Consider the following 72089-nt stretch of genomic DNA (forward strand, 5'->3'; position numbering starts at 1 on the left):
ATAGTTGCAACAATAGAACTCTTGGTTCTGCCTTCATTCTCCTCTTCCTTGATCTTGATTGCGGTTGTTTGCATGCCCTTGTTGCACCAAATGCACAAATAGATTCTCCAATTGAGTAGTGATGCAGGACGTGGGGATCTAAGGATTTCATCAAGCATCTCTGCTCCGAATAGGAACAATCTTTTGTTGGTAGAATATCTTCCTATCAATGAACATGTTTACATGCATGTGTTGCAAGAAGTGAAAAGGAAAAAATTCTGGCCTATTGTGATTATCCATGTTGTGCGTAGGGCAAGTCTTTGACCACTAGAGTTGCATACCTTAAGTGTTGACAAGGTGACACCTTCACCACAAGCCTCTACCTCTTGTTGGTGTCCACATAATCCTCCATATTGGGTTCAAAACAGACTAGGCAAGAAGAGTCTACCTCAATCGGCTTTCCATTTTGCATGCGACGGTGACGCTTGGGTGGTCGTACTTGACTTGAACTCTCTAGGCCTAGAGAGAGTGTAGGCCCACTTGCTTCCACCAAATGCTTTAGGCTTTGTGGCTTGAACTTTATGGTTGATGAGTTGACGACTCTTCTATGACCGTTGGAGAGAAAACACTTGGTGCTACACAAAATCTGACTGATGTGAGAGTGTTGATGTGGTTCTCAAAAGCAAAAATCACCATTCTTCACCTCCTCTATCGACACTCATTGACATAATTCTTTGGTTGACAATAGTGGCGGAATTTTATAGCCCTCCCTCTTAATGCTCTTGATTTGTGATTAACACGAGCAATGCAAGATGGGGAACTTACTGTTGGATCGAGTGCAGGATCGAGAAGAGAGAGTGCGAGAGAGAAAAGAGTACGCAGACACAGGTGAGGGTGAGCCTTGCCCTCCTGAAAAATGACCTGCAAAAATGAAAATTTTATATTCTTCCTGCAAGTATGGCTGCAAAAAGGCATACACACTTGCAATACACCCTCCTCTCAAGCTTGGGAATGTCCCTTGAGCTTCCATGAGCAAAGATCTGGTGGTTGCTCACCGATCTCAAGCTTCCACCAAGAACGAGCTCACCATAGCCGAAACCTCACTTCTCTGTAGCACTCCATCTATCACGAAGCCAAAGCTTTGATACCAATTGTGAAGAAATGGATCAAAGGCGTGCATGTGTGCAACAAAGATGGAGAGAGAAGAGAGAGAGAGAGCACCACACAAGGATGTGGGGTGGAGCTTCAATCTCACTGTATGAGCACAGTGTGAGGATGAGTGAGAGATCCTTATTCTTTGTATAAATAAAGAATAAGGAGATAAATGTGGGCGGTTGAACACTGGTCGGCGCACACTGGCAAAGCACGGTGAGGCACACCGCCTTTACCTAACACTTACCTCTTGGATATCGATGATGATACAACCTGGTAATAGCACTTTGATGAAGATCTTGAGTGCTTCTACAATCTCCTCTTCTTTAGTCCTCTAGTTAAAACACTCTTGTAGCCACTCATCCATGATTGATCGCATGCATCACTACTCTTTGTTGACTGAAGGTCTTTGCAAAGCCCTCCTCCGTGGGGAACCAAATGAGAGGCGGAGGTGCAAAATAGACCCGGTGGCCCGGTGAGCTTTGTCTCCATGCCTGCTTTCATAGCTTGAGTCCAAGAGCTTCCTTATAATAATTGAAAGAATCTTGATAAAATAAGAGAAAATCAAGCAATAATTGAGAGAAACCTATAAGAAATTATGTGTGTGGAGTTGGATAACCATGATTTCTTCCCATGTGAACAAATAGGCTCCACCATTTTGGCCATATCTCCCAAACTGTAGCTCCAAAAAAAAATATAAAAAAATAGGGGCATAAAGATCAGCTCAACGCCTACAACTTTTCTGTTGAAAATTTTTTCCAATTTGGAATTAAAAAAATAGAGAAAAATACCACAAAAATATATGTATGTCTTTTCCCTTCCAAAAGTCTTCCAGGTGGTCCCCTCTTGACTCCACGTGCAAGCCTTGTGTCCACAATTGAATTATGCTTGAATTTGATAATATTTTGTTGACTTCAACTCCATAATGCATAAGATTCTCCTCCCTTTCACTATTGACTCTCATTCTTCACCTGTAGTGACCGTCAAGTAGAACCAACATCCAGTAGATTTTTTGTTTTCATAGGGTTTGTTCCTACCTCTCCTTATTTTTGGGATCCAAATGTGTCAAAACCATATATATGTACAAAATAAATAGATAGATTTTTTTGTGATTTTTACTGCATCAAGTCCCTCCTCCTCCGTGAAGCCTTGAAGCCTTGAGAGAGGTGGACCAAAATTTTGAAAAGCGGCCCTCACTTCCTCCAAGATGTGAGGCAATAGTATTTTGCAGGAAACTCATGTGAGCCTTGGTGTACCCCTCTAGAGGACATACTTCTAACCTCCTTTTGGTATGGCAGATGTACTCTCACAATAAGACTGTGAGACATGGCGATACATTATGGAAGAGTTGCCACACGTGCCCAAAAATGTGAGCAACAAGCATGTTTCCTTGAAGAGCCTACGAATAGTGTGGGCAAGGCACCCGCATTATGATGCTAGCAACACAATTCTGGTGGATGATTGTAGATAAAGTTGCTCAAAAATAACTATGAGAATTGTCTTGCAATCAGATCATACTACCATGTGGTGGTAGAAAAAGAATGCCATTTTTACTTGTGGACCTCATTTTACCGTGGTTGCTCAGTTGGATGATACGCAATCAGTGCCCAATAGCGTACACTCACAAGAACCCAATCTTTAACATAGAAGATGATATTTCTGGGTATGTTGATGATTGCTTCATATAGATGGAGGGTTACTCTTACATATTTAATCCCCTTAACCTAGGAGATTTCTGAACTATTGTACTTTGTGAAATTTTGTATGCGTCACAAAATATATAATGGAAACCCGCTTTTTTTGTACACTGTCTTGGGATCTTGATCTCTAGTGTCTTTTCTTGTGATGTCTAGTAGTTTGTAGTCTAAAAGTATTTTTGAAATATAATGGTGAAAATGTACAAAATTTTGTGCTAGCAAAGTACGAAACTTGGTGCTATGTAGTACAAGACATGGTGCTAGAACAGTACCAAACTTGGTGCTATGCAATACCAAACTTAGTGCTATGTAGTACCAAAATTGGTGCTATGAAGTGCCAAACTTGATATTGCTTGTCATCACTTTGGTGCTAATTAGCTCCCTTTTGGTACACGAGCTTATGCAAAGAATGCTACAGTAAAGGTTTTGGTATTGCTTTTCATCACTTTGGTGCTGGTTACCTCCCTTTTGGTACTGGTCTGTATTATTTTGGTAGTAGTTATGGGCAAGCTGGTATAGACGTTGACAGTTAATGTACAACAATCTCTCTATTGAACTGAGGAAGTGAAGAATAACAAGAAAATAGTAAATCATGAGGAGGAAAAGATGTATTCTATCGAGGAGAAAAAGTATTCACTTACCCACCTAGGGGTTTTGGAATTGTGTTTCAAGTAACATGGATGCACCATCATTGCTCTCATCATCATTTGTCATGTTATTGTATATGTTCTCATATACTTCAATACATAACTTGAATTGATTAAGGACTCCTACAATATGCTCCGTCAAAAAACATATGGGCCTTACACGATGTGAGTAGATCCTGACTAGAGATGTTTGATTCAATAGGCTATACGTATCAACTTTTCCTTCAACTTGGCCATAGTAGAAGCCTTCAACAACCTTCCCCCCTCTAACAATATTATTATGCCACTTATCCTTTTGTGCCCTCACCATTTGGTACAACACTTCCGTGCCTTTGATAAGGTCGAATTCCTCTTTAGCCTCAGTTGCTTTGACTGCAAAGTTATTGCCAATGGATAGCATTCCACATAACATTTTAGGGCATCCTTCATATAGTGGCAGGTTACAAACTTGGCTCATTGGCATAGAATTTGAATATCCATCACCCTCTTTGTCATCCCTTCCTGTATTACCAGACTCTGGTAGTGGTCTGATGGAAACATATTTCCATTCTTCTATGTACATTCTATTTTTGCATCTTCTAGCCCACTCATACATGGATCACAAAATCATGAAAGTTTTCAAAAGCATACAGTGCATGGGTTGTCCTTTGAATACCCATCAGCACATTGAAACAAGCAGGAGCCCACAATGCACTCAAAGTCCATTGGAGATTACATTTCACATCATCTACGCCAATAAGCTAGAAGACTCTCTGTGTATTACACTTGTGAGATTGTTCCCTTAGCTAAAAAATTGCATCCAAAAAGCTAGCCACATCAGTCGCACACTTCATAAGCCAGCCATCTGGTTTCAATTCCTCATGTGTCAATGTTCTCTTGATGACTGGCCCTATCCCATCATGCTCTCCTTTTCCATGGCCAGATGTTGAGAAGTTATGCATCATGTGCAAGACTGTCATCTGATACTACCTGGCCACAAAATAGTAATTACACGGGCTTTGAATTGTGAAGCAGCACCATCTGACCACACCCAATGGTGTTGCAAACAATGTATATGCTATTTCAGCCACTTTTCATGAAGCATGAAACAATGTTGTACAAACAATGTATCATGATGAATTCATCTGATATGTAAAATTGTAGCATCTTTTGAACACCACCTATTGCATATCTTACATAAGTGATGTGCACAAGTATTGGACTTGAGTAGACCATCAATGCATTGATCGAATCTCATTCTAAGTTTTAAAAGAATAATTCTCTGCAAAGGCAATAACTGATACAACAACATTGCTAGGAAACTTGAAAACAATCTTGAATTGTTGGGCCTACCAGCGGAAGACAAAGTTGTGCTTGATGAAGCTTGTGGCTGAAAATAGGCTAAGAAAATTCACAGTTTTCATTCATTGCACAATCAAGTCCTTTCTCTTCTTCTCACTCCCACCTGCATCAACTTGTCCCATTCCAACATCCATGAAAACCTTCACAAACACCTCCCTGCTATCCCCTGCTATCTCATTGGAGCAAAATGTCAACTTTCGTACACCACATTGGGAGCAGTCCCCCATCAATAATTTATTGGCATGGTATTCACTATTTGGAGGCTTTGGGCACATGATGGATGCTCACATACTACTTGGTTTGCAAAACACTCTTTTATATCATCACTTCTACAACATATGGAGCAAGTGCAAAGGTGACCTTTCCCGTGATGCCCAAACTTGTTTCTTTGAATCTGATTAAAAGCCTCTTTGAAATAGAGCATCTTCACAATGGATACACAACAGCAAGTATACTGCTCTTGCAACTTCCAAAAAATAGTTGGCTTTAATGCCTCAAAGCATCTAAGAGACACTCCCACTGTAGGGTGAGCCTTCTTGAATCTTTGTTATAGCTCAACCTATGGCACCAAAACAAAAAAGGTTCATGCAGATGGTAAAATGCCACTCGTAAAGTAGTGCCAAAACTAGTTGTAGATAGTACCCAATATGGTGTTGTAGAATCATCTTTGGTAGTCTAACAGACTTTAAAATTCTAGAGTACCAAAATGTCATGTTGGGTAACCAAAGTGATTCTTTTTTACCTTCTTTGGTACAATATAGAACCAATACATAGCAATACACAATGAAGTGGGTTCTTTTAAGAGTCTTTGGTACTATGCAACCATTGCCCCATGAAACAAAATAGCATTTAAAAGCTAGACACCACTAAAACCAATCAAATTTGAGACATTTGGTACTGTTAACAACAATTGGCATTTAATGAGAGGTTAGAATTTGGCAGTGTCTTCAGGCATCTGGTGCTATTTTGAACTCTTGCAATGCAGGAGAATACCAAATTGGAAAGTTCAAAGATGCTTAGGTACTATTCATGCAACCTTTGGTACTATAGAAGACTATTTTCATATTTGGTATTTTCGTTAGGCTTTTGGTACTATGCACAACCATTGGCATGCAAGAGAGTACCAAATTGGGTAGTTCAAAGATGCTTGGGTACTATTCATGCAACCTTTGCTACTATAACAAACTATTTTCATATTTGGTATTGTCTTTAGGCTATTGGTACTATGTACAACCATTGACATGCAAGAGAGTACCAAATTGGGTGGTTCAAAGATGCTTGAATACTATTCATGCAGCCTTTGGTACTATAACATACTATTTCCATATTTGGTATTGTCTTTAGGCTCTTGGTACTATGTACAACCATCGGCATGCAAAAAAGTACCAAATTGGAAATTGTTTTGGTATTGTCTTTAGGCTTTTGGTATTATGTACAACCATTGGCATGGAGGAGAGTACCAAATTTGGTAGTTTACAGAGGCTTGGGTACTATACAAAGACCTTTGGTATTGTGAAGGACCATTGCCATATAACAAAAAGTCAAATTTTGGTTGTGTCTGTCTACTTTTGACTCATAGTTTACAGAGGCTTGGGTACTATACAAAGACCTTTGGTACTGTGAAGGACCAGCCATATAACAAAAAGTCAAATTTGGTTGTGTCTGTCTACTTTTGACTCATAGGAGAACTCTATGTAGAAGAGTACTCATATGGGTACTTTGCAAATGCTTTGGTGATAAACAAGAATGCTTTGGTGCTATACAGGGAGTAGGTTTGGTAATGCACAAAGACTTTGGTACTACAAAATTAGGATTTGGTAAAATAGAGTGAGGCTTTGGTACTCTATAGATTAGCTTTGGTGCTTTAGGGAAGGAAAAGGTACCATACATAGGCTTTGGTACTCTATAGATAAGCTTTGGAATTACTATTATACAATTGAACACCAAATTTGGTACTCCACATGGGCATTGGTTCTATGCAGGATAGATTTGGAACTACATAGGAATGCATTGGTACTGTATATTACCTTTCTAAGGTATTGTACACACCCATTGTCATATAATAGACTACTAAATTTGGTACTGTCTTGCCCAAATCAACCTTAAGGATCACCAAAAAAATTACAATTGCTAAGATTTTTTGGTACCTGAGAGGCATTGAGTAGATGCACAGGATGTTTGATGATACTTTTCCTTCCAATTCTCTTTTTGCATTTGTCCTTATTGTTAGGTGAAACTTTGGTCTCTGATGATTAAAAGGCATACACCAAATCTCTTGTTTCATTGGTGATAACAATTCCTTGAGGCAATTGTCTCTCCTAAGAACTTAATGGAAACACTTCATCCTTATCTTTTATTCTCCAGCCTTGAACTTGCAATAGCTATATTTCTTTGATGGATACCCAAGACACTAGCAATTTTAGGTTCGTTTATTGAGGTCACACATGTATTATTGTTCAAGATCATTGTCAAAGAGGTTCTCTTCACAAAAAGCTCACTTTGAGTGTGAGATCTTAATTTGAGTCAAACTGTTGCACACACCCAATAAAATGGTGTCTTTGACATTGCAAAAATTTAAATTTTGCAGATCAAAAAATGTTTGGTGGTCCAATAGTTGCTGGAATATTTCCTTATGTTCATTTCTTGACAGTCCTAGTGTTTGCTTGCACCAACATCGTACCACCGCTACACAAATGTTCTTCCTTGTCTTGCCTTTTGGTAATCCAAGAGTAGAGGAAGAATGTCTTTCTTTGATTCTTTGTTCGTGATTCTTTGTAGCCCAATAGTTATGAAGAAAAGCATGATTAATGAGACATGCTTAAATGTAAGTGCTTATGGGATGGCTCGGACCACCTTCTAGCTTGTCAAAAGAGAGCAGTTGTGGATCACCCGAGCAATAATCTCTTGTAGTACTATCCATTGGCAAGGAGAGAGAGAGAGAGAGAGAGAGAGAGAAAGAGAGAGAGAGAGAGAGAGAGAGAGCTAATAATGTCTATGGAGCTGGTTGGCCATGGATATGGATCTTGCTAGACCTTGCTACTTACCGGTTGTGGCTATCTCTGGCCATGAAGAGAGAGAGAGAGAGAGAGAGAGAGAGAGAGAGAGAGAGAGAGATGAGAGAGCGAGAGAGAGAGAGAGAGCACAACAACTTTCGTGGCTATGGAGCAGGCAAGGTGCAACATGCCACACTATGTGTGTGTGTGTGTGTGTGTGTGAGAGAGAGAGAGAGAGAGAGAGAGAGAGAGAGAGAGAGAGAGAGAGAGGTATTGGAATCATAACCCCCCTAGTCCCACCATCACCCCCCCACCTCTTCTCGGGAGTGGCATGTCTCAAAAGTTAGAAGCATCTTTAAAAACAAAGAAATATATGGCCCCTCCAATTCCAATTAAAGGTCCTCTATTTTTACATACATGAACCACCAAGAATATGTTGTGTCAAAGACAATCCTTTTTATACCACCAAACCATGCTTTCAGCCTTTGGAGTTATTTCTTCAAATTTGCTTACCTCATTACTACTAATTTTGGGTTTTAAGACTTGTAATATGTGAAATCTCTCTTGGGATTTTTCTTAAAACCAATTTTTACTTGGTAAGCCTAATATGATCTTGCGCTTCCTTAAGATTACATGGTGCCACTTGGTAGCATCTAGGCCATTGCCTTACACTCAAATCGGATAGCAAACAACAAAACAAAAACAATGTTGCTGCTATTCTTGAAAGGCCAACATTGTCGAACAAGTAAAAAGCATTGTCAAAAAAGAAAATAGTGTTGAAAGAGTTGTACATTACTTTATAACCAACTAAGTGCTTTCTATGAGCACAACTTCCTTAGCCAATGTGGTGGGATGTCCTCCCTACCAATTGCCTACCTCCATTGATCTGAGAGCCACCTTATGCCATTGGTTTTGAAGGCCTTGAAGTAGTGTCCCTTGTTTTCAAGGTCTACATAGAGCTAAAAGCAAGCATCAACAATTCTCGCAAAGTGTAAGCAGAGTTTATCACCAACCTCACTCAAAAAAGTGAGAAGTAGGAAACGTTTGCCAATTAAATCCTTTAAAGAGAATGGAGCTGAGCTTCTTGGGCAGTTGTGTTGATCTCCCTCCTATTACAAGTACTTTTCTCCCTCATGATAGAGGAAGAATCAAAGATGTGCAAAAGGAACTTGAGTATGAGGCTAAGTTTGAGTAAAACAACACAAAAGTAGTGGTGATGGAGCACATGATAGCAGAAGTTAACACAACAACTCTTGTAGAAGAGATGATGATGAGCCCTCACTTGGCATGATCTAGGCCATTTCCCTATACCCAAATCAAATGGCCACGACATTCATGTTATTTAATTTCATATTATTGCAGATAAATCACACTGCGACATTATGAAACTGCCATGTCATGTTTAAGAAAAGGTGACCACTGATGCAGGCGGCAAGAATCTAGGGCATGAGTCAAGAGGACAATAGGTGCACGGGATAGATGGCAAGCAAGGCAAAACGAATGGGGAAAGATGCTTTTTTTTAAAAATTGATTAGTGTACTGAGTGGTCACCAATGCCCTTTGGGTGGGTTGGCTAGTGCAGAACATCGCTCTTCATCAATGTCCTAGGATTGAGCCCTTGTATCGCATCGTGCTTATACCATTGGACGATGAGGTATGAAGGAGCTTGAAGGAATCCCCAATAGTAGCATATAGTACTTATGTTATTTAAAGATAAAGTCCCCGATCAGCAAATTGTGCACTTTTCCTACAACCCCTCCCATGTCTGTCTTTCTCCAACATCCCTTACTCTCTCGCATAATGTCACGGGTTATGAGATGGTGCCGACTAATTCTCCATGCTGCAACATCTATATCCTCTAGTGAAATTAAAGTGAAGGCTTTTCTGGTGTGTCTACATGGTGAACTAGAGCCTTCATGATTCAAATTGAGAGTCTCTAAATCCACAAAGTTACAGGGAGTGCGAATTGTTGTTTCTATTAGGTTGATGACCAGGTGGATGATGTGGATTATAATTCCCACATTGCGAACTTGCAACATTCCCTTGGCAAGGCAAGCCCTCAAAAACTTTGAAACTTCCCACACCAACGGTCACCCAAGCCTCACGAACAATGACCTCCAAGCATCTGCGAATTGCCCCAAGGCTTAGAATTGTCCCAAAGGGAGAAGACTACCATACATCAAACCACATAATGCAAATTTTTTGTTTCTAAATGCACTTCCTTATCAAATGTGGTGTTTAAATTTACAATAAATTGTCATTGTGAATATTCGAGTGTTTTTTAGTGTCCTCTACGATAGATTAATAATCAAAGATCTGCAAATGGAGCTTGAGCATGAGGCTAAGTTGATTGAAGAGGAAGAACACATAAGTAGTGGTGATGGAAGACATGACAGAAAAAGTGAATGCAATAGTTGAGCAAAAGTTGCAGAAGAGATCATGATGGAGATTTTAATAGACATTATCGACACAATGATGGAGATCGTGGTAGACAACATCATGGAAGTAGTGGGGTGATGGTAGACATGGTAACAGAAGTGAATGTGACAATTGACACAATGGAAAAATTTGTGGAAGAGATGATGATGGAGATTGCATTAGACATGATCGACACAATGATGGAGATCGTGGTAGACAACATCATGAAAGTAGTGGTGATGGTAGACGTGATAGGAGAAGTGAACGTGACAATTGACACAATGGTAGAATTCGTGGAAGCTGAGGTGATGATGGAGATTGCATTAGAATGATTGACACAATATATGATGGAGATCATGGAAGACAACATCATGGAAGTAGTGGTGATGGTAGACATGATAGCAGAAGCAAACATGATAGTTGACACGATGGCAGAATTTGTGGAAGAGACAATGATGGAGATTGCATTAGACATGATCGGCACCATGATGAAGATCGACGTGAGACAAGGTAGGAAAGAGAAAGAGACCTTGCTAGAGATTGTAGCAATAGGGATGGTGATTGAAGGATTCATAAAGAGCATGATGATCACAAGGATAGATATGAAAGATATGATGACAGTTATGATATTGATAAATGCAAAGATTAGAGTAGGAGGGATTGACATGATAGCTCTTCAAAAAGGCACCAATCACACAAACTTGAGCAAGCTTTATTGGTGGTTTAATACCAATAACAACCTTTTGCCCCACTCCTACCCGCAACAAGCTCAACCATGAGTGCACTGCTCACTTATTGATGACTCCAAGTTGACAACACTGCAAGGTTTATCATTGCACCCAATTCCCCATGCATATGCATTTTCTTGGTCCAACACATAAAGCCTAGGGGTAGGGCAAAGCTTCTGTTTCTTATAAGTTTTTGGAGAGACCATAGCGCCAACTCTCCATCATACTTTTGTATGGAACCTCTACATGATGTGCATTGTACAATGAGCATTTTCACAATGTGATGCTTCATTGCAAGACGAAATGTTAAACTATTCACAATGGTTTTATGTAGCTTGATGCAAACAATGTCCTCCGGCTTGGACAGTTGGACAACACATGTACATGAATATCAGGTCGGTGTCGCAATTCAATTTTTTAGTTTGCTGATGCTTTTTTATTTTTTGAGTTTGCCAATGCTTCTTTAAGCTTAGTTTTGCTACATCTTTTCCTCACTAGTACATGCTCAATCTCGATCATCATATCTACACATCAAATAGATATACATTTTTTTTCTCATAGTTAGGCATTTAAACTTATGTATTACAAAATTGAATGCACTCTTTACGTCTTTATTTTTTTCCTAGGTGGTTGATGCCAATCTACATATGTCCTTATTTGGCAATGCATTTTATCTATTGCAACCCAACGTTCTCCTCTACATAATCATCCTTTAGCATGAGGACAAACCCTTTATCCCAACGCTTTCCTCCTCAGATATGTTTTGTACCAGGTTTTGTGATCAACAACCAAGACAACACGTAACTCTCTCTCTCTCTCTCTCTCTCTCTCTCTCTCTCTCTCTCTCTCTCTCTCTCTCTCTCTCTCTCTCTCTCTCTCTCTCTCTCTCTATGAGATCTAAGAAAAATTTGACTACGCGTGATTTTGAGCAAGATGGGTCCCCTGTGTAGAGACTAAATTGCTGATATTACCAAGTTGAATGGAAATGTGCAAATAACTACAAAGTAGGTTAAGGATTAGGGTTTAAGAAAAATCAATAAGTTGCAACCCTTTGGTCCATTCAATTGCTCCCTTTAGTAACCCTTTGTTGTATAGTGAGCCCTATGGAACACAACTGGCTTCTTCCCAATGCTCATCAAATCCCAAGATGAGCTATTGTTGTTGCCTATCAATTGGTTCTATAGCAAAAGGCGATGTGATAGTAATCACAACCAGCTAAGAAAGTAACCAACTGCACATATATCTGAGCATGTACAATAAAGAGCAACTCAAACAGTTTTAAAGAAAGCCATGAAATTGGACCATTTTACAAACAGCTATAGAGGTAACCAATCATAATATGTGCAATTGTTTTTTTAAAATTTTCCAATGCACTTTGTACTTGTTTACTTCAATGCTAAATTCTTGATGTCAATTTGCATATGCCGTGTTATGTTTATAGATAGTCTATAGCAATGCCCACCAAGTAAGACTAGTTTTTTTCTTTCGCTTCTTTTACATCTTCTTAAGGGTATCTTATTAAGTATGCTTCACCGTTGAAGATATTTTGAACTACTTACCTCCCTCTCCACTTCCTTTTTTCTATAACTATAAATCCGTAGTCATGTAGTTTTCTACACGCTTTAGCACAATATCTACATGCCAACCCCTCAATCTATATGTGTGCTACCTTAATTGACCAAAAAAGATAGAAGCACACTAGACAATGAGCACATGCATTTAACACCGAGTAGAAAATTTCAATCCCAAGGAGGAAATAAAAGACTTATCTTTAATTTTTGTAAGCAAGTTCTTAAGAGCCAAGATCCTTGTGTCCCCAAGGATGTAGTCATAGCTCTACTACCACTACAATAGTCGGAGGCACAACATCCCTACAAAGGCACATGAAATTACACACCAAATACGGATTGCACGTACTTGGAGAGTCCAACATAGCATCCATGCCAAAATATGAGGGAGAGAGTGTAAGAGATAGAGAGAGTAAATAGAAAATGTACCATTTACATAGATATGTGAAGCCATTGCTAATGCATTGTGCACCTAGCCACTTAGTGTTCTGCAAACAACAAAATTTTACCAAGTGATCATAATAGGCATATCAATTCTCATGGCATCATCAATAAAATCAATTCAAAGTAAGCAATAAACAATTATTCAAATGTATATCTCCATTATAGAATTTCTTATAGCTGTATGCAAGGGATCAAGTCCTTTTGTGTGTGTGTTTGTGTGTGTGTGATGTGTTGTTGTATTAAACTTAATATGTATACACAAAAGAAGATAAAGTTCAAAAGACAATTGGCTTTAGATAATAGGATAAAGATTTATACAAAAATGACTTAGTCTTAGATTCATTTTTGTACAATATAATAAGAATGAAGCATCGTTATAATGACCCTTTACAAAAAAAAATATAGAGTTGTGGCGGTCATCCAGGTTGAATCAACAGGTTTCTTCCAAGTCGGATAGTAGCAAAGCCAAAAAACTCTTAAGTAAAGACAGAATTCTCACCGGCATCCATATAAATAAGACAATAGATGGGCAATAGATTCATTAGCCTTGAATACGTATTACAAGTGTTGATGAACCTATCAATTACTATCCTTGTCCTAATTAAAACTTTTTTAACTTAAATTAATGTCTATTTTTTATTTTTTTTAATGTTATGTGGATCAAAAGTCCATCACCTCCTTCTGATTCAAGTGGTAAAACCAGAGTTATCAATAGTTTCTCTTTCAACTTTAAATTGAGTTACCAGTTTAAAGTTTTTTTTTAATATCCAAATAGGCATGAAAAATATGTTTTATTGTTTATATGGATTGGAAGTCCGTTATTACCTTGTGATTCAAGTGGCATAACCAGAGTTATCAGCGGTTTAAATCAAGTTGGGATACCTATCCTCAACCAAGCTCAACCATTTTTTAAGTCAAATCATTGAAAATAAAAAGTAACCCAATCAGAGTTTTAGTAGCCTAACAATTCCTCGTCCATGTTCTATTAAACTTTATCAAATAGGTTATGAAGTTTTAAGATTTACTATCTATATGTTCTGTCCAAAGTAACACAATTTTTTGTTAAATTTTGTAACCAGCTTTGGTCACCATCAAATCGAGTATCCTCAAGTACACAACCAGCTAATAGGGACAAAATCCACACTAGAAAGACACATTTCTTTGCCCCAAGAGGACTAGATCTTGGTTTGGGGGTCAATTTTCATATCAAATTACTGCGGCTATCATTATTGTAAACCAAAAAGTCAAGTAGCAATTATTAGGAGCACTCAATAATTTTTTAGAGTACCTCAAAAATAATTCTCAAATTTGAGCAGAATTAGGAGTCACGACTCAAATCAGTAAGCCAAATATCATCATAGCGACAACCGTAGTAATAACAGAGGTAAGAAATGCCATAACAAGTTTGTTTTTTTAGTAAATGAGTAATGTAAATAAACCATTTTTCACAAGAAAGATGTCCGGTGTTCCATGTTTATCCAGACCACGACAGCAAACCACAAGCACAACTCAAACTAGGTATGCGATAGAGTTATCCACAAAAACATTATCAAAAGTTGGTAGGTATTGATTGAGCAACAATAAAACATACTTACTCTCGGCCAAATAGTCCAGTAAAAGTCAATAGCATACGTAAAGATTTCATATTCTTTTGGCCATTTGCAAGTATTATTTTCATAATGAGTAATTAATTACAATTATTGTAGCTCAGTAAGGGCAGGTATAACCATGGTAGAAAATTACCTTTGTTTTTTTTTTAACCGTAATGAAAAACATCAATTCACAACAAGTAGTAAGCCCAAGTTCTGCATATTGCTCACAAAACACAGTTTAGGCGAGGCAAAACCATGTCAGGCTATTGTCAAACAGAACAGACTGAGCATTCCTCTTCCAGGTTTAGAAAATGTACCATAGTAATCAACTATAACAAAATAAAATGACTTGTTAAGCACTGTATCGCAAAAACTATAAAGAATTAACCTGAGAGGGAAGAATCTCGATGATCTTTAAATTCAAAACATTGCTCAACATATTGAAAAAGCGCACCCACATGAACCTCTCTTGTTTTACTAGTATTACAAGGCTAAGTGAGGGAGAGCACATCCCTCACCTGTTTATAAAGCACTAGATCAGCAGTTTCTAAATGGGAGGCATCATTCCCATATTTATGTAACCATCCCTCAGTACAGAGAGCATCTGCCTAGAGGAGCTTGACTTTGATTTAGCATAGAGAGTAATGGCAGATACCCGGGGTTATAGGTCTATGCTATATGCAATATGCAAGAGCCATAAGGAGACCAAGGTCCTTGGTAGGATGTATAGAGGAAGCAGTTATTGCATCAAGGGAGACACCAGTATGCAAGTTTGTAGCCAAATCACAGAAGCAACGCATCAATTTTGCGAGGGGAGAATAATGGCAGACTATTAGCATCACTTTAGTGCAGGGAGGGGAGAAGGAATAAATGTAGTGGTACGCCCTTGTAAATGAGGGGATAGGTATTGTCATTCCCATCATGAGGGTTTTTAAAAACCAATTTTTTTAATATCTAAATGAGGGTTCCCATAGCTAAAGGTAGCGGAAGTAAGTTTGGATTCACTAAGCTAGATAACAGAGGAGAGATATTGGAACAAGAGGGCGAGGGTTTAAACCCACTAGTCAACTAAATCATGTCATGGCATAGAGAAGAGACAAGGCCCTTCAACACATATTGAGAATAAAATATGGAAAGAAAAAAGTAAATTACCCACAAGACATTGAGCATTTTCTAAGGGATTGTAAAGGCCATAATGTGGAACCTAGTTCTTCCATCTGTGTTGTTTTAGTACTTCCTTATTATGCCCACCATTATCATAGGTGGAAGGTTTTTGATTCTTTTTGCATTCTCAATGGCTACCTATGACTATAACGGCCCAAAAGAAATGTATAAAAAGACACATTTAGTGGAAACAATGAGTGTGGTTATAGAAATTTTGGTGATAAGTCAGCATAATGGAAAAAACATGACTATTTTGTACCATATTTTGTTTCAAAATATACATTTGGGATAAAATAATCATATGAAGTTGGGAAGGGGGAACACATCCATCACACAATCAACACGCCTCTCTATAGGCCAATGTACACCCCTAACCACTAGAGTTCACCTTCAAAACTCACACGACTCACATGAAAAACCCCGTTTGCACACCACTGTATGCACACACTCTATGCGACAACAAAATCATCCCGTATAGCACAATTCACTGCCTTCACCACACACACAACCTCTCTCAATCCCTCTGTGGACAACAGACCATCGGGGGGGGGGCACAATTGCCAACACACGCCCATAGACATACACACACAAGCAAAAAAGAGAAGGGGAAAGAGGGAACTGACATAGAGTACAACGATGATGGCTTCTTTATACATAAATCAACCTTTTACAGCTTTAGCTCCAAGCCGGCACAAGCATCAGCAAGCTTGCATCCCCAATCGACAGCCCTCTGGCTCCGCACCATCACCATAGCCACACCTTGGCCCAAAAACATGTGGTCCTCTCGGTTTCCTTGCCTCAAAAAAGAACCCTTGCAATTCCGTGAGAATCCACTTTTATAGGCTTTACAAAGCTTTAAAAAATCATGATCATAGGCTGCCCATGGCCTGTCTCTAGCACTCCAAGCATTCACTTGTATCCAAGCATCTTCAAATAGAGCACCGTCATGCTCACCATCCTGCTCAACAATCACATCACAGAACATACCTGACATATCATACCCACCCTCCCTGTTAACTGAGTCAACGTCAGTTAACAGAAGCTGCTAAAGATAGAAGACGTACGAATGCACATCGAGGATGAATGCAAAGAAGCAGTAAAGATTGGAGTTGCACATTTTCCACGTTTTCCCAAAATGGTCATGTATTGTAAATTCCCGATTTATTTCAAGCCATTGTAATATTTTAATGTGTTACAGGCTCAATGGGAGTTCCAAGTTGTAAAGAATAGGTCACTTACTGTGCCTAGGTTGTAGATTCAGTAAGTGGTGAGCCCTAAAGGCCTTGGGTGCCCGGACATTGCATATTTTTACCCTAGGTATATAAGACAATGTGTAAAATAAATTAGGGTTCTCAAGTCATATGTTGAGAGCACTCTTGGGTGAGAGCTCTTGAGGTGTGTGGCTATGGAGTCCTTGAGATTTTCCTTACTCATGAGACTTGATTAACACTAATCAATGATTCATTCTCTTTCACTATGCCTCTCTCATACTTCTTATGATTGCCTATGATGCTTAGATTAACTAGATCTTAACTAATTAGTGGTTAATCCTCTCTAAGCTTGTGTGATTGCCCTCTTTTGCTTGTGTGTGCATGTAGGTTTGATTGGAGTGTGGTGCTCGATAGATCTATGTGCGTGTGCTTGCGATTAGTGTGTTGTATGATAGGATTAGTGTTGTGTGCGTCTTGCAATCATAGTGTGTGTGATTGGGTTGATTGGAGGTGAAGAGAAGTGGATATGGAGATTGCCCTTCATTGCGGCTTAGCTCCTCCATAGGCCGAGAAGCTCACATCGTAGAGTTAACCATTTGTGTTTCCACGATTAACTCACTAACCGTGTGAGTGTTTCCATGCCCTAGCCGGGTAGCTCATCCCTCTGGATTGATAATTTTGTTGATCATTGGAGCTATTGCAATGATGGGACCTCCAACATTTAGCGTCGTTGCTGGGGACGATGGCCTACGTTAGTGTAATTGTAGCATAAACAAATACGTTCCCTCACTAATTTCACTACTAATTTCACTTGTGTGTTTATGTTTTTGTGGATTTTGAATGTATGTGCATGAAGCATTGTGTTCATAATTCCCTAATGTGTAACCGTATCTTGCCAATTGTGTGTTTACACACTCTAATTTCTCACTAACCCCTTGCTAATTTATTAATTTGCTATGAAGAGTTGGAGCATTCGACCATTCAATTGATCTTCAAAGGAAAGGTAATCAAGGTGGTATTCTCAACCCCCTTAGAATCTAGAGATGTGTAGAATTGTGTAGAGATCCCACCATGATGATGCAATGTAATGCTATGTTATGGTAATGCAATGTGGATTGAAAATTTTGCGATTGTTCGTTTTCACGTCTTCGTAAAGTCAAAATTTTTAAGAATTGGTGGCGTATAATTTGACAAGTTTCAATTGCTAATTGATGATTATAGATTGCTAATTGTGTGCCTAATTGAGTTGATTGCATGTTTGGATGGTCAATTTCAAGTGTGTGTGCACTAAAATCAAGTGTGCGTGCATTCTAATTGAGTGTGTATGCTAATTTTAGGTGTGTGTTTGAGCACCTAGAAATCAATGTGTGCGTTATGATTTTTCAATTGCGATGATTGATTTGTGTTGTGCTCATGCCTAACTATTGATTTGTGAAGTCACATTGCAAATCCGACAAGTTTAACCCTTTTGTGTGTGCACTTAAAGATTGATAAAAACGGCCAATTTTTTAGTGTGTGTGTGCCTAAAAAAGTGTTTAATTTGCATGGTTTATTCAATGTTTTGATTGCATAAATGATGTGTGTAATGGTTAAATGTTGCATTTTTATGCTCAAAACAAGGATTTACACACTCTAATTGCGTCAATTTCTGACCTAATTTTGTCGGTTTAATTGCTTAGTCTTGATTTTATTGATGAAATTAATTGGCAATTGAATTGATGTGATTTTGGCAATTTTATTTGGCTGCACTATTCTTCAATGTTTGGAGAATTTCTATTAAAAAAATGGGTATTTTTCAGAGAATTTTTGCAATTTTTGGTAATTTTTTTGCTACTTTTTGCATTAATTTTTTGTTAATTCCATAAAAATTTGATATTTTGCGATCTTTAAGAGCTGTTTTGAAGGTGTGTTTACGGCTTGATTTCGAGTGTATTTGGGCTTTAGTCTGCCTATTTTCGGAGGCAGGTTGACGATTTTGTTGAATTTGGCATTTTTGGTAAAAACTGTTATTTTTGGTGTGCTTTTGCATATCGAAAATATTCGCTAGTGATTGCAAATAATTTTCTAAGATTCTTAGAATTTTTCGAGAATCTTTTGGACTTTTCTGGCAATTTTTTGGTGTTTTGGGTAATTTTTGGTATTTTTGGACGTTTGTAAATTTTAATTTTTCTTTTAAAAAAAATTAAAAACATAGAAAATTCACCAAAAAATAAAAAACATGTAGGAAATCACAAAAATTCACAAAAAAAAGTACAAAAATAGTTAAAAACTCACAAAAAATCCTTTAAAAATTCAAAATTGATCGAGAAAATTTCAATAAATCATAAATAGTTCATAAAAACTAGAAAATTATCAAAAAATTTATAAACAATCATAAAAATACAAAAAAACTTAGAAAATTCAAAATTTCACAAATAATTAAGAAAAATGAAAAGAAAGTCGCCATAAGTGCCAAAAAAAAAAAAACAGAAAAAGCCAGAACAAGGTCGAAAAGTAAAAATAGCAGCGTTGAAAAAAGTCGAATGCCGAGGAAACCGCACAAAAGCGAACAAGTCGAAAAATCAAAGCCGGGAAGTAGTGTATCGCACACCGAGCAAACACCGCAAGCTGGAAATCACACCGGGCAAACTGCACAAAAGCGAATCAGATCAACCCAAAAATGCAAGCAAAAGACCAACTCAAAGCGGATTGAGCGGCAATCAAATTTCAAACATTCTGCATGCTAGAAATTGGCAAGTGCAAGCAATTGCATTGCAATTGAGCGTCCATGAACAAGAGCACGACTCACATGTAATTGCAGATTAGGCTAGTACGAGCAGCATAAATTATGTTAATCGATACCAAAATCTGCAGGAGACGGTTTTTTGTAGATTGAGCTAACATGGACTCAAATCGAGCTGTGAGTTCAAGTACAACAGAACAAGCTAGTAGCAGTGGCAACACGTGCACAACTGCAACAAAGCAGATTTTAGCTATATGGCTACAATGGAGACAAAGTCTTACATGTAGATACAGAAGGTCATAGGTATCTTATGAGCAATAAAAGCAGCACAGGAGCCAAGATCCTATCGATCATAATAAAGCCAAATTCAGAGAACTCCCAAATGTTCACAGACTTTAGTGGAGCCAGGTATTGCAAGTTTAAAGATGAAGTGCAGATAGAGGTTCAAAAAGTCAACCCAATTGTTTATCTAGCAATCTGCACAAGTCCACAAAGCATCTATTTGGTGCATATGCAATCAGGGTCATTGTACATGGATTACAGTGGTCAGATATATAATCGAGAACCATAATTGCAAGATCCACAGATCAACCAATTGAAGCCAATCTAATTGGAGAACCAAGCCAAAGACAGTACAAAGGTCAAGATGGAACAGTCTACAACTTGATGCTCAGTGTTTTGAAAGAAGATGCCTACAACTTGGCAAGCACAGAAACAGAAGCTCCTCAGGAAGAGCTTGACATGACAGAGCCAAATGACATACCACCAGTCATGGCGTATTGCTCAGATTGTGGACGAAAAGGTGGACATTTTCCTGAAGATTGTCCAAGAAATCCTGACAACAGGGATACATCAACTGCCAAGCAAGGTACCGAGAAAAGTGGAAATGTGAATCTTGATGTAAGTGCATTTAACTCATCACTTTTAATGCAATCAGATGATTTTGCATTACCGATAGAAGCACCATTAAAAGCACTGCAAGTTCAAAATGAGCATAAATATGCACAGGCAACTTTTCACCCTGTCATGCCCCTCTTGGAGCCCTTTTTGGTCTATAAACCGTCTATAAACCGCCTCAGCCATACACATCAATTGCTACCTATCTGCTCAAGATCCCTGTAGCTACTCTAGCTCTTTGCCATGCTCTTGATAGCTTGCACATACCTCCTTGTACCACTTTCTATGGTCGACACACTTTGGGTGCACCAACGTGTTTAAGAACCCATTGAAGTTATTGAAAAACTTATCTTATGGTCTCAAAAGCTTCCTAGTGTTAGTAGTATCATTTGACCGTGCAAGAAATGTAGGATCTAGGGTGGATAAAAGTGATAGCTAGCCATATGAGAAAAAACTCTAATGCATTATATGAATTGGGTACAAGAGAGAGCCTCATACATGCATAATAATTTAGACTCATTGGCTAGAGACATTGCACCGCTTTCCTATTGGACCAAATCATCATTTCATGTGGTGTAGACTAGGGGTCTTTCCCATGTGGTGCCACTAGCGTGGGCTTACCCTGACAACAAATTGTTGTTTTCGGCAAAATGCAAGGGTTCATCAACTTTGGAGGCTTATCTCAAGTGGTGAGGAATTTGGAAGGTTACCCATCTTTTCCCCTCTTAACTACACACAGAAGAGAGTTTCCCAAAAGAATAGGTTTTTTTAAGGAGAATGCCAAAACCTTGAAATGACACTTTAAATCCTATTAGCTTACCAATCTAGTGTTAAGAAACTTATCAACCATTCGTGAGAGAGAAATTGAGGCCTTCATAGATTAGGAGCTCCTATTCCTCAAAAGGCTATAATACCACATGTTGGGTTAATGTGGATAAACCAATGAGCCATTCATAATTAACGCATAACAAAGTAGACATACCTTGTATTTTTTTTAAAGTGTGTATAAGAAGTCTCTCTTTAAGCTAGAGAGAGAGAGAAGCATCTAGGGCTGACATTAGGTGATGGTGGGTAGGGTGACCTCATGCTCTAAGTGGATAAGTCGACCCCCCCTTTTTAGGGATGCTTCTAAACTTTAGTGAAATGTATACATGCCAAATCAACATTCACATGCGGTGTCACTTGCATTGGGTACATCATGGTAGATATTTATGTGGTAACTCATAGTGTTGGTAATCATCTCACACAAGGAGTAGTTGACAAATGAAGTTAAAGTCATTGTCTAAAGCCCACCTCCAACAATGGATTCCTTTTTTCTACAACCTTTATCTTTTCTTGATGGCAAAAGACGTGGATAACATCTTGAACAACTCACATATAGACAAGAAAAATTTACATGTTCTTGGCCACAATCACAGTATGGTCCAAGTCATCCTAACTAAACATGTCACAATGCCACTTGGTATTGCAAGCGAGTTTCATGAAGGTTTAATATACATCACCATCGTGGAAATACACGCTGACACCAATGAAGTCGACTTGGAGATAGATCGTATTCTTGTTGTCAATGTCCCTTAGCTAGCCAGGCCTACCCCAACGAAGGCTCAAACTGGCAATAGGCCGTATCATTCACAATCACATGGCTACTTTTTTTTGCCATAGAAAGTTTTTCAAAGGTGGGTTTGGATGAGCTTGACGATAGACATTCTCAAATGTGTCTTCCACTGCCACGCCTGTTCACAAAGGATGACAACAATGTTGTGATGATGTAATGGTGCAAACTTGCATCAGTCGTCGCACTGATGGTGACAACGTACTTGAAATATGATTGGCTGAGACCCTGCAGGGCATTGCTCAAGATAGATAGTCTATGCTCATGTTGCCGTCACGACAAGAGTGTTTTTTTGAGGGGGGCAAGGGGTGCTTGCCCAAATCAGGGTGGGTTTGGGTTCTTCTTTCACCCAATCGATGTGTGCCACGATGGAGGCACGCACCGTCAAGGTCAGCAGTCAAGGGAACTGCTAATCTTGGTCGTCTATCTACTGCCCATTATTGACCGTAATGTACAATGCAATCATTAGATGCTTGCCAAATCAATATGCGTAATCAACATGATGTCGACCAAATCAAGGTCTCCCTAGTCAACACATGGAATGTCAGTTGCTTTTGACACATCGACACTCGAAATATCAGCGCACATAATGTCTCCACCACTGCAATGAAACTCAGCTAACTTAGCAGTCAAAATACATGTGCTTTGCATGCCACTGAGTTGTGCAATCATTGAGCTATTGATGTCCGCTTCACAGACCTCCACATGAACCCTAGTCTACTCCGATCAGTGCGCTCATGTTACACTGTAGGCCTCCTTCCTCTCAACACTTGACGGCAGAGAATGGTTCGTCAATGACCATTCCCTTGTAATCACTGGCCCCGCCATGGCTCCCGGCTCCTCGCTAATGGCCATGCGATCATAGTGACTATGGAGAATGGTCACCGACGGACCATTCCCTACACCTTCACCCACAACACTAATTCCCACGGGGTAATGAATGAAGCTGGAGAGATGGGATCAACGGTTGTAAGCCAAGCGGGGGAATCTCGAGGTGGACGAACGGACAAAAAAAGGCCGTAGTCAATGTCCTCAAGGTGAATCGAACCCACAACTTGCCCGTTGGACAGCTGCTGCCCTATAGCTTTTGATGGCATCCAAGGCAAAACCCACCCTTATATGATGAGCACAAACGAAAAAATGTAAACTCGGTAAAAAAAAGTAAACTCGGACAACATCTAATAGCGTACGTTGTTTTTGAATTTTGAGCTCTGCTTGCGCATCGTCGATCCCACGGCTTGGGCTTTATTAAAGACCCTCTGGTCTTTAGTATTGAGGCACGTTCACGTCTCTGTACCGCAGGGCCATATGCTGGGGCTCCGGTACATAATAGAAGAATTGAAAAAAGTAAACTCGATTAAAAAAAGTAAACTCGGATAACATCTGACGGCGTACGTTGTTTTTGAATTTCGAGCTGTCCTTGCTCGTCGTTGATCCCTCGGCTTGGGCTTTATTAAAGACCCTCTAGTCTTAGTGTTGAGGCACGTTCACCTCTCTCTACCGCATGGCCATGTGCTGGGGCTCCGGTAAAGAATAGAAGAATCGCACGTTGAGAAATTTCATAAACTTAGCGTAGACTGTGGCGAGCACAGCTCTGCGTTGTGTGCGCGGGCGAGCCAGGAAAAGACAGATCACGAGGCATGAGGCGAGTGTGGGACGTAGCGAGACGCCATCTAGGGAGGGGTTTTGCCAGCTCTGCCTCCTCCGCTCCGCCCGCCGTCTTTGTTGACAAGAATACCCGCGTCATCTGCCAAGGCATCACCGGCAAGAATGGCACCTTCCATACCGAACAGGCCATCGAGTACGGCACCAAGATGGTTTGCTTTGTTTACCCAACACTCATCTGCCTTTGTACTTAGTTTCATTTTCTTTAAAAGCGTGCACAGTCTTTGGTTTTTCCTCACTGAACAGGCCGTTGACTACAGTGCCAAGATGGTTTGCTTTAGTGGTATGCACGATGAAGCTGGTTTCCTTTGATTGGTGAATCTGTGATTTTCTTGAATTCATCTTTCTTATGTCTTTGGAGGGCTCACAGCTATACTAGTTAAAAAAATTCTCAAAGCTTCTGTTGTAGAGAGAGAGAGAGAGAGAGAGAGAGAGAGAGAGAGAGAGAGAGAGAGAGAGAGAGAGAGAGAGAGAGAGAGAGAGAGAGAGAGAGAGAGATTTGCTGCATGGATAGCGCATGGTGGCCTAAGGCTTGTCTGCTATGGTGGGAACCCTAATGGATGCAAATCGTTGATGGACTGCACCTGATGCAAAAGTTGCCTACTTAGAGGAAAAAATGCATAATACTAACTTTGGCTATATAGCACAATCCACAAAAAAACTATAAATTGCTTGTTTTGGAGAAATCGTTGAAAAACTTTGACAAAAGGGATGAAATTGTGTACGTAGTACTACCAGTGCTGAGAACGGAGGCCAGAATGGGCCTTTAACTTTGATGATATTGAGCTTGTAGTGGATTGAAGGTTATATCGCCAACGACACTCACAAGCATGATGAATTGCATGAAAAAGATGTGATTGTTCACAAGAGTGATGGTTTAGTTGATACTTTTTCTAGCGAAGCTAACCTCATTACATATTTGATCAGTCACGAAGAACCGATCTTGGCTCTTGAGTCGAGGTCCAAAGAACCCCCAAAGGAAGTATTATGTGTTCGATATCCTCTGGTTGCACACAACATGATCATCAGATTCCCATCAGAACCCATCAGGAGCATTTTTACAGTGCATAGACCTATTTTTCCTATTTTTGTTTCACTTATTATTTTAAGTGACTTTTGTTGGGAACTGGGTAGGGCAATTTCACTAAGCAAGTATATATAGAAACCTAGCCTAGCACTTTTTGACAGAAGACGTAGCAGGAACTTCTGTTCAACAGACATCTTCTCAGCAGGACCCCAGAAGGCCTACCGTTTTTGCATCTGCAAGAAGGTCTAGCGTTCTGCAACCAGATCAGCCAACGTTTTTGCATTTGCAGCAATGTGGCGACAATAGAGGATAGATCAGCCCTAGCGTTAGTAGTTTGCACCAGCAGATTCACAACGTTTCCACAGCAGAGCCGAAATGAGTCCTAGCGTTTTTGTATCAGCCTGACATCTCAACCTTTTTGCAGATCTTTGTGACAGGATCAACAAGTAGACCAATGTTTTAAGTTTTCAGCATAGACCCACAGCAGAACAAGTCACGAACCTCGCAGATCTCACCTTCTTGCAACAGTTTCTCGTTGCACGGTCAGATCCCGCGAAGTTTGCAGTTTCAGCCGGAAAACGCAGATTTCAGCATGTGCGTTTTTAGCGCGTTGTCGTCGCATCGTCGCCATCAACATCATCATCGACATAGAGTCAGAATTCAACAGATAAAGAATTGCAGAATTCAGCCATTAGCATTTTCAGATTTCAGTCCGTCTCGTCGTCGTCCTTTGTCGTTGACATCGTCGATCACGTGATACATCTAACCCTATGTGTACGTGGACAATCTACTTTATGACAAGGGTTCAATTCAGTCAAGTCAGTCTAGAATAGGAAGTGATTTGGCATTTTTGTGAGTCTGTTCGCAGATCGTGCATGACTAGACACTTAGATTAGATGTATATCCTCCGATTGCATACAACATGATCATTAGCATTCCCATCAGAGTCCATTAGGAGAATTTTCCAGTGCATTAAGCCTATTTTCCCTATTTTTGACATTTTTCACTTATTTATTAAGTGAATTTTGTTGGGAACTAGGTAGGGCAATTTTGCTAAGATAATATATAAGCAAACCAAAGTTAGCACTTTCTGGCAGAAGAGGCAGCAGGAGCACCTTGCTCAACAGGCAACTTCTCAGCAGGACCAGAACAGCATGGCCTAGCGTTTTTGCAACAGCATCAAGCTAGCGTTTTTTGCAAGACAGATCAGCCTTGGCATTTTTGCATTGCAGAGTAGCTTCGGCATTAGCAGACACAGCAGATCCACTTGATGACAGCAGATCGGCCCTAGCGTTAGTGGATTTCCTCCGGTAGCAGAATTTCAGCCCTAGCGTTTTTGCATCAGCATCACACTTCAGCGTTTTGTAGATCCACCGCGACGGAACATCATGAAACACGAGCGTTTTCAGTTTTCAACAGTCAGATACCGCAGTAGAGTCCCTGAACCTCGCAGATCTCACCTTTCCGCAGCAGATCCTCGCCGCACGGTCAGATCCCGCGTAGTTTGCAGATTCAGCCTGGAAAACGCAGATTTTAGAATGTGTGTTTTCAGGGCGTCATCGTTGCATTGTCGCCATCGACTTCATCACCGACATAGAGTCATAATTCACCAGATAAAGATTTGTAAATTTCGGCCCTTATCGTTTTCAGATTCCAGCCCGTCTTGTCGTCGTCCTCATCGTCATCGACATCGTCGGCAAGTCCAAAGCATTGTAGAGATTTGTGCAATCATAAGTAGACCGCTCTCGCCATAGAGAGTGGGGCCTTCAGAGGAGGGTTTGACAACATTTTGGTGTTGTATTCTTCTGTCTCTATCTCTCAGTCTCATGCACCTTCATTCACAGTGTTCATCACTTTGTTTGTGTCCATTGCACTCTCTCACTAAAGGAACGGAAGGCTCTTCCTTTCGTAAGTAAAGGAACCCTTGAGCCGTGCACTTAGCGGCCGGCCAATCGACGTGAGGTGGGAAAAAGTAACCTTGGTGTGAGCGCAAGGCCGCCAAGGGGTGCGCCGCCGAAAAGAGTAGAACTCGGGTGAAGAGAAGATCCTTCTCTAACACAGATTGCAAGCAACAGAAGAACCTCAAGACCCCCAAGCACCCAAGTTCCTCGTGAACTTAAGAACCCAAGACCACAAGAACCCACAAGAACCCTAGACTTCAGTGGATGGTCATCACTCGAAGCGGAATGGATACTTCGCTTGGAGGTGATGAGCATGAGAGAGGCGAAGAGATTTTTTCCCTACCAGGAGGTTTTTTCGACCCTTTCCCATCTACGCCAAGGATTGCTCTAATTCCTATGGAGGAGTTCGAGCAGATGTTTATGGACAGCAAGTTAGAACGCGAAGCAAGGAAGTTAGAACGCTAAGCAAGAAAAGCAGAAATTGATCATAAGTACGAAGAAAGAAGGGCAGCCATAGATCGTGACTACGAAGAAAGAGAGCGTAAGTACGACTTAGAAGACAAAGCAAGACAAGCAGAATTTGATCTCGAGAACAAAGCAAGAAAAGAAAAGAGCGACTAACACATGAAAGAGTTCTTGCGACTCTTTTCTATTGTGCTGGCGCAGTTTGAACAGAATCAGGAGAAGGAGACTCTCTCATTCTCTTCTTCTCCAAAGCATGTCACACAGGATTTGCATGATGATAAGCATGATGATTTGAATGACAACGATAAGCATGATGATTTGCATGATCAAGATGTGATTATTTACGAGCATGATGATTTGCATGATGAAGATGTGATTATTCACGAGCATGATGATTTGCATGATAATGATGTGATTGTTCACACGGATGATGGTTTAGATAATGCTTTTTCTAGTGACGCTAACCTTATTGCAGTTTCGATCAATCATGAAGCACCGATCTTGGCTCTCGAGTCGAGGTCCAAAGAATCCCTTCAGGAAGAACCGATCTTGGCTCTCGAGCCTAGGTCCAAAGAACCCCCACAGGAAGAACCGATCTTGGCTCTCAAGCCTAGGTCCAAAGAACCCCCTCAGGAAGTACTATGTGTTCGTATGATTAGTCAGTACTCATTGTTTGAATGTTTCATTCGTGATCGTTTCTTGTATTTTAGTCAGCGTCTTTATGTGATCCCTTTCCAAAGGCATGCCATATTGTACGTTGAGCACGATTCACTCATGAATGAGCACGAATGTATGCGGATGACTCGTGAAAAGTTGAAAAGTATGCATTCAAGAAATTCACATTCCATGTCTCTTCCTTGGCACGACGCTGTCGTAGAAAGAGCACAAGAAAGTATGAGCACCAAGCATGGGTATTTCCGTTGTAAATTGCCACAGTTTCTTGCTTTAGGTCAGAAAGACAAGATTCGATCTCATTGTTTGCGTGTGTGTGGTGAACGGTTTGGCACTCCGTCTAATTGTTCATATACATTGCATGCACAGTCTTTAGAAAAGACCATATGTTTTTCACTTACATGGAATAGGTACGTTCATGGTTTTGTGTAGCAAGTGGTTTCAGGAATTTTCAGCCATGGAGATTCTTGAAGAAGGAAGAGGCATGACTCTAGACGAAGTTGAAACATTGAAGGAGCCACAGAAGACTTTGTCACTTTCGGCGCGGCCCAAAGAAGCAAGCGTTGCAGACCTTTGTGAAGTTCAAGTATCGCATGACCCACACATTAGAGTGGGCCGGCGAAGAGTGCTTTTGAGGATTCCGGATGTTGTTGGCGATCTCCCTCGACGCCATACAGTTCGGTACCAGTACCTCACTTTGAAAACGAGGGGATGTCACGTGACACAACTAACCCTATGTGTACGTGGACAATCTACTTCATGACAAGGGTTCAATTTAGTGAAGTCAGTTTAGAGTAGGAAGTGATCTGGCACTTCTGTGAGTTTGTTCGCAGATCGTGCATGACCAGACACTTAGATTAGATGCATATCCTCCGGTTGCACACAACATGATCATTAGCATTTCCATCAGAATCCATCAGGAGAATTTTCTAGTGTATTAAGCCTATTTTCCCTATTTTTGACATTTTTTACTTATTTATTAAGTGACTTTTGTTGGGAACTAGGTAGGGCAATTTTGCTAAGATAATATATAAGCAAACCAAAGTTAGCACTTTCTGGCAGAAGAGGTAGCTGGAGCACCTTGCTCAACACGCAACTTCTCAGCAGGACCAGAACAGCATGGCCTAACGTTTTTGCAACAACATCAAGCTAGCGTTTTTTGCAAGACAGATCAGTCTTTGCGTTTTTGCATTACAGAGTAGCTTTGGCATTAGCAGACACGGCAAATCCACTTGACGACAACAAATCAGCCCTAGCGTTAGTGGATTTCCTTCAGCAATACAGTGGGACCTCGACATTCGCATGCCAAGGTCAGGCAGTTGAGGAGGCCCGACGGGTTAGTTGCTTTTGAGCCCGAGGATATGCATGCAAATGCTACTGACTTCTACCGTGAATTACTGTCTGCAGAGTCCCAGTCAGAGCGTCAGGATGCATGCAGGGAGCAGGTTTGGGCACAGATGCCTTGTCTTGTGACTGAGGAGATGCGTCAGAGGCTTGAGCTGCCACTTCAGCTTGAGGAGCTGCACACGGCTCTTAGGGTCCTCCCCCGTGGTAGCTGTCCATGTGAGGATGGGCTGACTCTCTTGGAGTACTGGGACTTGCTTGGCCCAGATCTCTGTAGTGCTTTTTAGTACATTTTGCACACAGGAGTGATGCCTGACAGCATGAGTGAGGGCCTGATCTACCTCATTCCCAAGGAGGGTGGTTCTTTGGATGAGATTCGACAGTGGCGCCTCATCACCATCCTCAACTCAGCCTACAAAATTCTTGCCAAGGCTCTGAGTTTGAGGATTCAGCCACTTCTAGAGAGCCTATACATGGGACTCAGACAAGTTTTGTCAAGGAACGCAGTATTCTTGACAACATCTTTACTTTTTGGGAGGCTTCTGCCCTGGCACGGCTTCGTGGTGAGGACTTAGTGATTCTTCTTCTCGATTTTGAGAAGGCATACGACAGAGTTGACTGGGACTTTCTAGAGGGCACTCTACGTAGGATGGGCTTCTCAGATGCTTGGATCAAAGGGGTGTCAGCTTTGTACAGACAGGCTCACAGTCGAGTACTTTTGGCAGGAGGTAGAGGTGATCGCTTCATGCTCACACGCTCGGTCAGACAGGGCTGTCCTCTTGCCCCCTTCCTCTTTCTGTTCTATGCGGAGGCGATGAGCAAGTTTTTGGTGCCGCAGCAGGTTGGTCTATGGGGCTTAGCACTCCCTATTCGGGGAGATGAGCTACTGGACGTTGAGTTTGCCGACGACTCAGCCTTGTACTTAGATGGCCAGGAGGCCAACCTTCACAGGTGTGAGCAAGCTGTGGAGACCTTCTGTTGTGCATCGGGCGCACTGATCAACTGGAGAAAGACAGTGGCTTTCTCGGTTGGTAGTGCTCCTGTGCCCGATCGGATGCCAGGAGAGGGCTTTAGGTGGATTTCCCCAGGGACTGCAGTTCGGTACTTGGGCTGTCAGGTTGGTTTGGACTCGTCTCCCGAGCAATAGATTGCTCCCCTTCTTCTGTCTATCAGAAGAAAGTTGTTACATTGGAGCTCAGCACGACTTTCTTTGGCTGGCAGAGTAGTACTGGCCAACCAGGTGGTGTTGGCGACTATGTGGTTCATCACTTCTTGCTGGATTTTCTCGAGTTCTTGTATCAGCCAAGTAGAGAGGCTGATCAGGAACTTCCTTTGGTCAGGACGTGACACTTAGATAGCCCGAGCCAAAGTGGCTTGGCAGGTCATCACTCTTCCTTGTTCATAGGGAGGGCTTGGTCATCACTCTTCCTTGTTCACACGGAGGGCTTGGGATCATTGACCCAGCACAGCAAAGCAGAGCCCTTCTTGGGAAGTTCATCGTCAGAGGACTTCTTCCAGGTGAGGAGCCCTGGAAGGAGTTCCTGCTACAACGGCTTCGTGCTAGGGTGCCTCAAGCAGGAGGCCCCTGGCAACCTTCGACCAGATGGATCTTCACAGAGATGTGCAGAGTTGGTTTGAGCAGGAGATTGGAGGACCGCTTCGCTGTGAGTTTGCTTCGCTCTTGGGAGCTCTTGCGGCGAGGCCTGGAGCAGAGACAGCCTACTTGCACGGAGGAGCGCCTACGACAGCCCCTTGTCTGGAACCCCATGGTTAGCCCTCAGAGAGGCCACTTGGTTGGTAGTCGGCCTCATGTTTCCTGGGGTCCCATGGCAGCGGGTCCAGTGCGCTCTTTAGGTGACTAGTTAGAGTTCACAGGCTTGTCTGAGGGTGCAGGTTTCCAGCTGCAGGGCATGGAGAGCATGCATGTGCCAGGACATCTCAGAGGCAGTTCCAGCTCAGTGGCTCATGCCTCTCGAGCCAGTAGCACCTAGGTGGATGGGAGCCTTCACACGACTGGAGGTTCTCATTTCAGTCAGGGCCTGCTCAGAGACTGTTCCATCCCTCTTCTTCGAGCTTCAGGATGGGGGACGCCTACAGCGAGTTGCAGTAGAGGCCCCGCAGGTGGCAGAGTGCTGTTTTCAGAGGATCCGAGTAGTGGGCATCTGTGGGAGGACTTGTGTCATAGATCCTGACCCAACAACTCTTGAGACTGGACATTGGAGGTTGTGGGCTTGGGAGCGTTGTCCACTGACACGAGTACAGTGGGATCCTGATGAGTGGCTTTGGAGGGACCCTTTCTGTTCTGCAGACCACCCAGGAGTCCCGTTCTTTCAGTACACTGTTCGACTGGGACGTCATATACTAGCAGTACAGAGAGAGGCCTGCCCCGCTGCAGCACCTCATTGGCAGGAGGAGGGTCTCACAACTAAGTTCTTGGCAGCCTTCTGGGAGAGGTTGTGGGACTCCAGACAGCCGAGGCGAGTCACCTTGTTTTAGTGGCTAGTCGCACACAGAGCTACAGCAGTTGGGAGCTGGCTAGTGCATAGTGGTCTCTCGGCCGCATGTGCAGCTTGTGACCATCTTGTGGAGAGTTAGCGTCACTGTCTCTGGGACTGTCCCTCGGCCTAGCAAGTGTGGCTACGAGTTCTTTGGCTGATGCCTGCTCACGCCACGGCTCGACAGTACACTTGGGGAGCAGCAGGATGATAGTGATGCAGGAGGGGCGATCTACACTCCAGCTTGCTACAGAGCTTACTCCATAGGAGTGGCGCAGTGAGAGAGGAGTGTTGGGAGCTCATCAGTGGCCTGACACTCTGGTTCATCTGGCGGGCCCGTTGCTTCCGCATCTTTGAGGCTCGCCTTGTGCCACCAGCAGATACTGTTCGCGATCTTTGGCTAGAGCTGATCCATACCCTCAGAGGACAGCTTAAGGGACTACAGGGCTGCTCCGACCGCATGCGGGAGCGCAGAGAGGCCTTCCTTCGACTCTAGCGTCCTGGGCCTTTTTACACCATGGTCCAGGGTGTACTCTGATGGCAGTACCGACCACCTGTGTGGCTTTTCCCTCCCCCCATTTCTTGATTTAGCCCCATTGTACATATGCTGGTTTTTTCATTGGGAGATTCTCCCATCATGTTTGTTGTAGCCCTCTCTTGAAGAGGTGGTTGTAGCCCTATGGGCAGTTTCAGTAGCCCTATGGGCAATTTCAGTAACTAATAGAAGGATCTTTTTCTCGGAAAAAAAAAAAAACTCAAAAGCTTCTGGTCCAAAAGCAAAGCCAAAAAGCTGCCAGCGTAAATCACGGAAATCCGTACAGCTTGCCACGTCATCAGTCAGCGCAAAACACGAAAATCTCCTTGTTGCCCTTAGGGTTAGGGTTAGGGTTTCTGCAATTTTAGGGTTTTTGGTAGGAGAATTATGGTTTGTAGGTTTTAGGGTTAGGGTTTCTAGAATTAGGGTTTGCAGGTTTTAGGGTTAGGTTTTCCAGAATTAGTGTTTCAGCAGTTAGGGTTTCTGGCAGAAATTAGGGTTAGGGTTTTTGCTCTCGGGCAGCGACGTCATCACTTTGTGACAGTTTAGGCCCCTTGGCCACATCTGTAAGTTGGCTCCATTCTTTAGGCTTTGACATGTCGACAGTTTGTTACATCTCCCCTTCTTGAAAGAGAGTAATCGTCCGTGATTACAGCATATTTGCAAAACAACTCAAGTTAGCTCAAAAATTTCCGAGCGACATTCCAAAGGACAATCAGTTTGCTCTTTTGATCAAGGAGTTAGCTTGTCCTTTCTGCTCTTTTGATCAAGGAGTTAGCTTCTCCTTTCGGCTGTTTTGATCAAGGAGTTAGCTTCTCCTTTCTGCTCTTTTGATCAAGGAGTTAGCTTCTCCTTTCGTCCAGATCGGAACTCTTGATATTCCGGCGTAGTAAAACTATTCATCACACCCAGACCGTACTGATCTTCCATGGGTGTCTTGATGCACTAAAATTACATACCCAGGCAATCTCATCCAATTAGGAATATTCGGTAGTTGGCACATCACAATGCAACACAAATGCTTACATATGCATGTTACAAGGACATAGAAACATAAAGCCGCCGATGAACACTCCTCCCGCATAACCTAACAAGGTATGGGCCGAGAGATATTCAACGACTCCCTCATCACTCCTCCTGCATAACCTAAAAAGGTTCGGGCATGGAGATATAGAGGCCTTTTACAACCAAACGCCCCCCAGACCGCAGCCTGCGTCGTTTGGAGGTGCTGAGAGTAACCACTACTCAGACTTCTTAATACTCCTCCTGCATAACCATCCAGGTCCGGGCCGGGAGTCACAACAACAATACTCCCCTCGTAAATAACCACAAGGGTCCGGGCCATGAGTAAAAGAAAAAAAATAGCACTTTTCAATCATTCAATACTCCCCCCGCAAACAATCACAAGGGTCCGGGCCATGAGTATAAACAAGCATTCTCAAACATAATTTCTCACTTCTCTACCCGGGAGTAAAATCACCAATCATTGAAACCAGTATCAAACCAGAGTCAAACAATTCAAATCGGCACCAAAAGAGGTTCAAAACAGATACCATCCATTTCAAACAAATTCCAAACAGGATGACCAAACAAGATGAAACAGAACTCAAACTTTAAAAGCAATCTCGACATCAGTCGAGCTCGAAAAGTTGACCGACTTTCCATCCTGAAACCTGCATCAAAAATTAGGGTTAGGTTTCTTCTATAGGGTCGTGGCCGAGCACAGCATGGTCCATCAGCTCTTGAACAAACATTGTTTACATTGGTGGTGATGGTAGTCCCAAGATATATCAGTCACATTGGACCTCCAAGGTCATCAGCTCGTGAAGAGACATCTATTGAGAGATGTTGCGAAATTTCAAGTTATAAACTGTTAGGGTTTCCATGGCAAGCATTTCAGGATACCCCACTGCCAGAAGTTGCACTCTAAAGGAAGATGTCAAAAACCATATAACTTCGGACAAAATTTTTCTTGAAAGCTTGCCAAGTCCTTGGAGTGTACTGCTTGGTAGCTGTAGACATCAACATCTGCATGGCACTGAGATGGGTGATGCAAGGCAAAATGGTATGCCAGTAATGCCAAAATTGCAGGCCACGGATACGCGCTCGCTGCTGTTGTGCTAACCCCATCGCTCCCACCCTCCCCCCCCGCGCACGCTACCCTCCTCAGTTGGCTGCCTCCCGCCCCCCCCCCCCCCGCCTCCTCCCTCAGTCCCCTGCTGCCCCCCCTCGCGCTGCCCTTATCCCTGCCCGCCCGCTCGCTCCCAGCCCAGCTGCCGCCTCAGTCCCCCCCCCCCCCCCCCCCCCGCGCTACCCTTATCCATACCTGCCTGTTGCGCCCCCCCCCGCGCTACCCTTATCCATACCTGCCTGTTGCCCCCCCCCCCCCCCCCCCCCCCCCCCCTTCCCCCTCGGCCTTGGCCCGCTAGCCCGCCCGTGAGGTTCCTCCGCATCGACAACTTTCTGCAAATCGACACCTTCGACACCTGTTTCATTTCTTTGGAGCAGTGGTTGGCGCACCGAATTGCACCGCCCTCCCGTCGTCGCCACCTTCTTACGCCACAACAGTAGACACAGATGGAGACTCCAGCTTCACCACAGAGGGACTCGCCAGAAGCCCCCTCGCCCGACCTCGCTGAGTCCACCATTCGACTTGCTCTATCGCCTACAGAGCAAGCGAGCCTTGTCGCAGAGGTAGAGAGATTGCAAGCGACTTCGGTCATCTGCAAGGTTCTCGGCACCCGACCTAGCAGAGGAGAGCTGCGAGACGTTCTCCAAGCCCGCTTTCTCGCAGAAATGGGCAAGATCTTGGATGTCCAGATTCTCGGACGGGGGTACTACCAGATCGAGTTCGAGACCTCCGAGATGGCTTCCAAGGTCATTGCTATGAGTCCACTGGCCATCCGAGCATCACGCGCCCACTTTCGACAGTGGCGACATGGTTTTGACCCGACTTCGGACGTGCTAGTAGAGGAGGCAGACATCCCCATCTCAGTCTGCTTTCCGGGTTTACGGAGGGAGTACCTTCCACTTCTCTCCAGGATTGGCTCCGCCATCGGGACTGTCCTGGAGACACCTCGTACGGCAGCATCAGTAGCTGCCAAGGCGGCTGGCATCCCTTCAGTTCGAGTGTTGGTCAGAGACACCCACACGCTCCCGAAGGTCATCCTTCTGCCTCGGGTGAGTGGGGGTTGGTTTAAACAGAGTGTGGAGTACTCGGGTCTCCCGAACCAGTGCTTCATTTGCAGACAGATGGGCCATCTAGCGAAGGCTTGTCCACGGAGGAGGCCACGACTTGCACCTCAGCCTCAGCCCCAGCCTGCCAAGGCTGGGCCGCAGCCATAGCTAGCGACAGCCTACAGATTCTGAGCCACCCTCCGAGCTTGGGGCTCCAGCGGAGGAGGGATGGCAGCAGGTCCGTGGCCGTCGACGCCAGGGGCCACAGCGGCAGCTTGGCACTCAAAGTGGCCCTCAGGTGCCTACTCAGCAGCAGTGGGTTCCCACGGGGAACCGCTTTGGTCCTCTTGAGCAGGAGGAGCCCCTTGCGCCAGCCTCCACTTCCGCTTCACCCTCGCCAGCCACCCCACCTTCAGATTTCCCCTCTTCCTCCTCATCCCCTCCTCCGCCCTCTGCTCCCGCCCACTCCCCACCTTGCCCCTTTGTTTTTGTCGCCCCACCCCGCTTCTCTTCTCCCCCCCCCCCCCCTTGCTCCTTCTCCCCCTCCTCCTGCTTCAGTACCACAGTCGACTCAGGAGATTGGTCCCTCGCCGGCGGCTAGGAGATCTCTTGGCAGTGTCTTTGCCATGAGTCGCCTAGCGAGAGAGGGTCAGCCCTTCTTGCGGCCCCCTCTGCAGATTCAGACATCTTCCCTTGTAGCTATCCCTCGTGGTCTGACGAGCATTGTCCTCCGACGTCGTTGGGATTTCTTCGATTACGGATTCACTCGCTTTCTCGGCGATTCCGCAGCAGACCACGAGGCAGCCTGCTTCAGGGTCCACGCTCTGTTCCTCGCCGCTAGGGGGACAGAGGCCTTGGACTCAGCAGTTGGTTTCTCCTTTCCCCTCTGTGGTTGGATCGAGACAAAGTGGTCCCTAGACTCAGTGGCGGGATGGTTGCATACACAGGTTCTCGAGTTCTCTCACCACATTGGAGAACTTGGAGTTACAGATTTGCTGCAGACTTTGTGGCCACTGGCCAAGTTTGCGGTGACACCCCCAGACTCAGCAGCATGTAGGTACATTGTGGTGTACTTTTTTGCTGATACGCAGTGTTTGCCTTGCTATGTATACATTCATGAGGACTCCTGGACAGAGGAGGTTGCTTTGCGCACGGCTCGCTCTGCTTGGGCTTGGGCCAGGCACTCACTACAGGCTCGCCTATCTAGAGGACGCTCGGATGCGGATTACTCCCCATCCAAGCGTGCCTCGAAGATAGCCCGTCTTGCTGCTGCGGCAGCATCTGTTCTCTCTCGCTCCCCATGAGGATCGTCTCGTGGAACGTGCAGGGATTAGGTGGGCCCCAGTTTCAGCGACAGCGGGGCCGATTGCGTCAGGAGCTTCAGTGTTGCCTTGTGGGAGGAGAGATTGATCTCCTTATGCTTCAGGAGCACCATTTGTTTGAGAGCCGCATTCGGCGATGTGGTCAGATTTTGCGGGGACGTTATGATACCTTTTGGTCAGCTGCTTTTGGACCTGGAGGCATCCAGGGTGGGGTATGTATGACTATTGCGGACTCATTGCAGCAGACCATTGTGGGCAGAGGGATTATTGTGCCAGGCAGGGCTCAGTGGATTACTTTGCAGGTTCAGGGTGGCCTTGTGGGCTTCCTGAACATCTATGCGTCCAATGTGGCGAGTGCTCGTGCAGAGTTTTAGTCACAGATTGTTGAGTCCTTGCCACAGGTTGACCATTGGTGTGTAGGAGGGGACTTCAACATGTTGGAGGACCCCTCTGACAGGATCGGAGGCAGCCATGCTACTGTACATGGAGTCGAGTTAGTAGCTTGGGAGAGGTTGTGTATGACTTTGAGGGTCTCGGATACATGGCAGCATTCTGGCTTTGTGAGGCCTCCAGAGAGTCTTGCCTTCTCTAGATCGGACTGCAGAGTGGGAGGAGTGAATCTATCGCGGATAGATCGCTTCTACACTAGTGACCACTTCAGTGACTTGGTGGGATCAGTGGGCATCCTGGCAGGGACATCCTTCTCGGACCATGCACCAGTGATCCTCACAGTGGCAGACAGGCAGAGGAGTGGGAGCACGATGCTTCGCATCCCAGAGCTGGTCTTGTTGGACTCAGCACTCAGAGAGAGGGTAGAGGCTCTCTGGACAGAGGGCATGGACAACCAGGCTCTACCTGCAGACAGAGTGGCCTTAGGCCTAGCTCAGCTTAGCCACTTTTTTCTCCAGGAGTCTTTGGCTCGACGGGCTGCAGCGAGAGAGGAGGAGCAGCGTCTCAGGCGAGGCATTGCTTCACTGCAGAGGATGCAGGAGCAGCATCCAGACAGTCCATGGTTGGAGGAGCAGTTACAGCAGGCTCGACAGGAGCTTGCTTGCACAGAGGAGAGGCGCCATGAGTTTGCCTTTTACCGACAGGCATCTCAGTGGACTCAGGTGGGTGACAGAGTGACATGTGCTTTTTTTGAGACAGTGGGACCTCGGCACTCGCATGCCAAGGTCAATCAACTGAGGAGACCCGATGGGTCAGTTGTTTGTGAGCCTGAGGATATGCGTGTAGTTGCTACTGACTTCTACCGTGAGCTAATGTCGGCTGAGCCCCAGTCAGAGAGACAGGATGCATGCAGGGAGCAGGTTTGGGTGCAGATGCCTTGTCTTGTGACTGAGGAGATGCGCCAGAGGCTAGAGATACCTCTTCAGCTTGAGGAGCTGCACACGGCTCTTAGGGCCCTCCCTCGTGGTAGCTGTCCAGGTGAGGATGGGCTGACTCCCAGCTTCTTCTTGGAGTACTGGGACAGGTGCTTTTTTTGAGACAGTGGGACCTCGGCACTCGCATGCCAAGGTCAATCAATTGAGGAGACCCGATGGGTCAGTTGTTTGTGAGCCTGAGGATATGCGTGCAGTTGCTACTGACTTCTACCGTGAGCTAATGTCGGCTGAGCCCCAGTCAGAGAGACAGGATGCATGCAGGGAGCAGGTTTGGGTGCAGATGCCTTGTCTTGTGACTGAGGAGATGCGCCAGAGGCTAGAGATACCTCTTCAGCTTGAGGAGCTGCACACGGCTCTTAGGGCCCTCCCTCGTGGTAGCTGTCCAGGTGAGGATGGGCTGACTCCCAGCTTCTTCTTGGAGTATTGGGACCTGCTTGGCCCAGATCTTTGTAGTGCCTTTCAGTACATTCTGCACACAAGAGTGATGTCGGATAGCATGAGTGAGGGCTTGATTTACCTCATTCCGAAGGAGGGTGGCTCCTTGGATGAGATTCGACAGTGGCGCCCCGTCACCATTCTCAACTCAGCCTACAAAATTCTTGCCAAGGCTCTGAGTTTGAGGATTCAGCCACTTTTGGAGAGCCTTGTACATGGGACTCAGACAGGTTTTGTCAAGGAACGCAGTATCCTTGACAACATCTTCACTTTCTGGGAGGCTTCTGCCCTGGCACGTCTCCGTGGGGAGGACCTTGTGATTCTTCTTCTCGATTTTGAGAAGGCATACGACAGAGTTGACTGGGACTTTCTAGAGGGTACGCTCCGCAGGATGGGCTTCTCAGATGCTTGGATCAGAGGGGTGTCAGCTTTATACAGACAGGCTTACAGTCAGGTGCTTTTGGCAGGAGGTAGAGTTGAGCGCTTCATGCTCACACGATCGGTCAGACAGGGTTGTCCTCTTGCCCCCTTTCTCTTTCTGTTCTATGCAGAGGCGATGAGCAGATTTTTGGTGTCACAGCAGGTTGGTTTGAGGGGCTTAGCACTCCCTATACGGGGAGATGAGCTTCTGGACGCTGAGTTTGCAGACGACTCAGCCTTGTACTTAAGAGGGCCAGGAGGCCAATTTACACAGATGTGGGCAGGCTTTGGAGACCTTCTGTTGTGCATCGGGCGCACTGATCAACTGGAGAAAGACAGTGGCTTTCTCGGTTGGTAGTGCTCCTGTGCCAGATTGGATGCCAGAAGTGGGTTTCAGGTGGATTCCTCCAGGGACTGCAATTCGGTACTTGGGTTGTCAGGTCGGTTTGGACTTGTCCCCCGAGCAGCAGATTGCTCCTCTTCTCTTTTCCATCAGGAGAAAGCTGTTACATTGGAGCTGAGCACGACTTTCGCTGGCTGGTAGAGTAGTAGTTGCCAACTAGGTGTTGTTGGCGACTATGTGGTACATCACTTCTTGTTGGATCTTCTCGAGTTCTTGCATCAGCCAGGTAGAGAGGCTGATTAGGAACTTCCTTTGGTCAGGTCGCGACACTCAGATTGCCCGAGCCAAGGTGGCTTGGTCGGTCATCACACTTCCTTGTTCTCAGGGAGGGCTTGGGATCATTGATCCAACGCAGCAGAGCAGAGCCCTTCTTGGGAAGTTCGTCGTCAGAGGACTTCTTCCAGGCGAGGAGCCCTAGAAGGAGTTCTTGCTGCAGAGGCTTCGTGCCAGGGTGCCTCAGTCAGGAGGCCCTTGGCAACCTTTGACCAGATGGATCTTTACAGAGCTGCGTCGAGTTGGTTTGAGCAGGAGATTGGAGGACCGATTCGCTGTGAGTTTGCTGCGTTCTTGGGAGCTATTACGGCGTGGCCTAGAGCAGAGACAGCCGATGTGCACGGAGGAGAGCGCCTACGGCAACCCCTCGTCTGGAACCCCATGGTTAGCACTCAGAGAGGCCACTTGGTTGGGAGTCGGCCCCATGTTTCTTGGGGTCCCATGGCAGCAGGTCCAGCGCGCTCTCTAGGTGACTGGCTAGAGTTCACAGGTTTGTCAGAGGAGGTGCAGGCTGTCCAGCTACAGGGCATGAGAGGGTTCAGAGCATGTGTCAGGACATCTCAGAGTCAGTTCCAGCTGAGTGGCTCACGCCTCTCGAGCCAATAGCACCCCGGTGGATGGGAGCCTTCACACGACTGGAGGTTCTCATTTCAGTCAGGGCTTGCTCAGAGACTGTCGCTGCCCCTGTTCTTCGAGCTTCAGGGTGGGGGACGATTACATCGAGTTGCAGTAGAGGCCCCGCAGGTAGCAGAGTGCTGCTTCCAGAGGATCCGAGTTGTGGGCATCTGTGGGAGGACTTGCGTCATAGACCCTGACCCAGCAGCTCTTGAGACAGGACACTGGAGGCTATGGGCTTGGGAGTGCTGTCCACTGGCACGAGTACAATGGGATCCTGGTGAGTGGCTATGGAGGGACCCCTTCTCTTCTGCAGACCGCCCAGGAGTCCCTTTCTTTCAGTACACTGTTCGGCTTGGACGTCATATACTTGCAGCACAGAGAGTGGCCCGCCCCGCTGCAGCACGTCATTGGCAGGAGGAGGGCCTCACAGTTGAGTTCTTGGCAGCTTTTTGGCAGAGAGGCTATGGGACTCCAGACAGCCGAGGGGCGTCACTTTGTTCCAGTGGTTGGTTGCACACAGAGCCACAACAGTAGGGAGCTGGCTTATGCATAGTGGTCTCTTGGTTGCATGTACAGCCTGTGACCAGTTGGTGGAGAGTCAGTGACACTGTCTTTGGGATTGTCCCTCGGCCCAGCAGGTGTGGCTACGAGTTCTTCGGCTGATGCCTGCCCTCTCCACGGCTCGACAGTACACTTGGGGGGCAGCGGCTTGGTCCACCCTCACGGGCCCGACACTTCAGTTTGAGCTATCGTCCACCAGCAGGATGACAGTGATACAGGGGGGGCGACCTACACTTCAGCCTGCTACAGACCTTACCCCACAGGAGTGGTGCAGTGAGAGAGAGGAGTGTTGGGAGCTCATCAGCGGCCTAGCTCTCTGGTTCATCTGGCGGGCCCGTTGTTTCCGCATCTTTGAGGCTCGCCCTGTGCCACCAGCAAAGACTGTTCGTGACTTTTGGCTAGAGCTGATCCATACTCTGAGAGGACAGCTTGAGGGACTATAGGGCAGCTCCGACCGCATGCGGGAGCGCCGCGAGGCTTTCCTTCGACTTTGGCGCCCTGGGCCTTTCTACACCATGGTCCAGGGGGTGCTCAGATGGCACTATTGTCCACCTATGTGGCTCTTCCCTCCTCCCATCTCTTGATTTAGCCCCATTGTATATATGCTGTTTTTTCATTGGGAGAGTCTCCCCATCATGCTTGTTGTAGCCCTCTCTTGCAGAGGTGGATGTAGCCCTATGGGCAGTTTTCATTAACTAATAGAAGGATCTTTTTCTCGGAAAAAAACACATCTGCATGGCATTGCTTCTGAGAAAAACAGTGACTTGAAACAAATCGGGGATTCTTCTTTTGCAAGTGATCTTAATGGCTTATGCCTTGTAAGACATGAGCGGTGAAGATGGGAGTGCGTCCGATGCGCGATGAAGTAAGGGTGGGAGTGGCTAATAAGCTCAGGTTTTGTAGGACCGGTATGCTTTCAAAAAAGCACACGCCTGATGCTTTGATACCACTGTCACAAGACGGGCACCACGTGCCAATAGAAAAGAACAGATTGAACACGCTTTTAGCACTTCAATAACAACTGAACTGAAAGAGAGAGAGACGACACGCGGCATGGAGTGGCGGAATTCCACCCCAGAGAGTATTGGCCCCAAACCTTGGCGCCCCTTTCGGTATTTCTTTATATTGTATCAACATAGTACAAGCCGGTACTCCAGACTCTGCACCTTCGCCAGGAAGCATGCAAGAGAATGAGCCCTAGCCTCATATTTAAAGGCCCTTGGCCTGAAAAGCAGTTACAGTAAAAAGCCTTTAAAACTCAAAAGCTTCTGGTCCAAAAGCAAAGCCAAAAAGCTGCCAGCGTAAATCACCGAAATCTGAACAACCTACCATGTCATCAACCAGTGCAAAACGCGGAAATCTCCTTGCTGGCCTTAGGGTTAGGGTAAGGGTTTCTGTAGTTTTAGGGTTTTTTGGCAGCAAAATTAGGGTTTGCAAGTTTTAGGGTTAGGGTTTTCAGAATTAGGGTTTGCAGGTCTTAGGGTTAGGGTTTCCAAAATTAGGGGTTTCAACATTTTTGACAGAAGTTAGGGTTAGGGTTTCTGCTCTCGGGCAGCCACGTCATCACTTTGTGACAGTTTAGGCCCCTCGGCCACATCTGTAAGTTGGCTCCATTCTTTAGGCTTTGACACGTCGGCAGTTTGTTACAGTGGTCCCATAGGTCTCGCATCGTCATGCAGTGCGTTTTTCCAACAGCATTACTCTCCCTCCCGTGTAGAAAGCTACCTTGATCTTTGGCATTAGTTCTTGCATGTGTGCTACTTACGTTAGAGTGTCGTCATCACCCAAAACTATCCTAGTTTGCTTGAGTGTTGGTCTCTTCTTCAGAAATTCCTTCCTAGCTTCCAGTGTAGGGAAACGTATAATGAGTGCTCTTTCCTTGGGCCCTCCTTTCTCATCACTTCCCTTCTTGCCAACTCTCCAAGCACTTGTGTCTGTGGGTTCAGAAATACCCATGCGCTTCAAGAGCTCTTGCACTTCTTCTTCTACTTTTCCAGTGTCTTTGAGACCTGTAACATGCACATGAAGGGCTCTAGTCTTGCTCCTCCTCAATTGTCATATTGATGATAGTCAATGTCGGTGTGGCTGTGCTCGTATGCCTACTCGCTCTGCCCATCTACTCAGCTCTTGCTCAAGAACGGATGTATACAACCTAGCCAATGTGTGACCAACCATGATGGTGTGATACTTTCCGAGAATCATGGGATCTCCTGACTTGAAAGTAGGCACAATCGTGGATATACTCCAAGTCTCAGGAAAGCCTGCATACATGGCTCGATTAAACATCATAGCAAGAAGCGGTGCAAGCATATCTCTAGCATGGATGAAGTGCTCTGCTACTTGATCATCATGATCATGTGTTCTCCTTGTCTTCATCCTGTCAATGGCTTTCTTTACCCTCTCGGCAGTAAAGAAATTACATGTCTCCGGGCTTGTCTCTAGTGGGTCCAGTAAAGTGGTTGCCTTGATGCTGTGTAGAGATATGTGGCATATTCTCCCAATATCTCTGTGGAGGAGATCGCTGGTGGTGGTGAATGCTCGTCGAATGGCCTCCATGCTTCGCCTGAAATCTTGACTCATAAATAGCTGATACAGATCCCGCTCTAGCTGAGATAGATAAGCCCTTTTCTTTCGTCGCACTAGGTGGCGAAAGATATGTGTGGTAATACCCATGAGCACTTCCCTCTGTAATTTGATCCTCGTCTCTCTATACTCCTCATCATACCAACTGTTCTGGGGCATGCTCCCAGATCGAGGCTGGCTGTGGGGATATGTCTCTGATGCTGTATCATGGAGCGTCTGTGTCAATATTTGAGTGAGTTCATCTAGTGGTCGTCCCGGCTCCTGAGTGCATAGCTGCCTGTATATCTCATCCATATATACAGAATCCGTCTCCCTCATGAAGTGTGCTTTGGGACCTCTGCTAATGGAGCTGTGCTGAACAGAAACGTAAGAGTGAAAGGCAAGATAGCATGATCAATTGCTACTCCAACTGGCCTAGTGCCCACCATGAAATCCTGAATGAATGGAATGAGACCTGGCTGGGCCATAACATAATCCACTGTACTAGCACCATGTCGATGTGGAAAGCATGTAAAACCTCCAATTGTCGAAAATCTTTGTAGGCCATTCAAAATGGCCAATCTATTTGTAGTTCCCATATCTATCAAGTATTTGCCATACTCGGTGTACTCCTCATCTTGTGATAGTCTGGATAGGCCCATCTCTGTAACGTCCAGCTCCCTAAGCATCTCCTCGAAAGTATCATAAAATATTGTCTGGTGATGGGTAGCCCTGCAATGAAGTCCCCTAGTATGACAATGTCACCATCCTTGGAAAACTCCCATATGTCATTATCGAAAATACAAAGGGTGACTGTCCTTTGGTTGATGCATATACTGACGTATTAGGAGGAAAGTAACAAATAGCAATGTAGAGGTATCTGCCTGTCTCTACCCTTAGCCTCACCCCAATATACCTAGCCTGCTCATCCTTACACGCTATATATATCAATGGTTGCAACTCTTCCCTGAATAAAACTGCCACTCCTCCTGAGCCCCGTCCTCAATGCTCCGATCTAGTCTCCTGTCTGTAGGTTGTCTCCCATCTATATCCGCTCACCTGTGGCATGGATTGCCCAGGGGCTTGATGCGTCTCAAAATAGAAAATGATCTCTCCCCCAATGAAACTATCCTCAAAGGCACCTACATCAAGACGGAGTGACCCATTACAATTCTAGGCTGCCATCTTTAGTGTGGTCCCATAGATCTCGCACCGTCATGCGGAGCGTCGCTCCAGTATCACCACCCTTCCATCCCTGTAAAAAGCAATCTTCCCTTTCTTCCTTGCTGCTCTAATTTCTGGCATTACCTCTTGCATATGAGCAATCTGCGAGAGGGTGAGGTCATCCCCAAGAAAGATACCTGTCCTTTTTAGAGTCGGTCTTTTCTTCAAGAAGTCCTTCGCTTCCATGGAGGGGACGAGTGCCCTTTCCTTCGAGGTTTCCCCATTGCTCCCACTTTTCTTATTGCCCACTCTCCAAGCCCTCGTACGTGTCTGCTCGTTAACCCCCACCAGAGTCATGAGTTCTTTCACCTCTTCATCCACATTATCTTGGTCTTTGAGGCCACATATCCTTACGTGTAAGGCCCGCACATGTCTCCTTTGCTCCTCTTCTAGTGTAAGGTTAATGATGGTTGGTGTGGGGGTGGTGGTTATTTCCTTGCCCTTTCCTTTCTTGACAATCTCAATCCATTTCTCGGCCTCTTCTGCCTTTTGTTGGGTCTTTGTGATGACATCTACCCACGAGGTCGTCATTTCTTTTTTTGTTGCTCATCTTCTTTGATGGCCCGCACTTGTTCTTTAATCGTGTTAAGCTCTTCCATTACCAAGGGCTAAAGCTCTCCCTCTTCGAGGACGGTTTGCGATTGCACCTCTGCAAGCTCTTTCGTGAGTAGTGCGATTTCCTCATCTTGGGCCTTCACACGATCCTCAAGTGTATGTATCGTGCTTTCCTGTGCCGACACGCGCTCGTCGAGTGCCTTAATAGTACCTAGGAGGTGGCGATTAATCTTGTTGATGGACTCGTTCATTTCTTCTTTGCATTTTTGAATGGCATCCTCCATAGGGTAGATGGAGAGAGAGAGAATGAGGTGAAGAAGAGGATAAAGGGGGAAAAGGAAGAGGGGGATTCTCTCTCTCTCTCTCTCTCTCTCTCTCTCTCTCTCTCTCTCTCTCTCTACTTTTTCTCTCTCTACACTTGAAAAAATCCCAGCTTTCTCTCTCCTCGCGGGTGTGTGCAGAGGGGGGAGCAGGGTAGCAGGAGCAGAGCAGCGCGAGGCAGAGCAGCAGGGCAGAGAGAGAGAGAGAGAGAGAGAGAGTTGTTTTCTAATAGGTTGGAGGCGTGACTCCCAAAAAAGGAGGTACGGAGCATTTGGGTCTTCCTGTGTTCAACTCCGTTGCAGAAGCAAAGGCTGAAACCAAAGCAAGTGCTTCTGTTATCTATGTACCCCCAAAATTTGCTGCTGCTGCGATACTGGAAGCTGTTGCAGCTGAATTGGACCTGGTTGTTTGCATCACTGAAGGAATCCCTCAACAAGACATGGTGTGAATCTCTTGTGAATTGGCAAGCAGAACTTGCACAGTTGCCTGCAAAATGACAATTCTTTTTACCTGCATCAGGTCCGTGTTAAAGCAGCTATGAACAAGCAATCAAAGACCAGATTAATTGGTCCAAATTGTCCAGGCATAATCAAACCTGGTGAATGCAAAATTGGGATTATGCCAGGTTACATCCACAAACCTGGACGGATTGGAATTGTATCTAGATCAGGAACTTTAACGTATGAAGCTGTAAGTATTTTTGCAGGTCTTTTTAGCTGCACGCACAGACATAAGAAAGTCTTCTAAATGCTGGTGCTGCAGGTTTTCCAAACGACAGCTGTAGGATTGGGTCAATCAACCTGTGTAGGGATAGGAGGGGATCCCTTCAATGGTACAAACTTTGTAGATTGCCTCAAGCAATTTGTCAATGACCCACAAACTGAAGGTATGTGTCCTAACAATGTATTCTTGCTATGTGCTGCTGCATTATGATGTAAATTTGACAACTCCCCTCTATCAACAGCTGACTTTTCCGTAAATCTTTTCATTTATTTTGTTAAGAGTCACAATGTCTTTGTCTATACAAATCTCTGATATTTCAGCCACTTAATATGAGCCTAACGAGCTTTTCGTTCGATAACCAAACATCTGAAGTGTAAGAGTTCAGAGCGCAGTGCCATTCAGGCTTTTGACCTTCTTGCCCTAATTGTTTGCAATGGCCTCATCTTTTTGGCAAATTCTGGGCAGCATGTGCTAAAACTTCAATGTACTGTTTTGACAGGAATAGTCTTGATAGGTGAAATTGGAGGCTCTGCCGAGGAAGATGCAGCTGCTTTCATTATAGTAAGTTCGCTAATTGTTTTGTTCCAGTTATTCAACTGACCTTGTCTAACGTATGTCCTTAGTACGGTTTCTCTTAATTCTAATTCACTCTCGTTCTTCTCTGGCTAAGTACAGCTTATAACTGGGAAGCTTATGCTTTGGCTTCCTTCCCTTCTAAATAAGCTCCTGCACATATCTTTTGGTTAAGTTATGGTGTGGCTTAAATGACAAGTGCATCTCAGGGGTTGTGACAAATAAGCATCAGAAGCTAGCTCATTGGCACACATGGCCCATGGGAAAAGAAAAAGGGACCAGGTAAGATAGTCATGCATTGTGAGAGAGAGATGAGATTTAAGGTTTGGGCCCCAACAAAACCCTGCTGTGTGCGGCACTTGGGTTTCAAGTTTCAACTGGTGCATCAGCTCGTGATTAAACATTCTTTGCTGCTGATAGTGGAAGATTTTTAGCCTTAGAATCTCCTCAATTTAAAAAGTTGTTAAAACTGACGTAACAACCTCTGCTTGGAAGAAATTGCACGCTTTTTTGATTACTAAAATGGTCATGTCGATTTGCTTTTGTGAATGGAACTTCCTGCAGCCATCTATTGGTGTGAATGGCCTACATAATGGATTTGTAGCAAAAGCCAAGGAGTAACGATAATAAGAGTTTAATCAAGCTCATAGGAGGCAATAGAGAACTTTAGTATCACTTTGCACAAGGATAAGGCCTCCAAGAGAGAAACCCTTAGTGACATATTCTGGTTAGGTTTATTTTAACCTTGTTATCACTAATGATAATAAGAGTTTAATCAAGCTCAATAGGAGGCAAGAGAGAACTTTAGTATCACTTTGCACAAGGATAAGGCCTCCAAGAGAGAAACCCTTAGCGCCATATTCTGGTCAGGTTTATTTTAACCATGTTATCACTAATCCCAAGGATCAAGTGCTTTAAGTATCGTGAATTGCCCAAAAGAGAAAACTTAAGTGATCTGATTATGGTCACGTATTGTGTAATAGAACTAGCTTTGGTTAGTCCTAGCTGCATGGCTGAGAGCTCGTAATATGACTACAATTCAAGATTGGAGGGCCAGAAATTACCGTCTATTTGTATTGTGATGAATTTACTATCTTAGCATAGTACGGCTTTATAAGTTTATATAAGCTTCTGTGATATAGCATGTAGAGTCTCTTATGAACATGGTATATTGTAATGGCATTGCTGCAGCCTTCCTTCGCATGTGTGCACATGTGCTCACACGATCACATGTGAACTGCTGGAGGTGATTAGCTTTAACTGTTCTAGAGGATGAATTTCATTATGCTGGCGTCTAAATTTTCTTCACCAGTGGAGTTGCTTTGTTGATTTTGTGGTTCATTTCCCTTGAAAGTAAGGCTGTTTGTTTGGGAGGCAAGGGTAAGGCTGTTTGTTTGGGAGGCAAGGGTCAGTTGCTCATGTATCTGCCGACAGTGGAAAGCCCTTTTTGGCTGTTTGTGTAGAATATCAATGCTCACATATCCCCGTAGTGTAAATTTTCCGGCTGCAAATAAGTAATTTCATTGGCCCTTAATTTAGAATTCGGGTATTTTAGTTGTAAATCCTGGTAAATGCCTGGGTAGTATGAGTAGCTTGACTGTTAAAAACAAGGCCAAGAAAATGGTTATCTTGTTTTGAGTACTATCTGCTCTGGTTTACCAGCTCATTGACTAACTGAATAATTATCACGATTTTATTGAAGGATAAAATGACTGAAACAAAGTTATGGACACTGATCTTTTTGTTTAAGAAAGGTTGACCTCTTTCGATTCTTGGACTCTAGAGTAACGTCGTCTGTTCTGTTTTTCTAATAGGAATCTGGGACAAAGAAGCCTGTGGTCTCCTTCATTGCTGGGCTTACTGCTCCACCGGGACGGAGAATGGGTCATGCTGGAGGTTGGTTAATGTAGTTTTGGAAGAGTTGGTTGCAAAGTAATGAAGCTGGTTGTGTTTTACAAAAGTTCAATCAAGCTTACTAAAGTCCGTCGTTTGTTTTGATGCAAGCAGCCATCATTTCAGGCGGGAAGGGCACTGCACAGGATAAGATTCGTTCTTTGAAAGAGGCAGGAGTCACAGTTGTAGAGTCACCTGCAAAAATTGGGACTGCAATTTTTGATGTCTTCAAAGAGAAAGGATTGGTCTAAAAGATGAGTTCTCATGGAGAGGGGGTTTCGACACAAGCCAAACAATTTATTCTCTCAACAGCCCATTTTTGCAGTAGTTAGTTTTATATAACAGGGCATCTATGGAATTCGAAGCAATAAGAGATGTGCATTGGGCAATAGAAAATCATCCTTTCACGACTCTAGCAGCGTGTGCAAAATTCAACAGGAGACCACCGTTTGTCGCGAAAGTCTGTCTGCCCTTAAATTTGTATCTGATGAAAAGTGCAGGACCACGGTTAAGTTGACAAAGAATGTATATGTAATGCGCTTCTTCTGGCAAGTGATGTGACAGGTAGTAACTTTTTGACATGGGCGGAATAAGATTGGTTTTGGGCTATCCTTTTGGTCTTAATCAGGCTAAGCGAGATGTCTCCTGTTAATCCTTAACCTAAAAGAAGTATCTTAATGATCAGATGGGGGCCTTGCCCTTATTCAAAGAAAGGTGGTGTACTTGTAGCTAGGCACCCAAAAGTTATTGCAGCTTGCATGTGAGTATTCAACAATTAGCAGCATGGCACCCTTGTCGTTGGAAGAGCAATCTATGTGTCTCTTCGGATTCAGGACTCTATCATTGGTTAACAGGTCTTGAGTTCAACTCTCCTCGTCGGATAGATCTTCAAGGTCTCTTGGGATAGTTTCGGACGACATTAAAATTCTCTTCTCCTCCCTCTCTCTCTCTCTCTCTCTCTCTCTCTCACACACACACACACACACACACACACATAAACATAAACATGACAGAATAGTTTTACATTTAATTTCTTGTTATCTACTCTTGCCACATTGTCCGACAGTAGGGATCACACACATTTTGTTAATCCCAAACTATGCTCATGGCACCTCTTTATTTATACATAAAGCATGATATACTTGTACATGTGGAACCTCTCTTGATCATATGGCATATGAACACTAGTCGCTAATACTGGGCTGATTTTACTTGTACATGGCTTTTGAAAACGTTTGATCCTACTTGTTAGTTACCACCTTCCGTCATATATTCAGTCCAATAATCTAATGTTTTTTAATTATATCCCTAAAATGGGGTTCACACTTGGCTTGTAACAGGCTTGAGAAAACTATAGCTAGTTGACAAGTTTATCTTTTGTGGAGGCTCTCCAACTTAATATAGCTTGATATATTTATTGCCTACTATACTCCTTGGGCTTGGTTTTCCTGAGCTGATGGCTTACTATAGTGGTCTCCAACCTAATATAACATATTATGTTCATTGCTTACTAAATATAGATGGATTGCCCTTGTGGTGGCCGTCAACTTAATATAGCTTGATATATTTATTGTCTACCATACTCCTTGGGCTTGGTTTTCTTGAGCTGATGGCTTACTGTAGTGGTCTCCAACCTAATATAACATATTATGTTCATTGCTTACTAAATATAGATGGATTGTCCTTGTGGTGGCCGTCAACTTAATATAGCTTGGTTTATTGAATGCTTAATATACTCCTTATGCTTGTTTTTCTTAGTGTGGAGATATTCAACTTAATATAACTAGGTTAACTGAATGCTTTACATATTCCCCTACGCAACTTTTGCTATTTAATGGTGTGTCTTTTGGCTTAGCTGGAGCTGTGAACAGGTGGTCGACTTAAACTAGTGATCTGTGAGATAATTCACATAATGTGGGTGATCATAATGTGGTCAACAACGGTAGGCATGGGTCCTTAAATGGCCCCTCTAATTTTGGAATGGTCATTCTTTTATTAAAATAGTGGTTGGCGTTCTTTGCATACCCACATTTCCTTCTGGTTCGGCTCTTTCCCTCGAGCGAACGTAGGCGAGAGCACATAACGTACACACTTGTTCTCTCTCTCTCTCTCTCTCTCTCTCTCTCTCTCTCACACACACACACACACACACACACACATACACACACACACACATGCTTTGCATGGAAAAGACTAATCTTGTGTAATTACTCGCGCGCACATACCCGTACCTAGGAACTTCCCTCTTTTCTTACTGATATGATGGGGTTTGCTGCTCATGATCAGTAGGCTATGACTTTACTCACAAATCCGTTTGCTTTGATACGCTTGCGCATGCCTTTCACCTTGCTACACACACTCACACATACAACCAAGATGACGGTATTGGAAGTTTGGCTACTCAGGATCTTCCATGGAAAATGGAGCCGAGAGGATCTTCCTAATTGTACATGCAGTTCAAATTCACTATGCTACAATGGAAGCAAAATTGGAGAATAACACGAGGCTGCAACCTCGATATCAGCATAACAGGTAGGTGTCCATGCACCTACTCAGGATGGATAACATGCTTTAGAAACGGTGCAGATTTGTAGTGTTTACAGGATTTGATGTATATTCCCTCTAAATCGAAAATGGTACTGGATAATGAAAATGTTTTGCACTTTTTGATACAGTTTTTGATGTGCTTTCTGTAATGCAATTTTTGATGCACTTTTTGGGTCCTGTAATGTGATTTGATGATGGGGTAAGGTTTTTCCTTCGAAAAAATGATCACAAACACAAACAATTTGCAGTTGGCTGGCACCTAAGCTTGTCCTTTGATTTGATGGAGTTCTAGCTACTAGTAGTTTGGCCTTTTAACTTACTAACATTTTGTAATGAAATTACTTTGGATTGTAATGATAGGTATTCTTGATGGATTTTTACTTTATATTGAGAATAAACATTGTCTGGGCTTTTGGCTGAACATAAACATGGTTTTAGCTATGGTGTTCTCTTAAACTTTTACATAGTGTCTGCAAATAAAGAGACTCAAACATCTACCTATCAACGTGGCTCTGGTAGACTAGGTCTGGGATTCTCTAAGCACACACATGGTAGGCTTATAGCTTCCATTGGGTTATCCCCATGGATTACATCTCGACACTCAGATCTAGTTTACATAGATTGGATTAATTTTGATTTTTCACTTATTAGCTTGAGGTATTAATGATCATTCGAGCTCAATTAATTATATTAATATGTTTATGCCTCTGGTAATGTGTCGTGCAAGAAGTGGTAATGATTGAATTCTTTAAAAATACAATCTGTGTGACTTGAGAATATTGTAGCGTCAGTTCAGGGCTACCATACCCAACTTTTTTAGTTGGGCACTACTTTAACTAGTGTTCATGGCCATCAGGAATTTATGCATAGCAGTAACATAGTAAATAAATGGCGCAACATAGTACCATAACTTTACAGAAACTTGGTCCTTGACACAAAGTTCTTTTATTTCTATCTATTTATACAGGAACTCAAATTTGATGAAGGTAAGTATATAATGGAGAATTCACAATTGTACAATGCTTATCGATGCTATAATGTACTTTGAAAATTGTCCAAAGATTGTTAAAAAAGCCTTAACACTAGTTCTGTAATTGGACACTTAAGTGTCCTAAGACATTAAAGTGTCCAGTTTTCTTACCAAGTTTTGACAATTTAGTTGTCAAGCTAGAAAGAAGTTTTTTACACCTTGCTTCTACCATAGGTTGGTTATGAGGGAAAGAAAACACTTGATTTTTCTCCGTGTCAAAATACAATCCGTATGGAGAGAATTTTGGTAATTTATGTTTATAAAAGCCAAGTGTTAGCACTTAGTGTTACAAAACAATGGAATGCACTTCATCGACAAGTTTCCAAGTCACACGCAAGTTATAGACATAGTTTCATACTTGAGCACGTTGGAGAGGGGGAATGGGGAGCACGTCCAGCGCGCCAACACGGAATGCCTCCTATAGCCCAAGGCACACATTGCACCCCAATCCACTTTGCGAGCACTTTCGACTCGCTCTTTTCACCAAACCACGTGCGCACACGCACACGCACTCACACAGACACACCCTAACTCACACAACCCGTGCATCTCAATGCAACAGCTTTTACGCTCTCCCATACCCTCAAAACGCCACACGCACTCACGCACTCTCTCTCTCTCTCTCTCTCTCTCTCTGTGTGTGTGTGTGTGTGTAACACTTCGTCGGGGTGACGCACACTTGCCGACACGCCCGCACACACCCACACGAGAGCAGAAGAGAAGGGGGGAAAGGGGGGACGACGAGATGACACAAAAAATGCAATGCAATGGGGTCCTCTTCTTCATTCACACCAAAAGATAGTACAAAACCAATGCCGCAACCAGCCCGCATCAAAAAGTACACAAGGGCGAGCCCCACTCAAGCCCGGCCTCAAGGACTCCGTGGTCTGTGCTCCTCGTGAGCTCACTATGGCTCCAAACGAGCGAGCAAGTCCAAGATCCAAAAAACCGTCCCGCAAGTTCTCTTCCCCCTTCCTTTTCAGCCCCAGCCGCCCAAAGAGCAAAACCCTTTCTCTTTCTTCTCTCCCCAAAAACAACGTCGCCTTCTTCTTTTTTGTTTCTTTTCCCTCCTTTCTCCACTTACTAAAAAAGTTTTCTTGAGCAATAGCGCCCGGTGCTATTGCTCCCTCAAGCTTATGAGTCATTACCAAAAAATCCCTCTTTCCTTTTCTCTTGTGGAACTCACCTCAACTTTCCAGTTTTCAAACTTTTCCCATGCTTCTTATTGCCTTTTGCACTTATAACCAAGGAAGGGTGTTAATGTTTGTTTCCCATGGTCGGTGCCCCATGCACTCGTCTGTTGGCTACCCGTCCGATCCTACCAATTCCAAACATTCTCTTATTGACTCCAGACCTTTGGAGCTCCACTGCATTGCAACCCTTACACACCTTCGAACGACACTTTCGAACATGGCAACATATCACATGTTCCCTCCTGTCTGGCCAGTGATCCCCACTTCGATCCCCTACATCTCGCTACCTGAGATCTCGATTGACAAGCCACCAAGTCCATCCATCTCATGTTCTTGAAAAGCACACTCAAAAAACGAGAAAAGCCATCTGAGGATTTCTTTCTGCCGTTCTTGCCTGCCAACTTGAATTTGGCCCATTTCGATGTCCATAACTCCAATCGGCCATCCGCAAATTTTGGCTGTACCCCCATGTTGCATGCGATTTTTTAGGACTTGAGCGAGCTCAAAAACATCATTGTCAACACGCCTATCGACGTGGTCCGATGAGCACGTACCCGACCCTCGGCAAATATTCAACAGGCCATAACTTGCCCGTCTGAGCTCCGAACGGCAAACCGAAAAGATCAGCATGATCGACAGCTCGAGCTTTATACGTGTATCCATAGATCCCATTTTTCGCCACCTGTCTGTACCTGCCCTGCCCGTCGGGACCTGCGAAGCCTTCTAACTTCGGACTGACATATCTTTCACACCGAAGCTCCGTTTGACGAGCCGTTTGGACAAGCTTCTAGAGCATCTTGAACACCACATTTTGGGGGCACATTCCACGCCTCTTGGACACTTGACGTGCCGTCCCAATTAGCCCACTTCAGAGGCCCGCTGGCCTAAAAAAAACACTTTAAGCATGCATTTTCGTTGCCACTGTCCTGGTGAGGTCTCCCACACTAGCTTTAGCCCTTTACCATGCACCTGTTACCACCCTTTGCACTGCATAGCACACTTTATAGCGCGGACCAACTTTGGCTGCACCATCATTGCCCACCCCCCTGTTGAACATTTATGTTCAACCAAAACTAGCTTTATTGAACTTGAAACTTGCAACACGCTGCAAACACTGAACTACACTGGAAAACACACCACCATATGTACAATATGTACAAAACTGCAATGTCTGTTACTCTTGAGTCTCCTCAAGTGGGTTGCCCAACCCCCCTGGTCACCATTTGATGTACATCGGGCACCACTCCCCTATCAAAGTACAACTTAAGCCGTACACCATTTACCCTGTGCCTAAGAAGCTTACCATTGGCTCTCACCAGCTGATAGGTCCCATTTGGAAAGGCCTTTTGCACTTTGTACGGACCCGTCCATTTCTTTTTGAACTTCTTCTGGAAGGTGAAGTCTAAGTAGCTCTCATACTTCATTACTAGATCCCCTTCTTCTATCTTTTTTTCTGGCAGATTCTCATTGACTTTGGCCATTCTCCTTTCCCGCTGCTTCACATAGTAGTCTGCTGCTGCCTCTCTATCCATCTGCAATGCCTCAAGGCCGACAATCCTATCTTGTAAGACAGCTTGGGGAGTGGCATTGATGCGCCACATACCTTTTAAAGCACCCAACTGTGCATGCACTGGCAACACTACCTCTTTACCATAAACCAACTCAAATGGAGTAAAGTTGGTCGCCACTTTGTAGGACGTCTTGTAGGCCCATAGACACTTTTCTAGATTGATCTCCCATTCTGTCTCCTGCTTATACACATACTTCGTGAGCATTTTGATGATTTGTCCGTTGGCACTCTCCACCAAACCATTGCATTGGGGATGATAAGGCGAGGAAAACCGATGCTGAATCTTTAGTTTTTCCACCAATGCTTGCATAAGCTTGCTTGTGAACCCTTGCCCTCTATCAGAAATGAGTACCCACGGCACTCCAAAACGGCAACAAATGTTATCAAAAACAAAGTGCGCCACAACCTGTGCATTTACCTCCTTCACAGCTTTGGCCTTGACCCACCTAGTGAGGTAGTCAATGGCAACCACGACATACTTCTTACCACTTGTAGACTTAGGGAGTGGACCGATGGCATCCAAACCCCATTTTTCGAAAGCATTTTGAGCAATAATCGCTCCCTGTGACTCAGCTGTCAAACGCCTCTCTCCTATAGTCTGGCATTCATGGCAGGTCTTGCACCAATAGTGCACATCTTTCACTACTGAAGGCCACCAAAAACCCGCTCTCAACACTCGAAACAGTACTTGACCTTTCCCTTGGTGTCCACTCTCCTCATGACATTGCTCTAGTACCAAGTTAATCTCTTCTTTATAGAGCACTCTTCTTAGCACCTCGTCTCTGCTGTAAGTCATTAGGTCTTCACCTACTAGTGTAAATTTGCGTGCTTTCTGAACTATCCTCCTCCTTTGTAGTTTAGACAAACCTTGGGGACACTGTCCTGTATCCAAGAAATCTTCCACCTCCTTCAATGACTCCCTGCCTGTGTATGTGGCCGGGGCCACATATATACCTGCGACATGTACCTGCACCTTACTGCTTGCTAGTTGGTCTGCCTCTTGGTTGTGCTCTCTCTTCACATGCTTGAATTGGATTTCTCTAAAGAACTTTAACAACTTCTTGATGGCAAAGAACCAATGTTTTAAGGAATCGCGTTTTACTTGCCATTGGCCTAGCAGTTGCTTGATGACCAATAACGCATCACCTTTGACCACCAACCTGGAAATTCTAAACTCAACGCATTGTTTCAAACCTAGATGGAGGGCAAGATATTCTGCTTCATTGTTGGTATGAACATCCTCCAAGTCATAGGCTTTTGAGAAGATTACCTTGCCGTGTGGATCGTGTATCACCACACCTCCACCAGCTTTCTTTAACACCCTCCTATACGCACCATCAAACCACATGGTAAAAGCTCCAATCAGGTCAGGCTCCTCTTTGGCTTCATCTCGTACTACTCTTGGATAAATTGGCAAATCCACTGCTTTGCTGACCAAAATGTCTGCCAAATGGGACCTACTTGTGTGGTCAATTTTGAACTCAAACTCGAATTCCTGCAACTCTATCACTCACTTCATGATCCACTTTCCCGGCTTTAAGTGTAACACCACTTCAAGCAACAGATTGTTAGCCGTCAACACATAAAACTTACGCACAATGAGGTGCACTTTGAACTTTCTACAAGCAAAAACCAATGCCATGACCCACTGCTCCGCTTCAGTATAAGCCACTTCTCCAGGACTTATCACCCTGCTTTCAAAGTAGATAGGCTTATAGCTCCTTCCTACCTTCTGCAGTAACACCGCCCCAATAGCCACAATACCTACCGTCATTGACACATAGAAATCATCCTCTTGGCTTGGAGGGCACACAGCTGGCAGCTGACACAAAATTTATTTCACTCTGTCAAAAGCTTCTTGGGCATCTTCATCCCATCCAAAACCATGCACCTGTTGAGCCCTCTTTTGGAGAGGATACACATACTGTGACAGCATCCAGAAGAAACGCGAGAAGTACTTTAGCTTATGTACAAAGGACGCCAAGCCTTGCGCATTAGAGGGAGGCTCCATCAAGACTAACGCCTTGACCTTTTTTGGATCTGCCTCAATTCCATTTTGCGACACCACATGACCTAGCAACTGCGCTCGAGGTTGCGCCAGCTTGCACTTCTTAGGGTTTAATTGACCTCCTTCTTCGTCCAGCCTTTGAAAACACAGTCGGAGCTTTGATAGATGATCCACCCTTGAGCTGTAACACCCAACATCATCCATGAAAACCCTAATGAACCTGCCCAAGTAGGGACCAAACACCCTATTCATCCAGTCTTGAAAGGTGGCGTAGGCATTCACTAAACCAAACGGCATCCTGCGATAGGCAAAGCATCCCCATGGAGAGATAAATGTCGTCTTCAGCTGGTCTTCAAGCGCAATCCCTATCTGAAAGTACCCTGAAAATCCATCCATAATAGAGTACCTCTCATGACCCGCCACTTGATTTAAGATTTCATCCTGGAACCGCAGCGGGTAGTGGTTTCTCTTGGTTGCCGCATTCAATGGCTTGTAATCGACACACACCCGCCATTTTCCATTCTTCTTAGGGGTGATAACCACTGGAGAAACCCACTCCGACTCCTTCACGGGGTATATGATACCTGCATCTAACAATTGGTTAATCTCCTGCCAAAGAGCCTCTTTTTGAATCTCCCCTAACCTCCTTAGCTTTTGCGCCTTCGGTTTGAACCCTTCTTTAAGAACTATCTTATGCTCTGCACCCTTTTCTCCTCGTAGATCCTCGTACTTCGTCGCAAATAAATTCAGAAAAGAGGCACACAGCTCCACATAGCCTTCTCTCTCTTCCTTGGTCAAATCTTTGCTTAGCATAGCAGTTACCTCCTCCACACCTATGCCACCAACCTGTGGTTGCACCTCTCCTTTTACATGGGAGCCTTCAATAGTGACCCCAAACAAGTCGGCATCTATCTTTAGCATATCATCCTCACTTTCCTCTTCTTCAATATCTGTGTAGCCCTCATCATAGCTTGTCTCAGTCTCATACTCATAGCTTGTCGTATCATCTTTGTCTTTTTCTGCCACAGGGTGAAAACGGCTCTCTTTGGTCTTCAAATCAAGCACCACCTGTCTCCCTCTTTCCTTGTCAGGCAAGGTGAACACTCTGCTCCCCCAATCCAGCTTAGCCCCTATTGCAAGTAGCCATGGCCTACCCAAGATGATTGGATAAGCATTATTACCCGCTTTCATCACTTAGGCACTCAATGCCCATCACTTTCACTCTTACGTCTTGAGCCACGCCCAAACACCTGGATTTGGTATGGTTAGCCATCCTCATGCGTACATTTGATTTAGCTACGGCTTTGACCCCTGTTTCCTTCATTGCAGCTTCTGTCATGACGCAAACTTGTGCTCCACCATCTATATAGGCTTGAACCTGCATCCTCTTTTCAATGACTGCATCCACTAGAGGAAGGACATCCGTCGGGCTACCCACTCTCAATGCCATGTTTTGTATTGCATGCACATTCCCCTTAGCCTTTGGCAGCCTTGTGCTGACACTTGTAGACCACTGTCTTCGTAGCTTGGGATTTAAAGCCAACAACTGACCAGAGGTTATGTTAGCCTTTTGATTTTGAACATCGCTTACCAAGTCATATTCCGGGTAGCCGCGTCCTAGCTGAAAGTCTGCTTGCTTGATTTTGCGACGCCTCCTCTTCTTGCTAGTTTTCGGCTGCTCCTTGCCTTCGTACACTTTCTCTTTACCTTTACGGGCCCTCGTCTCCCGCTCGGTTTCTGTCTCTCTTTCCCTCCTTGCTCTTTTGTTGGCCAAGACTTCAACATCCTGCTTATCGACTCCGATGATATTCACCCTAGGGACTTCACCACCATCCTGAGGAGCTGGCTGCACCTGATCCTCGACCACCTGCTCTCTCGGGCCATTGAGTTGTGCTTGGCCTCTACCTCTGCCAAACAGTGGATAAATACTGCCTCTTTCTCTTAGCGGATGAGGGAAATCCAGTGCGTAGTGTCCTTCTTCACCGAAATTGTAACACCGGCCAGGCAGTGGCCTTGCCCTGCCCCTTGCTCCTCTGGGTTGACCTCTATCCATCACGCTTAGCCGCAATTCCTGCATTTGCTCAGACAAATCCTGCACGGTTCGCACCCAATTTTGTGGCACAACGGCTACACCTCGATTTGCAGGGTTCTCATCATGAACAACATCCCTCGGACCCTGAGGTTGGACCATTGTTTCATAGCCCGACACGCCTTGTTCAATCTTCTTTTTGATTTTCCTGCTTTTTGCCTTTGCGATGGCCACTGCACCATTATAGTTTTCTGGGCTCTCAAAATCCACTTTCTCCCTCACTTTAGGATGCAGGCATGCCATGAATTTATCAAGCTTGAAGTAGTCGCCATTGGCCAATTGCATGGCACCCGCTAACTCTGTCCAGCACACTTCAAAACGATCCAAAAACAAACTGAACTCTTCACTTACATCCTGTTTGAGTGCCTTCAGTTTGGCATCCATCTCGATCGAGGACGCCTCTTTGCGGAAGTCATGTAGAAAGCGCGCCCGCAGAGCCGGCCAAGCATGCCTCGGCTCACCTTCGAAAGCTTCGTACCATATCTTTGCCTTCCCGCGCATCACCAAAGGGAATGTCTGCATCTTGCTGTCCTCGTTCGGCATGCGCAACGACAACATATACAACTCAAAGTCAGTAACCCACTCTTCAGGATTTTCTTCACCTGTAAAAATCGGCCCATAGCTTCGGGACGCCATGTCGACCAACACCAAAAACTGCTTTTCTTTACTTAACTGGGAGCAATCAGTGTGGTCCTCTGTGGGGGCACCAGAAGATGGAGAGGGGGAATGGGGAGCACGCTCAGCGCGCCAACACAGAATGCCTCCTATAGCCCAGGGCACACACTGCACCCCAATCCACTTTGCGAGCACCTTCGACTCGCTCTTTTCACCAAACCACGTGCGCACACGCACTCACACATACACACCCTAACTCACACAACCCGTGCACCTCAATGCAGCAGCTTTTACGCTCTCCCACACACTCAAAACGCCACACGCTCTCTGTCTCTCTCTCTCTCTCTCTCTCTCTCTCTCTCTCTCTCTCTCTCTCTGTGTGCAACACTTCGTCAAGGCGGCGCACACTCGCCGACACGCCCGCACGCACCGACACGAGAGCAGAAGAGAAGGGGGGAAAGGGGGGACGACGAGATGACACCAAAAATGCACCGCAATGGGGGCCCTCTTCTTCATTCACACCAAAAGATAGTACAAAACCGCTCAAGCCCGGCGTCAAGGACTCCATGGCCTGTGCTCCTCGTGAGCTCACTATGGCTCCAAACGAGCGAGCAATTCCAAGATCCAAAAAACCGTCCCGCAAGTTCTCTTCCCCCTTCCTTTTCAGCCCCAGCCGCCCAAAGAGCAAAACCCTTTCTCTTTCTTCTCTCCCCAAAAACGTCGCCTTCTTCTTTTTTGTTTCTTTTCCCTCCTTTCTCCACTTACTAAACAAGTGAAAATTTCACGAGGCCTGCCAATTAAAGGTGATGTAAGGATAGTTGTTTAGCATGCCGATAGCAAATGAGGTTAAGTTAAGAAACCCTTAAGCATGATAAGAAGTGGTACATTGTAATCAAGATCAGGGATTTCATTAACGTGATCACGTTAATAACCTTGAATAATCACATTTCAAAATATGTGATCACATTAAATATTCACGTGACTTTCCTTTAACTTATAGAAATTGTCCAATTCAGTATGCCCACTGGGGCTTTTTCATTTCTTGGTGGGCTTGGTTTATCATTCTTGTAGTTTCTCGATGGTCTCGTTGAGAAAAACATATATCCCGATGGGGTTTTGGTGGGTTGCCACATCATTACTTATCGAAAATTTTGTGATCACGTTAATTGTGATTATGTGAATGTGATAATAAGCATTGTGATCACAAAAAAGTTCACGCAATCATGTAAATATTAAATCCCTGAGATTCGAGATCAACTTTTGAGATTGTTGAGAACAATGAATACGGTTCTACCAACCATGCAAAGAATGCAATTTCACGTATATCATAGGCATAGCCCAAACAATTACATAACCTATCAAATAGCCTTAAAAAAAATTATATAACAGCACAAAGCTAGCCTAGAAATTGTGCAGGCTTTCAAGAGACCTTGAAACATCTTTAAAGATGTGGTATAGTGGAAGTGGAAAACTGCTTGGCGAACTCAATCAAGCATTCAAAATGTTGACACTTCTTTGATAAACACAATAGGACCACACTACTAGTGTGGAACCTCCTAAAGGTTGAAATAATATTTAAAGTTGAGTGCATGTCAATGAGTGTACTAGCAAAGGGTGCTAAGTGGGTGGCAATGGCAGGCCCGTGTGCGAATCTTGTGGTGGAGAGTGAACGCCCATCTCTGCTTTTAACCCCTTGAAATCTTGTCAAACATCATCTCTTAGACAGTGTCAATATGGTGTATCTACATCAACCAGAGCTCCAAGTTGTTCAATGATCCCCAAGTGAACTTTAGAGGAGGCCATCTTTCGAGTAAGCGAGACATGTCAGCAAGAGAAGCTTACTATTGATCTCATGTAAAGCATGATCTATGTTGTAAAGTAGGCTTCCTACAGTGCTCTGGCGCAAAGTACGTATGACCCAATGCTTGAATCTGACGTAAGGAAAGCCCTCCAATATGCAAGGAGTCGACATGCATGCAACATTAGCTGAAGTCCAAAGAAAAAGAAGTCTTGAAAACAGGATTTTCTAGCAACTAGAGAGGTTGACACTTATGAGAGAACAAAGTTAATGTGTCGGTTGGGTTGGGTGTTGATCTTTAGAGCACAAAGAACATCACCACATACACCATTTTGCATTGTATACTACTATCGATTGATCTGCCACTCAAGGCAAGGAATAAAAAATTTATGGGTAAGCAAGCAACATTGACAACTCTTTGCTTTTACTTCTCCTACACACATCTCACAAGTTTCCGATTCATTCACCATCGCTACCTGATCGTTCAGTCAAATGCAACTGCAGGATGTACTGGATCCAGTTGCAAGGAGGAACTGGGTGTGGTAAAGAGGAAGCATGCACGAAACTCGGTAAGATCCCTCTTGGCTTCATGTCTTCCATAGGTCGCACACAGAGAGAGTTGTCCTCTCACTGGCCAACTCCAACACCCCAAAGGGAAAACCTTGCAATGCTCTTGCTAGTTGGATGTAGGCCAACTCGTTCTTTCATAATCAAGGCAGCTCTCACTCTGCTAGCCCCCCATGCATGACTGCTTTCTTTACTAGTGATATTTCCTCTAATTATAGTCCTACTTTGCACACTTTGCTCCCAATTTTGTCCCATCTCCAAGCTCCACATTTCCTTATGGAGGCAACACTGGACAGTGCGGGCTAGCAGGAATACTCTTCATGATGGCCTCACTTATACAAAGATGTGTCCGACTTGCAATTGATGATCTCTCTTGGTGATTACCCCCTCTTCCATGGCACCTATATCGTACACCGAAAGAATTCCCTCGCATTGTGCTCAATGCCACCACAATAGTCACGTCCTTTCACAATTTCACTTGCTAAAGAAACATTGCTCAAGTGCCAAGCTTAAGGGACAGGGACTGACATGTAGTTGCTAGACACATCACAAAGGAGCAATTGACTCCTTGAAGCTTGTTATAGAAGAGCTCCAGAAATCCTATGATTCTAAGATGGATTAAACTCGTAGAAATGGCACCCTCCAGCAAGTCGAGCCCCATGCTCAATATCATAAGGGTAGTAAGATAATCATATCTTCGGGTATGTCACCCTCCAATTCGTTGCAGAAGAGATCCAATACCTATGTGGTACTAAGGTCTGCATCATTGTTTAAGAGGTCTCCTACGTAGAGTCCGAAGGAGTCACAAGAATTCATCATTGGAGTTGGGGTGAGAGTTTCTGCAAACTGCCCAGTTCTCTACTACAACCACTGCCCTGGATTTGTCTATTAAATGCGAACCCTTGACCATGGAGGCAATCTTCGAGCAACAGGAGCAGGGAGATCCAAATCCCCCTTGGCCTGTGTCCTTTCTCTTGCAACGCCACCCAGTCAGCTTGCTTCAGTGGGCACGCATTGCTATTGTTGTAATAGCCGATCACCGCATCATAGTTATATTTACGTGAGTTGGTTTACTATCGAGGCTGCCGAATGCTGCACCAACGACCTTCAATGAACTTTGGTTCTTTAAGACCCTAAATTGATGACAAAAATGGAGAAACCTGTGGTTGACCAGGCCCTCGCAGCTTCTTGTACACACAGGATTGTTTAGTTTCAAGAGACCACAAGCAAAGGAGCAGGAGAGATGGGCCGAGGCTCTCTCCTAAGAGATCACCCTTGTTCCAATGGATGCCCAGCCCACTACCGTTCCTGCTACACTTGCTAAGCTTCAGGTCAAGAAGAACTTCTTCCGATGCCCCCAAAAGCTTGCCGATGAAGACCACCTCTGTAAATGGCCAGTACAGGAGCCCTTCTCCAAGAGCTTCTCACACTGCCCTTGACTATGGCAACCTCCTTATGTTATCTCTGGAATGGCGACCCCTCTTTTCGCCCAGAGATAGCCCAAGATGCCCACTGATGTCGAGATCAATAACTAGAAATTTGGTGATATAAAATAGGGTTTTGATTGGGGATGCAGAGACTCGTCATCCCCATACTTCTATAAAGTTTATGCTTTGGGGGTTCGCCTCTAGCTGTTGGTCGCAAAGCTATTGGTTGAATTCGGGCGCAGCAAGAGACCAGGCTGGAGGTGGACTGGATAGAGAGACAGAGGCATGCAGATCGTGAGAGCAGATTATAACAAGGGAGACCACAGAATAGAAGTAAGGGTGAGAAGGAATCTAGCAATGCTCAAGGCATGTGGCTCATGGAGTGGGAGGTTGGTGCATGATCAGAGCAGGCCCGCAGGGCAGAGAGGGAGAGGGTTGTAAAATATTCGTTCCCTCTCACCTGTCTGGGCTCGTGCGCCTCAACCCCCATTCCCTCCTTCGCCATGTTTGCTCCAGCCTCCATCCACCTTCTCCGATTCCGCTCAATCCTTTCTTCACTACCATGCTCAGGCTCGACTCTCTGTCCTTGCTCGCTTCTACTCCCACTCAACCTAGTGACTTTGGCTGCTTGAAAGTCCTTGCAAGAGCGCAAACTTTCTCTGGTTGTAGGAGCTCGATTGTAGAAAGCAACCATAGAGCTTTGCAGCCATTCGAGATGGTTAAGAAAAATACTTGCTGCAGGTTCATCACTGCTTAGGTACAGATAGAAATGGGCACGTAGCCGCCAGTCTGATGCGCACAGAGAGAGAGAGAGAGAGACAGAGAGAGAGAGAGAGACTCTGTTGAATATGACAGCATCTCTACAAAATATTCTAGGGTTTTTTGGTCGTAGTGGCCAGTTTCTCGACTGTATCACTTATTTAATGTGAAAAATCATGATAGAACAAACTCCACTGTATTGAGTCCTTAGAATGAGTGTCTCTAAACTTTCATTTTATGAACAAGTGATAAAATCACAAGGCCTGCAAATAGGATTGAAACTAGGATTGAAACTACATGGGCTATGGCCATAAGTCCTCATAATTTCGATCATGCAAAATAGTATGCTCATTTCCAAGCATGGGCACATCGATGAAAATTTGAATTGATATGGGGTCTCTATGCACCAAGAAGGCTTAACTTTAGATGGCATCCACACCCATCATATTTGATGGGGTGTGAATCATGTGATCAAACCAAAGAGTTGGAGTTTTGGACTTTGGACCTTCCCTTCCCTTATGGTAACACTACTATCGGTAGACTTGTGGCCTCTTTGGCAACTTTATCCTCTTCTCTCTCCTTGCTATCTTATCTCTGTGCTTTGCATACTTTCCTAGCCATCATGATGGCCCAATCTACCAATGAACATGAAACCCAAAGAGATTCAAACCCTCCATACATCTAGTAACCTCTTGCATGCATGTGTATGTACAATCTTCTACATTGTGCGAGTGAGAAGTGTATGCATATAGGGGGGTCTAGAGACCCAAAACCTTGAGAATAATCTAGCTGCTATGAAGCAACAAATTCTCTCCTCTTCCCTTTCTCTTTCATTGCTCATTAGAACGATGCTCTCTCCACAAAATTTTTCTCTAAAACACTCTCGAGTCTTCTTGTGCCGATTTGGGCTCTAGATCCTAATTGACCTCATGACCACACACCCCCACCGCAGATGCATAATCTAGAGAGGGGAAAAGAAGCTTTAAGTTCTAAACACACAATAATCTCTATCTACCCAATAATTTTTATCCCCCACACAAACATGGTAGGCACAAACGTTACTCTGCATGTTTAATCTTCAGCGTCATAAAGCTACTTTGAGAGAGAGAGAGAGAGAGAGAGCTATCTCCCACACAAACATGGCACACACAAACGTTACTCATGCTCTCAAACCACCTATACAAAACTCTGTGTATCCAAAAGACGAGTGTGCACCTTCCACCTACAACCAAATAGGTGGAAGCAGGTAATCACATTTGCTTGAAGACATCCGGAACAACAGAGAAATCATTGATGTTATGATCTGGACCAATAAACAGGTAGTCAAATGCCCAAGGCTCATCAGCACAGCTGGACATGTCAGCTTCCCAAGCCCTCGAGACGCACCAAGGCCAGAATGTGTCGGAGGGGAAGGTATTTGTGGACCCAATGCCACACTCTCCTCTTGAGAAGGGTTGAGCTCATGCTCCTCTACGAATTCTAGCTCTGCAAAGCAAGAGTTCTCTTCATGAAGGCCAAAGCCCAGTATGTTGCTTTCCTAGAGGAGAACCAAAAGGCAAACACGAGTAATGCTCAATAATCAAATCAACAAAAGGCAAACATGAGCAAAGCTCAATAATCAAATCAACAAAATACATCACAAATCTACAATATTCTAGAAGATAGTGCTTGCACAACTATGGAGACACAAATCATGACAGATAAATAAATGTTGATTCCTTCGTTAGGAACATCCTAAAATTAAACAAAGTTGTTGTTCCTTAACTGGCCTTGTTATCGACTCAGAGATGACAGATAAATAAATGTCGATTCCTTTGTTAGGAACATCCTAAAACAAAGTTGTTGCTCCTTTTGTGACATATGAAATACATTTACTGGCAGCTTGCTATCGACTCAATGACTTTAACGGAATTCAAGCAGCAATGCAGTGCTACCTTGGAGTTCGGTCGCTATCACATAATCTAGCACCAACCAGATCAGAGAGTAGCTCGTCAAGCCTCCATCCAAAGGCATCAGAGTTAAGATAATCAGAGATGCTGCAATCCTCAACCGAAGAATCCTCAACCGAAGAGGCATCCACATCCATCATCACACTATCATTGTGACTGTTGTTGCCATTATTGTTGTCTGCTACTACTGTCTTGCTGTTGGCCTCTAATTCCCGTAGAAGGGATGAGCGTATAGAACTCAAGAGATAACATCTTACTTCTCACTGTTTGAGGTGAGGGTGGGAGCTTGTTCACAGGTCCCTTTCTACCCATGCCACCATTATCTTTCCTATGACTCTCTACAACCAAAACAAAATAGTGGGCAACAAAATTCTCCAAGGCAAAGTTGTTCTCCTTGAGGGAGCTGGTATACGTAGCTGGCATATGCTGAGTGCTTAGCTTGTCTCTTGGGCCGGGGGCAGGGTGCCCATAGGGCTCATGCCAACTGTAATGGCTACCAAGAGGAGTCTTCTATGCTTGGTTGTGAGGACATTGGAAGAATGCACCGATAAATCGCAATTTCTACAGCGAAGAGCTTGGTCCTCAACGTGAAGAAAAAGGACAGTTTTATCCTGAGAGCCAAGCAGATGAGCAGAGGTTACAAACCACTCTAAATCACATGGTCAGAACAGTAATGAATCCAGATGCATGAACATACACAAAGAAACCTGGAAAATTTTGCAAATAGCTGGTTCTGAGGTGTCAAGAATGAGGGGAACCCTACGATGTTCGATGGCCGGCTTGTTAGTAGCATGCACCTGCGAGTCGCATGTCGAACACAACTCTGCCTCATCGGCACAACAAACTATGCAGGTCACTGCGCTTTCACATACAGCACATAAAAGCTTCATATCCTTCCTCGGCTATGACAGAGCCTTCATGGGTATGTTGTAAACCAAAGAAAAGAGCAGGACCAGGAAAGGATTATTACTCTTCAGGCAGCACACAGCTCTAACCAATTTAAAACCCACTAGTATGGGATTCCCTACGGATATTCTTTCCTCTGCTCTCTCTCTAGAAATCCATGTCGACAGCTTGTAGTCCAAGGGTATCCCACCTCTGCCTCCATCCTCTTCCGCCTCTGCCTGGATGCACTTGCGTTGTATGCCAGACAGAGTGGGCGACTACTGTTGAAGCCTCTCTTTTTTTTTTGTGAGTGAGAATGTATAAAATAAAAAAAAAATTACAATGAAAGTCATGCTCACACCGAACCATGGCACCAAACGGACACCAAATCACTAGCTAACCTCGTACATCAGCTGATGAAGGGAGCCACCCTGACACATACATAACAGCTGACATGGGAGCCACCCAAACATAGGGAAGGACAAGCACCCTGGGGATGCCACCAAGAGAGAAGACATGTCGCATCAACGCCTTTGTCCACCAAGCCATTGATAGAGAGGATATACCGCCCAAGAAGGGGAATCCGAAGCCAACCAACTAGGCTGCCACCGGAGAGCTGGCATTTGCCACAAACCAACCCGCCACCGAGGAGAAACATGGACAAAGATCGCGAAATGGGTGGAGCCCGATAGCCTCCAACCCCAACCCCCAAGGGGCCACCATCACCAAAAAGGAGAGCCAAAACCAGAACGACCAACATGCATGAACGAAGTCTTCAGCATCGATCCACCAGCAAAACCAAACCAACAGAATACATGACCACGACCATTCATCACCAAAGGTACCACAAAAAGTCCATAATCTGTCAACCATGAAACCCGCATGAGCAAACCAACTACGGCAAGGCGAGCAGGTTCTCTTCCATGAGAAGAAGGGCCGCCGCCAAGCCCCCAACACAAAAATATGCTAGATCCCAAGTCCCAAACACCACCGAATAGGGAGTGGACAGCCGAGAGCTCCATCCCCATAGCATCACATTTACGTAGGACCAAGCGAACCCCCATTCGACAACACCACAGCTTGTAGGCCACTCTGATCCTAGAGCAAGCACTCCTTGAGACCTCCTGACAGACCACCGCATGGTCACGCTCGTCAGCCTTTCTTAGATCTGCAGTTCGTCTCTGCCGCCTCCAACCCTGTGCGTTCACCTGCAGCATCGCAGTCAAAGAGACAGTAGTGGCTCGCAACTTTCACTCCATGCATGCGTCTCTACTAAGCATTCCTTCCCCCTTCTTTCTCCCCCCCAAACCAAAACACTTCGTGCAGGCGACATGGCACACTGCTGAGAGAGAGAGAGAGAGAGAGAGAGAGAGAGAGAGAGAGAGAGAGAGAGAGAGAGAGAGAGAGAGAGAGAGAGACGTTTTGCACTTCGCGCTTGTGCGACAGAGAGGCAGTTCCGCTGCTGCACTCACTTGCACGACACATCACATTTGTGGTTGCACTGTAGATGCGTCGCCCACCGCGGCCCGCCTTCAGAAGGAGTGGAGAATTTTTGAGGTCGTCTTTTCTTTCTAGAGAGAGAGAGAGAGAGAGAGAGAGAGAGAGAGAGAGAGAGAGAGAGAGAGAGAGAGAGAGAGAGAGAGACTTTCGAGGTCATTTCAAACTCCACTCACTCCAGACTCCAAGAGAAGATTCCACCAATTGTTTAAAATCATCCACGCATTTAGGCAGGACTCAGGAGAGGTCCAAACCATGATTCAAAAGATACTAAATATATTTGATTGTCTTGCATCGCCCAATCAAAAAATTGAATATTTTTCTTTGGGTTGACAAAAAATACACACTAGTCATCTAAATAAGTGCCCACTATCTTATTTCAATCAATCAACATTTTTGACCTATAAAAAAAATTCTTGAAAATACAACTTCATTTTTTTCTATTTTAGTCAGCAAAAAGATAATGTATCGCTATAGCCTTGCCCTTTGGGCAGGCCAAAAAGGAAACACATAACTATGGTCTCGTCCTTTTGGACGGCCAAAAATATTTAAAATAAAATGTTATATTTAAAAAAAAATAATCTTCTCTTTTTCATTAGCAAAAAAGAAAACCATCACTAAGGCCTTCCCCCTTTGGAGCAGGCCAAAAAGTAAGTTTTCTTGAGCAATAGCGCCAGGCTCTATTGCTCCCCTCAAGCTTATGAGTCATTACCAAAAAATCCCTCTTTCCTTTTCTCTTGTGGAACTCACCTCAACTTTCCAATTTTCAAACTTTTCCCATACTTCTTATTGCCTTTTGCACTTATAACCAAGGAAGGGTTTTAATGCTTGTTTCCCATGGCCGGTGCCCCGTGCACTCGTCTATTGGCTACCCGTCCGGTCCTACCAATTCCAAACATTCTCTTGTTGACTCGAGACCCTTGGAGCTCCACTGCATTGCAACCCTTACACGCCTTCGACCGACACTTTCGAACATGGCAACATATTACATGTTCCCTCCTGTCCGGCCAGTGATCCCCACTTCGATCCCCTACATCTCGCTACATGAGATCTCGATTGACAAGCCACCAAGTCCATCCATCTCATGTTCTTGAAAAGCATACTTAAAAAACAAGAAAATCCATCTGAGGATTTCTTTCTACCGTTCTTGCATGCCAACTTGAATTCGGCCCATCTCGATGTCCATAACTCCAATCGGCCATCCGCAAAGTTTGGTTGAACCCCCATGTTGCATGTGATTTTTTAGGACTTGAGCGAGCTCAAAAATATCATTGTCACCACGCCTATCGACGTGGCCCGATGAGCACGTACCCGACCCTCGGTAAATATTCAACAGGCCATAACTTGCCCGTCATAGCTCCGAACGGAAACCGGAAAGACCGGCATGATCGACAGCTCGAGCTTTACACGTGTATCCATAGATCCCATTTTTCGCCACCTGTCTGTACCTGCCCTGCCCGTCGGGACCTGTGAAGCCTTCTAACTTCGGCCTGGCATATCTTTCACACCGAAGCTCCGTTTTACGAGCCGTTTGGACAAGCTTCTAGAGCATCTTGAACACCACATTTCGGGGCACATTCCACGTCTCACGGACACTTGACGTGCTGTCCCAATTAGCCCACTTCAGAGGCCCGCTGGCCTAAAAAAACACTTTAAGCATGCATTTTCGTTGCCACTGTCCTGGTGAGGTCTCCCACACTGGCTTTAGCCCTTTACTATGCACCTGTTGGCACCCTTTGCACTGCATAGCACACTTTATAGCGCGGACCAACTTTGGCTGCACCAACGTGCTGAATAAGAGCATAATTTTGGTCTTCCAAAGGTCCCCTTATGAAATTGGTACTATTCTAATGCAGTTTGAAAACTACAAATGACTTTATATGTTTAAACCAAGAAACTATGTATTTTTTGGGCTCCCTCACTTAATTAAATCTTGTTGCTTGAACTCTATCTTTAATTTTTTATCGTGCAAAAACTCTTGAAAATCTTGAGTTCTTCATAATAACATTGAAACCAAGGTTTTAAACACCCCAATTGTGTGTGTACCACGTACTTTGATACATTTAGTTGATCTACATAAAAAATTTAATATTATTTGAGGTTTTGAATGCTTATGTCTCAAGAATGAAAATATCAAAGTTTTCTCTTATGCAGTTTTGAATGTTTAAAATGATCCAATAATTGTTGTATAGCAAAGCCCTTCTACTTGCCACCTTGAGTCCTCAATGAAAAGGGCAAGCAATGTATCACTTTCTAAAACTCACAAATACATCATAAACATATTTTTCTTTTTACAAAGATATGCTTGAAATGCTGTACCAAACACATGGAGCTTTTCATTATTTTATATACTCCAAAGTCTTTTTTTTGCAAATGAAACTTTCAATTATCTGTAGTAAAATTGTGGAAAAGTCACCTAAAATTTTCTACAAGGTCGCTTCATTTTTTCTTAAGCTTATAAAATCGATTTCTTCAAAGCATCAATCGCAGTCTTACGAGGGTCAACTTGATGAGTATAGTACTTAATCATGGTGGACTCTAAAATGCAAAGTTATACTTTTGAAAGACCCTCTAGCTAACATATTTCAACATATCAAGAGGGTTTTCTTAAATAAACCATCTAATGCAAGTAGCATTTAATTTAAATTTGTAAAAAAAGGACATTTAAGTGTCTTGCTTTGGTACCAAGCTAGTGTTAATCCTCAAGTGGGGATCTCGGAGGAGATGTTATTATACTGAACTTTTCAGAATTGTTCCAATTTGCAAAGGAGATGCTGTTCGATTTTTTCTGGAAATAAATGATGAAAACATTATCGAAAATAAATGGCTCATTCTCTAAACTTCATATTTGATCTAGGTTATGTTGTTAGTTTCTGTTGTAATTTTTGACACCAATAACAAGGGGAGGGAGTCGTTGACACCTGTCTTCCCAAGTAATGCCAGTTCTGATAGGCTTGTGTTTCTTGGATAGTGACATGTAAGAGATTCTTTCTTTGGGATTACAAGGACAACTACAACAATATCTGAAGATCGTTCACTGTTTGTTATTTTGATTAGTGATAGATGACCCACGTATATTTTACTTGGATAAAAACATGTAGTTCACTATATGTCAGAATCTAGTTTTGTTAAGTATGGAGCTTGATTTACCCTTGTAATTTTCTATGGTAAAAGCGCACATTTGTAAGGCCCCCATTATGAGAAAAATCACTCGTCGGAAACCAAAATTTTCACGGTAAAAAATCAGGGGCAGCTTTAGGGGCCTCGAGGGCAGAAACCCCCGAGACTTTTTTTTCCCTCGCTGGAATATTCCTTTTCGCCGGAATATTATGGCCGGACGGCGGCCGGAAAGTGGTCGAAAAACAACCGTCGGTTGGCCGGTGGCCGGTAGTCAATGGCCGGTGGCCGATGGTTGGAAGTCAATGGCCGGTGGCCGAATTC

General features: G+C 44.2%; 1 protein-coding gene and 2 pseudogenes across 1 annotated transcript; 1 reads left to right on the forward strand and 2 right to left on the reverse strand.

Annotated features, from left to right (window-relative positions):
• Positions 1–23670: 23670 nt before the first annotated feature.
• On the forward strand, positions 23671–49323 carry LOC147427272 (succinate--CoA ligase [ADP-forming] subunit alpha, mitochondrial). Its single transcript, XM_086498343.1, has 7 exons — positions 23671–23982; positions 45758–45967; positions 46045–46215; positions 46288–46411; positions 46748–46809; positions 48636–48717; positions 48829–49323. Exons 1-7 carry the CDS (start codon positions 23806–23808, stop codon positions 48963–48965), a joined length of 963 nt encoding a protein of 320 aa, XP_086354469.1. The 5' UTR covers positions 23671–23805; the 3' UTR covers positions 48966–49323.
• An 11789-nt stretch (positions 49324–61112) lies between these two features.
• LOC147427273 (uncharacterized) lies at positions 61113–67156 on the reverse strand (annotated as a pseudogene).
• Positions 67157–67547: 391 nt separating this feature from the next.
• Positions 67548–68173, reverse strand: LOC147427274 (uncharacterized; annotated as a pseudogene).
• Between the last annotated feature and the right edge of the window lie 3916 nt (positions 68174–72089).

The sequence above is a fragment of the Adiantum capillus-veneris genome, chromosome 24 (genome assembly GCF_014529385.1).
Source record: "Adiantum capillus-veneris isolate H3 chromosome 24, ASM1452938v2, whole genome shotgun sequence".
NCBI classification, from domain to species: Eukaryota; Viridiplantae; Streptophyta; class Polypodiopsida; order Polypodiales; family Pteridaceae; genus Adiantum; species Adiantum capillus-veneris.

Excerpts from the sequence above, each read along its gene's own strand:
- LOC147427272 (XM_086498343.1), top strand. The coding sequence starts at position 23,806 with ATGAGGCGAGTGTGGGACGTAGCGAGACGCCATCTAGGGAGGGGTTTT. Across the intron at positions 46,810-48,635 it reads ATGCAGCTGCTTTCATTATA|GAATCTGGGACAAAGAAGCC; the intron begins GTAAGTTCGCTA and ends TTTTTCTAATAG. Across the intron at positions 48,718-48,828 it reads GAGAATGGGTCATGCTGGAG|CCATCATTTCAGGCGGGAAG; the intron begins GTTGGTTAATGT and ends TGATGCAAGCAG.